The sequence below is a fragment of the Anopheles cruzii genome, chromosome 3 (genome assembly GCF_943734635.1).
Source record: "Anopheles cruzii chromosome 3, idAnoCruzAS_RS32_06, whole genome shotgun sequence".
Taxonomy (NCBI): Eukaryota; Metazoa; Arthropoda; class Insecta; order Diptera; family Culicidae; genus Anopheles; species Anopheles cruzii.
Genome location: NC_069145.1, coordinates 18,031,193 through 18,098,626, shown reverse-complemented (window position 1 = coordinate 18,098,626; position 67,434 = coordinate 18,031,193). Strand labels below are relative to the sequence as shown.

The window sequence follows — 67,434 nt, the reverse complement described above, 5'->3', positions numbered from 1 at the left end:
TCATTTCATAAGGCAAAGACTGTCTAAGGGTAAGACTGTCTTTGGATTAATTTATTATCTTTAAGTTAAAGCGTTATTTGGTGGTCAAGGCAAACGGCTCAAGAATCATTCCTTTTCTATATGTCCATTTCTGTCACAGGCCTTACATTTATGATCATAAATGATGGAAAAGGACGCGTTCAAGATTCTTTTATTCTCAATATTCGTTATTTAAACGTAAATATGCCGAGGAAAATATTCTTTCAAAAAATCTTCCAGTATACCTCAACATCGTCAATACCATTGAGAGGAACCATTTCTGATTGAAAAAACAGATCGTTAGACATATTCCAAGCCCAGCGAACCCCACTTTCAGCAATCGGACTCCTCGGGCTGCTGCGTGACAGACGTTTCCGGAATTCATTCTTTCCGATTGGACGGATGCCAGGAATCTAATCGAGCAAATAAACAGCGCCGGAAAACGGAACCGCCAACGAAATGGGAACCCACTGGAAAGCCCACGAACGCACCGAACGAAGCCAATGGCTGAGATGGATTTTCATTACGCAAAACCTCCGGCCCACGTGTGCGGCTTCGATTTTCACGCGCGCACGTTGCTCCATTTGACACCTCCAACTGGGAGCTGCAGGAGGTATGCCCAACAAACGCAGACCATCCTCTGTTAATCCAAGCACTCGATGTGGCCATCGAAGTCGGAAACGGAGCACGCTTCAAACGTTTGGTTCCGTTTGGTCGCTCCCGCAGCTCACAACGCAACGCACACATATGCCACAAAGACCGGAGTGCCGGTCGTTTCCAGCTTCCGGTTGGCACTGCCTTCCCGAAGCCCTGCCCGATATACGACAAAAGATTTTCATCTTTTCCCCAAACGGTTATCGTCCACGGGGAAGGCGCCCTCAACTTCGATGCTTCCTGACACACACGTCCTCCTGCAGTTGAAGCCCCGGAGAAGATGCGACCAAGATCCGACCCCACGGCCGCCGCCCATTGTCTGCCGTTCCCGTTCCGGGCCGGTTCGATTCCGGGGCTGCGAAAGCGATTTATGTTTTATGTTTTTCCGGGACCCGACGCTTTATCTCCGTTTGATGAAGTAAGAAATCGCGGAACCATGAAATATTTATGTGCGTACTCCGTGCTGCTCCGACGACGACGACGGATGCCGGTCGGATGGATTCCGGCGATTCTTTTGCGCGCTTCTTTTTTGACCCGGCACTTCTTTAAAGAGCCCATTCCTTGTGCTGTCCCTGTGCTCGATCGGCTTTCAAGTGTGTGGCCCGGCGGCGTCTCTCAATTCCCTGCTGACTTATTCTCGCGAAAACGGCAACCAATCCGCCAGCGCCAGCGAGAATTCCGCAAACCATCCATCTTGCGCCCGAATCCTGCTACCGTTTGCCACCTTCCAATTCGTGGCCAACTCCCACCGGGGAAGCCGAGGATGGGCCGAGACATGAGATTTAAAATGGATGGTCTTATCTGGTCTGATCACGGTTTTTTTTCGGTGGGTGACAAACAAAAATTGCCCAAATGCGAAACTAATGTCCGCCCTGCGGCCAACTATTCGCCAATCAACACGAGAGAGAGGGAGAAAGAAGGAGAGGCAGTGAGTGTGTGTGTTGGTGGGCAATGAAAACCCGGCGAGGGTGCAAACGTTCGACCCTCGGCACCCTCTGGTCAATCGAAGGGATCGATCCCGCTGGCGAAGGATGAACGGTCCACGGCCACTCCCTACCGCTGTGGCTTAAGAATAATGTTTTTCGAACACCATTTACTCGTTTTTCTCTCGCCATTTTAGTTATGAGCCGACGCACCTTGAACCGTCCAGATTGTGGCTACCAATTTGGGCATTTTTAGGCATTATGGCAAAATCCTCATTCAAATTGACATAAAATAATGAGACTGGCTTTATTATATTCCGCTTCGTTCTGTTCCTTTAGTCAGTGTTGCAATGCATTTCGGTCTTTTATCAGTTCTTCAACCTGCTTTCGTCTTATTCTCGTCAGTTACGATTAGTTGTGTTATTAGTTCTAAGTTAATCCTGTAAGTTGTCAATCAGGTTACGAAGCCCGCTGATTCTGTTCATAAATACATATAAAAAACAAATATACCATTAGAAAATCCATTCAGATTCAAAAGGCATTAATATTATAGCTGCCGTTGAAAACAATCGATCAATGCCTTGCCAGGATTAATTTCTTCCAAATACTAGAATATTAGTGAACGAAATAAATATGTCGTGAATTTGAAGCCACGAAAATAAACCCATCCAACAAATACATTTATTTAAAATCCGAAATGGAACTAAATTTCACCCGACGAACGGATAAGTGTGAAGGGTTAAATATGAACTAAAGCACTCTTTATGCTCGCCATAACAACGCCATGTCCTCGCAGATCGCATTCAGACACGCTCCAACATACTATCTCCGTGGGGATGCTGGTTTGGGAATAGTTTTTCCTTTCTCTTCACACGTTCCGCCTCGATTCACTCATGTTTTTCACTCTGAAAACGAATCGGCCTCGATACCGAGTGGGAGGTCCATTTCCACGCTCGTGACCCCGTTGCTCGTTCCCGGCCACCTTGTCGCCATGGCCATGGTGCGGAGTTTGTTTCCAGTTTTTTTTTGCTTCCACTTTACTTATGATTGAATTTAACAACCGAGTAAAAGCACCGACCAACGGGTCGGAATTTTCGGAGCGCAATCATTTTCGCCATCATTATCACGGGCTCCCCGCGGCTCTCGCCACGCCGGAAGGTGTCCATGGCAATGGCCAACGGACAGCAACCGGGGGGGACCTCCCACCGTGGGCCCCACGGTTTTATGTACTACACGAGCCGAAACACATCACACATATTAAAACATTCCAAAGCCATTGCCGGAGACACGCCGGAGCGCGCCGGGAGAGTCCCGGGCGGTCCTGCTTAACCCGGGGCGGAAGCTCGGTCTCGGACGGAGGCTCCCAGCACAACCCAGGCCCCGGTTTGCGCTCCATCGAGTAACCTGGGCCGGGCACATAAAACCCCCCGCCAAAAAACCCACCCAAAAATCCGGCGAAGGGATGGGCTCCCATTCTTCATATAGGACGCCATACAGGGACGACGCCGCCAAGTAGCGCTGGTCCCAGAAAGCCCCGAGCGTCCGAGCGAACGGGCACGGCAATGACATAAAGGCTACCACCCAGCCAGCCACCCAGCCAGCCTGGCCACCCACCCAATCACGTGACAGACCGACGGCCATCTTGTTTTCGGTATGCGACAGCATACAGTCGCATACTCCCGCCGACCCGCGGAGATTATTCGGTCGCCATGGACGACGGCCGTTTCTAGTCGGCCACCACCACCGCCGCCGTCACCACCGCCACCGCCGTCAACCCCCCCTGCACATACACACACTACACGTGGCCATGCCGTGTATGTGCTGTGTGCTGCTCGCCGCCGAAAAGCGTGCACATAATGGCCGTGCCGGTTCGTTATCTTCGGTAACCCTCTTGGCACCTGCTACGCTCTGCTGGCCGGGCCACGGGTTGGATTGAAAAGTCCCTAGCTCCTAAGGACTCTGCATATTTTTTGGGGCAAAAATACCGGAGCAGTGATACAGTTCATAAAAGAGAAAAGTTCCAACCCCTATGTGTAAGATCCTTGGGTTAACCCCTACGAACGCAAGCAAGAAAAAGTAGGTTAGAAACAAGAAGTACGCTAAAATAAACAAACTTTATATGAAAGTGTATGACAGCTAAATTGGTGAAATAGCTTCGATATCCCACGGAATCCTGTTATCCAACAAACTTATCAATCCACACAGAACAATACTCTCTGCATGACGGACGATCCGTGGACTTCGAGGACGACTACACCGGCCCGACGGTGACTCCTGCCACCGGACCGGGTTACCGTGCCAGAGAGAGAAAGCACGGACCGGGACGCAGCGCGCAAAGGATATTCGTACGACGATCGGTTTTTGTGGCGGGGCTGCCGATATGAGCATACATTATATTCGACGTTACCATGGTAAACACGGCACCGTCGATGGACCGACCGTCCACCGCCCAGGACACCGTCGTCGGTCCCGGGAGACCGACGGCCGGCGCAATCGCTAAATGGAATACCAACTTCGCCGCTCTCGCTCTCGTGTTACCTCTTTTTCTAGCCCCCATCCCGCTCTCACTCTCGCTCTATGTCTTTCCGTTGAACGTCCTCTCTCTTACTCCCTGAAGAGCGCTATCGCTCCGTCCTGTTATTCCGCAAACCAAACGGAGTGGAGTGGACCATCCTTTCTGGCAGTGTGTTTCTGCCCCCCCAATGTCCTGGCAGGTGGGGGACCACCACGGACCGCCACCGGATAATGTGGGCTTCGGAACCTCGCTGGAAACTTCGAAACACACACGTCGTTCGGAGGCCCCTTTTTGGACAGCTTCCGGACGCTGGAGAACTCCCCCGGCGCCAGAGCGGGAAAGAGACTCTCGGGATGTTCACACACACACACACGGGCGCGCGCGATTTGTAGGTCGCCCCGCCGCCACACCGACCTGGGTCGGGGCGACCCTTCGATTGGGTCCGGCGGGCGAGCTACGTGGCGAGGACTCGCTCCGGTGGAATGAGCGGCGATACTTGAGCCATTTTTCTTAATTGTATTTAATGTGCCAAAGGCCAGGCCCGGCCAGGCAGGCCATGTATTGTGCATGGCCTCGCGTATGTGTCACGCGTGTACATATGTAGCGCCCGGCCGCGGGCGGACTGCCCCGAATGCCGAATCCGACGTGCCCGCCGAAAACCCGCCACAAGTTCCGCGGAACCGGAACCGGTCCGCGTGTGGCACCGACCCGTCACCGGGCACGATGGATTGCCTCGGAGTGGAATTTCTTGAAATTAACCCACACGTAAGACGGCCGCGCTCGGCCGTGGCCTTTGTTTGGCGTGACTTTTATGGACTACTACATGGCGCAGTTGGCAGCATAATTTATTGCCCCCGTGCGCTCCGGGAGCACAATGAGCACGCGGCGAACAATGGACCGAGGCCGAGACCCGGACCGGGTGCGGTGGTATCCTTTCTTCGAACGCCATGTTAGTATTTTAAATGCCCCAATAAATGCCAAAAAGGCATCAAACATAATATAATCTAATTAACTAATATCAATAACTGAATTAATGTTTACTATTTTTAAGAAAATCTATTGAAATACTATTATTTGATCTCTCAAAGGATAATATAATCTATATATATAAAAATGGTTGTTTGTCTGTCTGTCTGTCTGTCTGTACCGCATTTTCTCCAAAACTACTGAACCAATCCGCGTGAAATTTTGCACAGCGTAGTTTTGTGACCCCGGATTGTGAATAGGAAAGTTTGACCCTCCCACGCCTCCGGGGTGGGGGGGCTCCCATACAAACGTAACGTACCGTAACGCCCATACGTTACGTCCAAACGTTTCAAACAAATCGAACCAAACTCGGCAGGCGGGAGTTTTGGGGAAGGGGAAATGTTCTGGTGAATGTTTGAAACCCCTCCCCTCTTTACAAAGACCCTTTTTGTAAAGAGGGGAGGGGTTTAAAGGGAGAGGGGCATTAACCCATACAAAATCTGGGTTAATGTCAGCAAAGCTCGGATAATTTTCAAGCAATTTCAGCCAAACTCAGGTGGTGCGAGTTTTGACATGTATGCAACGGGTAGCTGATCGGATACGTCACCGGGAAACGGAGGAGTAACGGGAGGCGGGAAGGGAAATTGAACGAATACGTCACCGGGAAGCCCGATCGTTTGAAAAGTATGAGTAACGGGAAGCGAAAAGCGAAGCTGTTCGGATACCCCACCAAGAAGTCCTCTAAAACGCCTCCCAATCGAGAAATAAGGATGAAATGAGGCGCAGCGACGCGCGCCGGGATCTGCTAGTATGAAATAAAAAAGTAAATCTATATATATAAAATTCAAGTTGTGTCTGTATGTCCCTTATAGACTCCGAAACTACTGGACCGATTGACTCGAAATTTGGTATACAGGGGTTTTTGGGGCCGGGGAGTGCAATAGTCAAGGTTAGAAACCCCTCACCCCCCTCTTTCTTTGCCCTCCCATACAAGTAACTGTTTAAAACATCAATTACTCCACAAGTTATGAATCGAATTTAATCAAAACTTGCACAATGGTTGCTGGTCAGCTAAGAAACCATGTGACAAAATTTGGTCCTTACAGGACGAGGGGAAGGAGGGGTCCCCATACAACCCCAATCCTTAAAATACGTCCTACGGCAATATGGGTATCGTTTCTTAGGTTTTGGTGGTCTGTAAATCGATTGGTTTCACTTAAAAGCCTTTTCCTTCCTTCTTCCACCTACCACCACCCCTCATTCCATCCATCTTGAAGTAGTGTGATGTTGGGGGAACTGCATTGTTTGCGTTAAATTTTTGAAGAAGGTGAGAGAGAGAGAGAGAGAAAGAGAGAAGGAGAGAGTGAGAGAGGGGGAGAGAGTGAGAGAGGGGGAGAGAGGGGAGAGATAGGGAGAGAGAGGGAGAGAGAGAGATGGACAGGGAGAAAGTGAGCGAGATAGAGATAGAGATAGAGATAGAGATAGGGAGAAAGAGAGCGAGATAGAGATAGAGATAGAGATAGAGATAGAGATAGAGATAGAGATAGAGATAGAGATAGAGATAGAGATAGAGATAGAGATAGAGATAGAGATAGAGATAGATAACTGGTGCGAGTTTTGCCATGTATCTAACAGGAAGCGGGAAGGGAAGCCAATCGGATACATCACCGGGAAGCCCTACCATTTGAAACAGAGTAACGGGAGGCGGAAAGGGAAACTGAACATATACGTGACCGGGAAGCATGATCGTCTGAAAAGTAGAAGTAACGGGAAATGCAAAGGGATGCTGATCGGATACGTCACCAGGAAGTCCTTTGAAACGACGGATAAGCGAGAAATGAGGATGAAATGAGGCGTGGCAACGCGCGCCGGGATCAGCTAGTCTATATATATAAAATTCAAGTTCTGTCTGTGTGTCCCTTATAGACTCCGAAACTACTGGACCGATTGACTCGAAATTTGGTATACAGGGGTTTTAGGGGCCGGGGAGTGCAATAGTCATGGTTAGAAACCCCTCACCCCCTCTTTCTTTGCCCTCCCATACAACTAACCGTTAAAAACATCAATTACTCCACAAGTTATGAATCGAATTTCATCAAAACTTGCACGATAGTTGCTGGTCACCTGAGAAACCATGTGACAAAATTTGGTCTTTGCAGGACGAGGGGAAGGGGGGGTCCCCATACAACCCCAATCCTTAAAATACGTCCTAGGGCAATATGGGTATCGTTTCTTAGGTTTTGATGGTCTCTAAATCGATTGGTTTCACTTAAAAGCCTTTTCCTTCCTTCTTCCACCTATCACCACCCCTCATTCCATCCATCTTGAAGTAGTGTGATGTTGGGGGGAACTGCATAGTTTGCGTTTAATTTGACGAAGAAGGTGCGAAAGAGAGGAAGAGAGAGATAGAGAGGGAAAGAAAGATAGAGAGAGAGAGAAAGAGAGAGAGAAAAAGAGAGAGAGAGAGATAGCAACGGAATGCTACAGCCTTCTAGATTTCAATTAAGATCAAATAATAGAAAAAATACATTTCACACCTCCCGGGAGACGGGCTCCAATGCAAACGTAACATAAAATTCAGCATAATTCGGGTTGTTTTCGAACAAATCGAACCTAATTCTGCAGGTGGGAGTTTTTGGGAAGAGGAAATGTTGTGGTGATTTTTTTAAACCCTTCGCCACTTTACAAAGGGGTGGCTCCCATACAAAATTAGGGTAAATTGCAGCAAAATTCGAAAAGTGTTCAAACTATTTGAGTCAAATTTAGCTGGTGCGAGTTTTGCCATGTATCCAACGTTAAGCGGGAAGGAAAGCCAATCGGATACATCACCGGGAAGCCCTTTCATTCGGAACAGAGTAACGGGAGGAGGAAACAGAAACTGAACAAATACGTCACCGGGAAGCCCGATCGTCTGAAAAGTAGAAGTAACGGGAAATGCAAAGGGAAGCTGATCGGATACGTCACCAGGAAGTCCGTTGAAACGTCGGATAATCGAGAAATGAGGATGAAATGAGGCGTGGCAACGCGCGCCGGGATCAGCTAGTAAACAAATAAATAATGATTTAATCATTAATGAGTATCAACGAGACTCCACTATCTCTATGGCGCCGTCATTGGAATTCGTGTCCATTCGACCCCATCTCTAGAGGGCTCCGTTAACAATTCGAGTACCATCCACGGTCCGCTCACCATTCTGGGACCATCCTGCGACTTGTTACTCCAGAGCTTCCGATTCCCGTGCACGATTCCGGTTTTAAAACCCCACTCTCATTAATAACCTGCCAATCCCTGTTCCGCTCCCAATCCTTTAATGACGCTCCCGGCCAGCACCACCCGCCGCCGGGCCGAGTCCGCTGCAATCAACCCGCCCAAAGCGAGGCCAGGCTCCGGAGTTCCGAACGGAAAACTTTCACAAACAAACATCAACCAGCGGTCCGGGCCATACGTACGGCCCCTGTTTTGTGTGGAAAAAATCCAATTTTCCACATCCGCCCCCGAGTGTGTGTGTGTGGGATGCTGCAGGGGTCGTACGTGCAGGGCTTATCCACCCCACCCATCGCGTTCGAACGCCACCACCACCACGGCGAACGGCGAATAATATATTTTTAATTAACATTCTTAATTATGGTTCCATTAGATTTTTCAACGGGCACAGCCCAGGCAGGTTGGACCCCTCACGGGGAGGCCCCGCGGGGGGACTCCGCCTTTTAATGGGTGATGTGGGAATTTTTAGACAAATGATTCCACTGTCAGGCCCCCGGCGTGGACCGTCTTCCGTGCTCCGGGCGTCCATTTTACCCGTTAACCGGCCCAAGGAACTTTGAAGGGGGCCGGGTGGGGTTCGATCCGGATTTCGGGTTTGACAGGCGCACAGGGTGTTTGCCGAGAAGCGGTGCTAATTAATCACATGTCCCGGGCACGGCGGGCACATGGGGCCCGCCGGGATGGGTTTCGCTCCGCGGTCCGCGGTCGCCCCAAAGTCAAGCACTTTTTATTCGTCCTGTGCGTGTGTTCGTGGGTTTTTGTTTCCGAAGCCGAAGGATTAATTTCGTGCACTTTCCGCGCACAAGCTGCGTCATTCCGGGCGGGTTTTTCTGCGGCATATTAATAATCGGCCGAGGCCGTCGAAAGCGTCGGGCCCAGGCAACGGAACGGAAAGGATAAAGCTAATTTATGTAGCGAACACACGTACAGCAGCGGCACGCACACAATGATTTGTGATTTGTTTGACACAAACCGAGAACACAGGGCCGTGGCGGGCGGCACGAGCGTGACACGAGCATTAATCGTTGTGCCATTAGCCGGCTCGCGGGCGGAATGGAGGATTTTAGCCTAATTATCTTGAAGTTACCGACGGCGATTTTTTTTTTGCCGGAGCTTCGGAAGTATTGTTTCCATCACACACGCCGAGCGCGGACTTTAGGCTGGCGGCTTGTACCGGTCAGGGATACTCCGAAACTCACACTGAAAAGCCCCTTCTGCCGGAAACCCCAGAGTGGCTTCCGAAAGGTGTCTAGTGCCACTTCAGTGCACTCGTAAATTGAAATGTCACGCGTCCAGAGCCCACAGGCCGGGTGCTTGACGTTGGGCTGAGTAGAGATTCCCAGTTCCCACAACCGTATCCTGCCATCGCGTCCTCCGGCTGGGTCCGAAATCCGGGTGCCAAACAACAAACTCAAACCCAAACAATCGGCTCATCTTATCAGTTCGATCCGATCGCATCGGAAGAATTACCCCGGACCCCGCCAGTAACCGGTTGCCAACCAGTTGCAGAAGGCCACGGACCGCGGCCGTTACTTCGGGCCATATGCGCGCACCGCAAAAGGTCTGAAAGTCGAGCACTTTTGAGCTGCTCGAAACCGAGTGTCGCAATAAGGTCCTTTTAGTTTAAAATGCGCAATGAAACTATCGCCACGCTGTCGCCCTCGTCTTTCAGTCGAAGCTTTAAGTTCCCGGCACGTGAGCCCTGTGCCGGAACACTTACTTCGTCCTTTACGCCTCGCGGAGGTTGCATTAATTTTTTTTCCCGACTTCGCGCGAAACGGATCCGGAGCGCGAGAAAAAGTGCGGCGTACACACGCCGACACGAGCACATCCTTCAAGATCACGACCGTCTGCGTATCCTGGTGGCAAAAGAAAGCTCGCGTCGCGCCCACCCTGAGAACCCCGGCTCGGTAGGGGCTGCAGCCGGTGAGCCGGCGCTGGCGCTGGCTCGAGCATAAAAATGATGCATAAAAATCTGGGTCATGAAAAGTGAAAATTTCTAGGTGGCGACCGACTGGGGCGCTGTAAACGGCGTGCTGGGCTGGGCGTGAGCATAAATGCAGCAAACCCGAAGGCGAAGGCCGGGCCGCTGAACTGAACACGGAAGTAGACATCGACGGAGCGCGCGACATCAAGGTTAAATGAATTCATTATGCAGCGCAGGCAGGCGCGAACGGGCGCGAGATGATAATTTTCCGATGTTGGAACACGGTGTTGGTGCCGCCTTTTTTCCCGACCCACTCTGGCTGTGGGTCTTCGTATTTTAAAATAAATTAACACTTTATGCTTCCGATGTTCGATGTGCTTTTTATTGCTTTCTTCGGGCCAATGTTCACTTTCGTCCTTTGAACTTTGTCGCGTCCTTTTCGCTTTGCGGGCCACGGCTCGGTAGGAAAAACTTGTTCCCACTCTACAAATCCCTGCCCCTAAGAGGGGTCAAAGAATCGGGACCTATTCGAGGATTCCTCTCCCAGATTCGTGCCCCAGTGCGACCACAAGACAATTCAATTATCCTTTCCCGTTGCCGGTGGCACGTGGGAAATAATCTTTAGACGATAGTTTCCTCGGCCGCTGCGCTGCGTCGTCATGGGTCGTCGAAGGAAACGACACCGGGCTCACACCGGAGTGTTCCGGGTAACCCTTTCAAGCTGACCGCCTAAGTCCTTCGTCGTCGTCGTCGTCGGACAATAAGTGACCAGTGGCGAGACGGGACCGCTGCGTCTCGTAGCGAAAGAAATCCCAAACCGGTTCCATCAACGTCCGGTTTTCCGTCTTGGGCGGCCGATCGGGGATGCACGGTCCGGTCCCTTGTTTACGGCCGTGTCTTGGCAATTTGGACGAACACGGTCGGAACACGTTTCGGATCCCCGGGAGAAAAATCTCCGGCCAGGTTGTAAATTGAATTGTAAATTGGTCAGCAAATTGCCGGCCCCCGGGGGAGATTTATTGATCGTCGCGCGGTCCGGGATGCCATTGACTTTAATTAGTGTCCTGCTGAGTGGACGATGGCAGAAGAAGAAGTGTTTCGCTTCGTTAGTGCACCCTAGAGAAAATTTGGGAATTAATTTTCAATTCTATTCATTGGGGAAGTGCTGCAAGTTTGTGGTTATGTAGCCGAACGCCGAAGCATAGACATGACGTTGGTTTAATACTGAGGCGAAGAACTATTCTCAATTCATGACATATCACCATTCCACAAACTGTTGAAGATAGATTACTCCGTGACATGTTACGTTCGTTCGCTAGGTTTAGAGAAATTAAATGAAAATTGAAAACTCACGCAGAATTACAGATCAGACTCATTTCTAATCCTATAGAGGGCTTGTTATTCGTGTGAGGTACGAGAAATTGAAATTTTGCATTGCTATTGTTACAGGTATGTTCGCTGTTTCGAGCACTGCTATTTCTGACCAAGAATTTAAGCTTTTAAACTATTTTAATAATTTTGTCTCGATATAAAGTTTGTTTGATGGATATTTTAGTCTCGATTACTTTTGTTTACTATCCTCTGGCGCGATCCTTTATTTCGCGTATTCTTTATCTCCTGATAGATACCATATCACTCGACGCTGGTTGCAACACTACATCGACTTCTGCCCGGCCATAAAGAGATCTCTGTTTTTTATACAAAACAAATTGAACGAAATTATTCAAATCGTTGCTGGGCCACATGGTAAATTACTAAACACTAGAAACATACATCCATCAAAATGTATGAAATATATTAGACCAATCTAAACACCCAGCGAACGACAGCAGTCAGTAAATTTCAATCATCTTACGATCGCAAGACGGAACATTCGATTTGCATCAGCATTCTTTAAAAAAATCAATTCTTTTAATTCATATTACTTACATCAAAATTGTTGAATTATTACAGGTTGCTCACCTTAATTATATTCTGTTAAATCAAACGATGATCGGTGACAGAACCCTTAAACTTTGACTTTTACACGTAATGATGAATGGCTAAAATGTATAAGAAGCGCAACTAATACCGCAACCCAAGCCAAAGACTAAGACTAAGAACCCAAGAATATGAGTGTTATTTGTAAACCATTCAACTTTATAAAGTTCAATATGGCTAGAGAGCACCATTTATGGCTTTCTTTTCAAAACGAAATGGATCGGTGATAATTAAAAAATGATCGATCAATTTGCAGGGAAGCCAATTCCCCTGCTCGTCATCCGCCTCGCCTTCTGACATCTAGTTCTACCACGTGTTAATGAAAAGACGTCTTGACCTTTGCCACAACCTCTGACCCCTTGTCTGACCGCCGCTGGTCAAGCGAAAGGGACCGTCCGAACGCGTCGTCTTGAACTTTTCCTTCGTTAATCCCGAATCCTGTCCGAATCCTGACCAGAATCTTCGGGCACCGTTTCCAACTCGCCGATGACCGGATATTATCACGCGTGTCGGGTGCGGGCCTCTGTAACGACCTTTACGACGCCAAAGGACCCTGCACGGGAAAAAATCCCGCTTTTCCTCGTTGACCGACACCGAACCCTTCGGCCAGTAACTCGAAGGGAGGTACGCTAAACGACCCCCGCTCGCTCGCTCGCGTCCTCGCTTTTTGTGTTCTAATCAAAATCAGAGCTACCTCAACGTTGTCAAACTGACTGGACAGCGGGTCTGACCTCTCCCGGGGGGTACAGTCGGGTCAGAGCGTTGACCACCTCGTTCCTTCGGACCCGGGTGCGACCCTCCACGGCTCTGGCGGCAGCAGTGAATTAATTTATTCAAAATATTTTATCAAATGGCGAAATGAGGCACTGCGCCCTGGGTTCGCCCTGGTTGGCTGACCAGCTGCCAGGGCCGTTAACCACTTTAAGGACCTGCACCCAGGTATCCGCCGGTATCCCTCCTCGCGTGGCTCGCGCCTCGCAACCGTTTTGAGGGCCCTTCTAGGAGTGACCCTTCCTTCGGTCGCTCCTGATTGGCGGCCGCTCGTGCCCGTCACGAAGGGACGAGGACTACCGACCGCTGAATAAATATGTTAATGTTGCCCTCGCGACGACGACGACGACGAATAAAAACGAATTGGTCAATCCCGGAGGTCCCCGAAGGGGGTTTCCCGCTCGCAGCCGGAACGCCGGGGAAAATGGTTACGACCGGGACGGTTCCGGGACAAGAAAAATGACCACACGTCCGCCATTACTCAAACCATTTATGGCGGGGCGTACGCGTTTAATGTGTCCGTCCGTTTGAGAAATTAAGAAAATTGATTTATGGCTGGTCCGGCACGTCATGGGCCGCCGTGTGCCTCGTGCGGACCTCACGTTCCGAGGTGGCTAATGATGCGCGTATTAGATGTTGGCCGTCGGTCGGTGGCCAGTTGTGTCGTGACTCGAACCGCACAATTGTGATTAATTGATTTACAATTTATGGCCACACGCAACAGGCTCGCGTCGGGCTTGCTATTGTTTGTAAACAAAACAGCAAACAAAAGTCGTTAAAATGGCTCCCAGAAATACTCTGGAGAACACCAAACACAATCTTCCTACCACGATTCTTCACCGTGGCTTAGTTTGTCTCTGATTGGAATTTCACTGCACGCGCCCCCGTGTCGGCGGTATCGGCAAAATGGAACCCGGCATCAATACAGGGTTTCCGCCATGTGTCAGAACATGCCGCGGGTTGGAAGCCACCCAAAACGGAATTCTATTGTTTTTTCTTCCAAGCTTCCGAAGGGGAAACAAAGCCCGGCCCGGGTCTCCGGCGAATTCAAAGCGGAAGCGGAAGGTGCTTCAAACGCATCCAAACGGAAGATTCCTCCTTTTTGGATTCCCCGAAGCGGCAGCCGAAAATCCGATTGCAATCCGGTCCCGACTGTGGCACGGAACACGCCGTTTGCCACCAAACGAAATGTCTTGCGATTCTGTGGCAAGCAGCGACTGGCGGATTGATTGTGGCTTAGAGCGATCGAACACACACACACGGGAGGGCGGCAGGGGGAGGGCGGGGTCGCATGTGGGACAGTGCGGTTGTGTTTTAATAGAATTTCGAGCCCTCAGACTCCAGCGTAGACGGGAGGCAACGTTCGCGATAACTCCAACATTGCACCATCCGCAATAACCGCCGCAATACAGAAGGCATCCATTTGTGGCTATGAGTTTGGAAAATGTAATGTTAAATACCTATTTAAACAGCATATAGAATATACCGAATTAAAAATATTGTTGCTACTATCATCTGTGCGATTTTGAGCATGAAGCTGAGACCTGAGAATTTAAACTAGAATTTTGGCTTGTAGGCAAAGAGCTCGAATTCGCTTGTATTATCCTGCACTTGAGCAACGATCGCAAATATTAATTACGAACGGCTGTATGGTGCCGTAACCGACCCACGTTCCGCCATGGAGTTCAGCCGAATTTGTTTTAACTTTCGGTGTCCTGCGGCCAGCCGGCGTGGCAATCGTCCTGCCCGGCAATCGTCCTTACCGGGACCTCCCTCGGGCCGGTCTCTGCCGTTCTTTTTCAAGTTTTCATTTGCAACCCCATCCCGCGGCGCTCCGGCTGTGAGCCTTTCAATCAAACATCAAGCGGATTGCGAGATGTGTCACGACGGCGCACCATAACGCCACGTACGTGACGCCGGCAGCCAGCTCTCCCGGTCCCGGTGCCCCGGAGCCCCGGAGCCCCGGAGTGTGTATGCAGATTGTCAACGGCCGCGGCACACCACGCCAGAAAAACGGAAATGAAGTTCTGTCTCTCTCTCTCGCTCTCTCGGGCGCCGTCGGAAACCCTTTCGGAATCAAGGCATCGTACCACGGCTACCTGATAGCACCACATGTGTGCGTGTGTGTGTGTGTGTGTGCCAATCCGTTTAATTAGAGCATTCAGAGGCCCGGAACCGTGATGCCAAAATTGTGACCCAAACGCGGGCCTTCGTCACCGGCAAGGAGCCTTGCCCTGAAGAAAGTCCCCCTGAAGACCATCGCTGCACGGAAGAGACACACGGAGCGCCGTTTTTAATTTCATACCCTTCACACCCGACAGGCCGGCACAATGTGCTACACTTTCCGATGTCCTGTCCTCTGCCGGGGAACCGAGACCTGGAATCCCGTACGCAACGGCACCGCGCGAAAGGGTATCCTCGGAACCGACACACAGGTAGCCGACGACGACGACGACGACGAGGAGGATCTGGCTTCCGGGATTCGCGCATCGAATCCTTGCTCAACCGGGACATCGCTCCGGCGCTCCGGGGTAAAAAGGGTTGAATAGATGAAATTTAAATTTTTAATGCACACCACATAAATAACGGACGGTGCGGGCAGTGCCAGGACAGGCCAGGACAGGACACAGCAGGGCTCTTCTGGCGCGAGCTGGGCCGTCAGTTTAGTTCACCTTCCGCCGTCGGTAATCCGTCGATGGCGCTGATCCGGTCCCACACGATTGGGACCAGGTTGCTTTGCGTAACAATAAATTTTCCGACCATTGTTCGACCACGATCCTCGTTTTCGGTGGGTTTCGGATGCATTATGATCGGACGATACGCAATTTAGTGCGCCGAGCGTTTGGTATAATCATTCATCATGCGACCTGAAAACAGGTCAAACGCCAGACGTAGCCCGCATGCTGTTGATAAAATACGAAAAGTTTTTATTATCAACCCATCTCTTGTAGCCAGAGAGTGCCTGGAAAAGGATTCAAGTATTTGAAAAAAGAACACATTTCAAGATTTCTGAATGATTTTTCTTCAATTTCTGTTTCCTCCTTCTTGAATTTGTTTCATTCATTCCAATTTCTATTTTTATGCTCCATCGAAGTGCAATTAACCTTATGGAAAACCTTCGTATGCACCTTACCGAACTGCACACGTAGCCATCAGCTGTAGACAGCTTCAACGCAAGTGCAGCCCGAAAGTAAAATTTTCAATTCCTTCTTGGAGAGAAATAAAACTTTCTCAAAAATGGCTACACAAAAAAGGGTCACAGCATCAACAAGTAACACCTGAATCCACTCCACCGTCGCGGGGTCTCTGAACCTCTTGGCGGAATTGGAAGGTGTCCAGTACGTGCCGGCGATTCTACCTCAACACCCCTGTCTTTTTATTAGAACCCAGACAAGAAAGTCTAATAAAGTATTACAAAGATTCTTTAAATAGCACTCTCACCAACATCACTAACCGTTGAGCTACTAGAGACAGATTCGAGGAATCGACCATAGAACGAAGTGAAATTTTCGACTGCTAGTAAGGTTAGCACATTAAGGTCACCGGCTCCAATTGCGCTCATAAAAATGGCCATAAAAATCCACCACCAACCAGGTCGCAGAAACGACCTTCACGACCTAGACAAGGCGTCGAACGTCGGATCGTCCGTCGGAAAAATGCAACAGGAAAACTTTCACCCAATGAAAAAAAATCACCCCGAAGGCAACCCGAGCGCAAGAAGGGCGGAAAGCGAAAAGTTCAGCAGAATAGACGAAACCGGCTAATGATCTGACCCACTAATAGGTCGCAACCTTACGCTCCCTTCCCAAGACAGGGCTCGACACCAAAGAGGTCGGTCAGGCGACAAAAGGGACCAAAGTGAACGTAAAAACCGTTTTTATATTGAGTTTATTGGTTTCCTCCCTGCAACACATCGAGCAGATCTTCAGGATGGCAGAGAACCATGCAGGATGTACCTTAACCTTTGTTCGAAACATTAAAGTGAATGTTCAACTATTGGCGGAAACTATCATTCTCATCAACAGCACGACGCGGCACAGAATTTCAGGACGAAATGTAAATTTCGGGACACGATCCTCCGTTGCCGGTGGCTCCGGGACATCTCACGGCGGGTGAGTGCCGCCCGCTGCCGGTGAGTTCCGCGTTATCCTTCCGCGGCAAAAGGATAATGCCGAAAAGGGACGTGTGAGCGCAATGACACACACACCGGGATTCGGGGCGTGTCCTCGCACACGCGATACACGTGTGTGCGTCCGTACGAGTGTGGCCATCTCGCTCACTCGCGCTCCTGCTGGCGGTCGAACACATGCAGAGGCAGGATTTATGTGCCCGGTCCGCCGTCAATCCGCCGTTCGCGCTTAAGCTACCGATCGCCCGCACCGCGTAATGGCGGGAAAGGACAGTCCCGTGGACAGTCCTAGTCCCCTCTGCCACACACGCACGCACGCACGCACGGCCCACGGAGTACATAGCGACCCTCTGCCGGCCTGCGGACGCTTTGATTAGTCTTTGTTATCGCAAAGGGTCTGCGAACTGCCCCCTTTTCTCTCATTATGTCCAGCTTATCTACATATGCGCACCCCCACCCCGCACCTCGTGGACCGTCGGCCGTGGACGGTCACTAACTCCCACGGTACGGCTGGCTGGAACTACTACTTCCTGGAAGGCGGTCGAATTACGCCACAATGAGCAGGACGCATCGTGACCACTCGCGACCCAGCACAGGCGACCAAACACCACTGGTCGTATGTGTGCGGGCACACATGCGTGGTCACGTACCGCAGAAGTCAGTAAATATCGATAAACGCTCAATCGCGAGACAAGCGCCCCGCAATCAAAGTTCACGGCGACCCGGCGACCAAAGAGTTGAGTGAGCCACCGGGCGCCGGAATGAGAAAGGATCAACGTGTGAGCCATGGGTGCCAGAAACGTGTGTGTGTGTATGTGTGTGTTGGTGAATCGGTTGGCCACACACGGGTGCGAGCGTGCGCGAAAGAGACCACTAGCCGTGGTGCCCGGGGTGGCGTATTGAATTCACATAAATATAAAGGGATCAAATATCCTTGCAGCCGAGGGTTGTCGTCGCCGGCCTATGTACCGGCCAACGCACATGTATACACGCCCGTCTCGCCGCCGCCGCCGCCGCCGCCGCCGCCGCCGCCGCCCGTCGTCTGCCGTACACACATAATTTATTATGTGCCAAAAACTTCGACCACACCGAATCCTTACGGCAGCGGACGTCGTACGTGTGCGCAGGTGGTACATGCGTGCCAGAGCGAGGAATGTCCGCCACGGGAAAGAAATATGTGCCTGTCCCCCCACGCTCGGTGCGGGGTTGAGCACCGAGACGCGGACGCGCACCGGACATACATGACTGGTGGCCACCCCCTCCACGTGCCACTCACGCCCCGAAAGGCCAAAGGGGTGCCGAATTCGGTCGATCAGCCCGCTCCGCCGCTCCACCGGAACCCCACGCGGCCTACACGTATGACGTTGATAAATGGATTTAAACCGCACAGTAAAACCACTGCCCACCTACCGTGTTTTTTTTTTCTTCCGGCCAGCCTCAACGGAACCTTTCGGGTTTCAGCGTCTGCCGTCCACGGTCCACCGACAGGCACTCTGCCCGCAGGGACTGAAATAAATTCCGAAAGTAGTTTCCACGAAAATAAAGCAACACCAAAGCAAATCCCAGAAACTTGGGAAACTTGTCCAGCCGCAGAGCAGGAGCAGGACGCGATGCGAAAGTGCTGTAAGCGGAATGCTCCTCGGGAGGTTCCTTCCTTCCGGCGTTGGGCATCCACTGGCCGAAGCATCCCAATAATTGAATTATTGATTTTCCATACATCGCACCGTGGCATCGCAGTGGAAGCATTTGCCTGATCCTTTCGCCTGTTCGGGTGCCCACCTGGAGTTCGTTCCGGATCGCGTAGGACAGCAACGTACACGTATAATAAAAACCATTTCAGCCGTTTGTGTTTCAAGTCTTTAAATATATTTTCATGAGAATTACAATCCGTTGTGCCGGTTAAACCTACGTTGCTTCCATTCATTCAAGTTTCTCCAAATAATATACGCTCCTTATTCGTAACGCGTTTTAGAATGTAAAACATTTGAGATAATTTGTAGTTCAACTTGTCTACTTTGTGCCGTTTCGCCCGCGTTCAGATTCCGACCATAACTGCCCCAATAGAAAATAAATAAATCGTGTCCTCTTACATGCGTATGCTAAATTTAATTCTTTGATATTACTTCCGTTCGCGGTCCGGTACCTTTACTCCGCTTGCTAATGAAAGCATGATGTTCGTTGTGATAAAAATACAAAACAAAAAACACAATTAGTTTCAGGGGGGGTCCATACCTTACAATTAACAACCTCGCAGAACAACCTCACTGGGGTACTGGGTCAGCCGGGAATATTGTTTAAAACTTCTGAATTTCATTTTCGGTGCACACTTCCGTGCTGGTGACCGGTTCAGGAGTGTTCGTTTCCACCGGGGCTTTCACTGCCGTTGGTGCCTGTGTGACGCTGTGACTGCCGTCACCATTTTGTGCACGATTCTGCTCGACGAACGTTTGAACCGCGCGCTCTTCGGCCTGCTGTTCGGCTTGCATCCGTTTGAATTCTTCGATTTCGTAGCTGTATTTCGGCGTCGTAATACCCAGGAAAGAGGCCAGTCCCTCACCGACATAGTCACACCCGGCTAGGACCGAGCTTCCGAGCTTGCAGGTCTTGTAACGCATCCAATCGGTCCACTTCATGGTCGACTTGAAGAAAAAAAAAACCGTAACGAGCATGGAAAGAAATTTGAATTTCAAAACGGCAGCGATGACAGTGCCCTCTGGTGGATTGTATAGCGAACTATCCTCCTCGCTGTCAAGGACGGGGCAAATAAACAAACTACGGTCACGGTTGCTATGATTCAGTTTCGTCGCAGATGGACTTTTACGAACCATTTACCACAAAACGACGCTCGATTTCTTTCTTTCGCAATACTCACCTCATCTACGGGAACCGTTTCGGCACAATCTACTTGATCGGCCTCGTCATCACTGAACTCCTCGAGCGTACCGTCGCTAAAATGGAGAACCCGCTTCGGAGCCCGCACTCGCACCTCAACGTCCTTCTCGTTTTGAATGAACGTATCGGACGCTTCGGCTTTGCTTTTCAGCGGAATGTCCACTTTCGTCATGTTGGCCTTTAGTTCGGGGTGGTGTCCGAATATCGGTTGAAATGGTTTCGCTGCACCTCAGCACAATTTCCGTCGCAAACCAAACAAAAATGTCCCGCTTCTGGTCAGACAATGAACTCTGCTACGCAATCCAAAACGACTAATGGTTGTCAACAAGCAACAATGCACACTCAAGGTCGGCCTGGTTGCCAGACAAACAAAATCTGCATCGGCACAAGTTTTTAGCGCAAAATAAAGGAAAAGTTAAAATTTCCCAGGAAAGGAAAGCAAATTATGTTAGTTTTCAACCACTTTTTATCGCCTTTCTTTCGCCCCGTTCCACTCTTACCAATCGAAACGATTAAAGGTTCTCAAACTATACTGTCTACTGTACGGCTCCGGTTTCTTTTTATTTACATCTAGTTTTTGGCCGATGGCTGCGGGATCCGGAACTTGGACATCTCTATTTCGGCCTCGAAGTAGCTGGTTTGGTCGTAGCTAAAGTATTCCGGCACCTTGTACTCTCCGTTCCGGTCCGCACCGGGGCCAATTGGGCCGTCCTTCTTCATAACACACCGCGAACTCAGCCCAGGAACGTCGCCAGACGGAGCTGCCGGTGGTGTTCCGGCGGATGGTGGAACCTTGGAACCAGCAGCACCCGAAGGCTGGCTGTATGCTCTGGTGGCCACCAGACGGAGAACAACGCCGTTTTTCCACAAGGCCTGGCGAATCATCGTGGAAAACTTTGCGACCGCTTAGCTCAAAACACTGATTACCCAACGAGAACGACAAATATGTCAAATTATGTCAGCTGTTCGCATTCGCTTGTTCGAAACACGTATTCCGGGGACGAGCAACACTTCTTAGTTCAGTCGCAAGCGTAACAGTAGCATGCTGCTGCGTTTCTGTTGAACTAAATTCTAAGAAAAGACAGTCGCTAGCATAACCTATTGAAAGAACAAAAAGCATAAAAAGAAAGTCGAAGTGAATTTCGAAACCAATTTCTGCTTAAACATTTTTCTTATTTCCTGGCGCGAATTACGTAGAAAGTTCTGAGTAATATTTTTTACGTATCTTTTCATATTTTACGTATTTCTTTCACTTAATAAAAATAGTACATTACTAAAATCCATTATAAGCCACAACGCCGTCGAAAGACAAAAGTAGGGAAAATAATTTAATTAATAACACTTTTAAACAGAAGCGATTTGAATGCTTTTTGTTTGTATCATTTTGAGATCAGCAAAGCTATTCGATGATCACTGTGAACAAGGTTACAAAATGCTTTGATCAATTGTGCCGAACCGAACCCGTGCACGAATTGCTCCTGTTTCCCTTGTGGTCGCATTAAATTGTTTAGTTTTCCCTTTCAATCGAATCGAACCGAATTATGAGTAGCAATTATTGACCCATTAACAACAATCATTTGGGAGGTTGATGATTTACACCAACACTGTTACACCTTCGGAACCCGTAATCCATTCCGTTTTATCCATTCGTCCTGTGTCCGAATTAATGAATGGTGGAAGTACACAAAAAGCACAACAAAAAGATTTTCCGTCGGTCCGGTTTCCTCCCGCGCGCGATGAAGTTGTTTTGAAGAAACGCTGAAACCCTTTACCTGCAAAAGATACAAAATGTGTCGCGAGTGTTTACTTGTGTTTAGCGTGTTACCGATAACACCACCGTGTGCGATTGCCGTTTGGCCGTGTTATCAGCTGTTCTTGCTCGACAAAGGATCGCATTGAGAAAATCAAGATCGCAGGTGGACAACCGCAACCGCGCAATGTCAGCGTACGAATTCGACGTCCTGGTGTTTGGTTCGTGCATAGTGGATTTCATAAGGTTTGCATCTCGGTGGCCGCCGCCAGGTTGGTTGGGGTGGAATAATTCGTGGTTGCGTTGTGTTTTCCGGTCCCCGCAGCTATGTTCCCCGGTTGCCGAAGGCCGGTGAAACATTGCACGGTACCCGGTTCGCCACCGGGAACGGTGGTAAGGGCGCGAACCAGTGTGTGGCCGCGGCCCGACTCGGTAGCCGAGCGGCCATCGTCGGCAAGCTGGGGGATGATGTGTGGGGAGCAGCCTACCGCGATGCGCTCGCGGCCGAAGGCATCGTCGTGGAGAATGTCGAAATCGTCCCCGGTGAGAGTACCGGCATCGCGCAGATCAACGTTGCTGACAATGGCGACAATCAGATTGTGATCGTGACCGGTGCCAATCGGTCCCTCGGAACGGCCGATGTCGCCCCTCGCCAGGCACTGTTCCGTCAGGCACGGATCCTGATTTGCCAGCTTGAGACACCGCTGGAAGGAACGATTGCGGCGCTCGGTGCCTTCGAAGGTATTTCGATACTGAATGCGGCCCCGGCACCGGATCAGGATTTGCCCGGATCGGTGCTCGCATTGGCGACGATTTTCTGCGTAAACGAAACCGAAGCCGCACAGCTGACGGGGATGGCCGAAGTCAGCGACATCGCGTAAGGACTCGGTTGGTCCGTCGTAACGGAACCCACAGGTCGCTAACTGGTGGTGTTGTTCGGCCAATCCCTTTGCAGGCAAGCGAAAGTGGCAGTGCTGCGCCTGAGAGAAATGGGATGCCGCACGGTGATTATAACGCTCGGCGAGAAAGGTGCAGTGTTTGCGGAGAATGGCAGCACGCAGGTGTACCACGTGCCAACTACCAAGGTGACTAAGGTGGTCGATACGACGGTAAGTACGAGGCCCGATAACGGGCTGGAGTCTTTGATTAATCCGGATCGAACGGTATACTTCTTATTGGCCGTTAAAGGGAGCTGGGGATGCGTTTATTGGTGCGTTGGCTCACTTCATGGCCCAATCTCCTGACGCAGCGCTGGCCCGCTGCATTTTTGCAGCTAACCACGTTGCAGCATGGTCCGTTCAGAAGCCGGGAACACAGACCAGCTTTCCACGTTTGAGCGAGCTGGACCTTCCGGGTGACGGTGATCTGGCGGCCCTGCCCGAGCAGTGGGAACTGGTGTGACGAAGCATTTACAAGATTACAAGCATAGTCGGAACGAGCCATACAGTTGTGCATTACAGGAAAAAAAATCGCCAGACGGGTTTTGTCTTTGTTGTCTATTCACTAAACTATACGTTACGGAACATAAAGTTCTTTATTGAAGTCGATTGAATTTGGTGCAATCTAACAGGTCCAAAGCTTAGTCCAAACTATAACGGATGTCAATGGTGACGGTGTCTAAAATTACGGATTAGATCGTGATTCCCATCCCCGGGTGTAGAGTGTTGTCCTATTTACAGACTGCAGACCGGAACCGCTGGGTGTGGTTTTGTTGTAGGTTTGTGTGTGTGTGTGTGCCTCCACACATTACACCAAACGCTGTGACCATCCGCGGTGTGAATAGTACACGTATCTGTAGAACAAAATTACTGCCCGCTATGCTTCGAATTGATAGATTGATAGTCCCCCTCGGCACAAAACGGCCCGTTTTGAGCAAGAGCACGTTGCGCTTAAAAATCATTTCATTTTCAATTTAATCATTTGTTGAACGATAAGCGCAAAGGGGCTGCACGCTTTCTGAAACGAATCAAGAAAAAATTACAAAATTTAAATTTAAACAATTTCACTCGCAAATAAATATCAGTTCAGAATCAATGTGCAAGAAGAAAATTAGGAATCGACATTGTTCCTCTATTATGCACGCGCGTAGGGTTACCAGCGTGGTCGCACGGGCAAGGTTGCTACAAGATGGCGCACTTTTTGTTTGCATTATAAATCCTATTTGCCATCATTTAATGATGACAGACGCATTGTATAATGCGTCGCGCGACATCATCAAAAAAACTGTAACTCATCGAAAGATTTCTATTGTGACGTACTAAAACCAAGGTTGCTAGATAGTTGTTTTAGGCTGCTAAGGTTGTTGGATGATTTCAAGCTTCCATTTTCGATGCTCTTGACCCAATAAATCGTGCAATACGGAACACGCACTCTACGGTAAGATTAACGCAGCAACCTTCCTGCGTGTGAGGTTTTATTAATAACTGTAGCTTCCCATTAAGCTTTAATTGTTTGAAGTAACCATCAACAGCCGTCTGAGAATTATTCAATTTCTCTAGTCTTTCTGAGAAAAAAGTGTCAGTCTTTTTTTCTTACAAATATTTGCCATGACATTTGAACATTTGCCCATGTTTTGCACTTAGGGAGTTCTAGGCGTGCAATGAACTTCCCCTTTAAAAGGGGCTGAAAATCAAAATTTTGTCTTTTGGTTGCACTCCTTGCAGTCAACTTAATTATCCTTATAACACCACATATCCTCAAATGGTGGCCCCCGAAGGGCTATATTTACCTTTTTCATTTGTACAACCTACACGAACCGTGTAGGTAACACCTCTAGGGTATATAACGGCCTCCTTCCTGCGTCCAACTCCGTGTGCCACCATTAGGTCGCAATGCCTCTGTTACTACTATTGACGACGATACGCTTGGGAAAGACACTGGCGTCAAACGAGCGGCCGGTCTGAGCCACTTCAACGCAGCTATTTTCCACGTCGATGAAATCCACGATCGTCAGCAGGGTTTCAATGTCTTCGAGCGTTTCGAGCAAGACCGGCGCTCCCACCAGCCGGCAGCTCTGACCCTCGACGTTGATCATGTACGTGTCGTTCCGGAAAATGACCGTTCTATCGTACTGCACGTTGAAGCGCCCAGGGATGGGTGCCTTCCGACGGAACATAATCCGGTTCGGTTCGAATTTGAACTTGTCGGCTTCCGCGATCGTATTGTCCTGGACTGCACCACAAAAAATCTCCTGCCCTTCGCCGGCCGGCGTCTTGCGGCGCTCGAGCACCGTCCGGAGTGACCACGCGTCTGACGGCAGCTGGATGGTGGATGCGATATTGCCAAGCCCAATCATTGTCAGCGCGAAGGTTGGTTTCTTCACCAGATTGCCCTGGTTCTTGCAGCTGATCACGTACCACGTTTCGTAGCACGTGACTTTCTTCTTCTTCACGTCCACCGTCCGGCCGGTTGCCGCCGGTTTTTGCACTTGCGATGCCAGCGAACGTCCCGCTGCCAACGGTGTCGACGTTGCTGCCGATCGGGCGAACACGAGGCTGCCGGCTCCTGGTCGCAGTGCTGTACCGGGACTTGGGACAATGCGTTTGGTGGGTGTGCTGTCGGTGGACGAAATCAGTGTCACGTTGTTGTCCGGATCGGTGAGATCGATCGAGTAGTGATTGTTGGCACCACTGGCGGCCAGCTTCGACTGTGCCTTAGAGACTGTGCCCAACTTCATGGTGGCATTCAGTATCCGTGGTGGTTGATTGGGTCGTTTCAACGCCAGTCCTCTGCCAGCGCTTAGCCGACCATCGCCAAGCGAGTATCGCCCGTTGGTGCCGCCTTTGTACAGATTGTTGTTTGTTTTGTACCCCCCGGAAAGATTCTCTTTGGCCAGTGCACTGGATGTGCCTCGGCCGCGACCGCGACCGCGGCCACGACCGGACGGTGTCACTCGCGGCCCTACCTTGTGGATGGGAGAGAGGATGCTCTTTTCCAGGACCTCGTCGTAATCGACATCCTCAACCTGTTTGGCACGCGCTGCCAATGCTTTCGTGAGCATTTCCGTCTTACGGCGCACGTCGCGCGGCTGTTCCAGTACGATCGGTCTCTTCCGCTCGAGGATACTCGCCACCAGCCGGTTGTTTGTTTTGGGCTGGTCGTCCGCATTGGTCCCATCCGAGTCCTGCTCCTCTGCCTCCTCATCCTCGGCGGGCTCATCCTCTTCGTCCTCTGCTTCCATCCGACGTCTCAAGTCGATGGAACTTTTCGATTTCTTCTTCATAATGTCGTTCACGTTGACGATCGTGATCGTCGGTGACAGGGACTGTTTTTCTCCCTGCTGCTCAGTTTTTTGCGTTACACGTGACTGTCCTGGGCGCATCAGTGATGAGAATGACCGAGTACGCTGCAGGGCTCTACGCTGTTGGTCTTTGTCCTCTTCCTCGTTGTCGGATTCTGTATCGTTGGGGTCATTTTTGCTACCCTTCACGCCGTACGAACGGCGTAACATTCTTGTTCTCTGCTGACTATCCTGCTGGCGGCCTTCATCGTCTGAGTCCGACACGGGAGCCGATTTTCGCTTCAAAACCGCCCCGCCACCCAACTTGTGCTTCATTCCCGGTAGCAGCACCTTGGCCACGAACGGTGAGGCTGGCTTTTTGGGCAACGGATGCTTCCGAGGGCGGCCACGTCTGGGTGGTGAGGGTTGGAGCTGGCGCTCCGTGCGTGAGTCGCTGTCATTGAAATAATCGTCCTCATCTTCGTCTTCTTCCTCCTCCTCTTCTTCTTCTTCTTCTTCTTCTTCTTCAGTTGTGCCGTCAGCGGTTCTGCTCTCGGTGCCTCGCATCCCGCTTCCCCGTCGAACGAGAACCGTTTTCTCGGCCATCCGCATTTTGTAAGCCGCCGGATTGAGGACCTTGCGGTAGGCATTCAGACTGTTGCCATCATCAGACCCCCTTTGCTCTAGCTCCTCCATACCCAGATCGTCCTGGTCGGCAGAGTCTGTGTCCATCGCATCCATGCTCATGTCCAATCTACGCCGACCATCACGCACCAGCGATGACCCCAGAAGACGCGATTGGCCCATACTGAGCGTTCGCATGTCCATTTTCTTCAACACCTCTTTGCGCAGATTTTTCATCGGTTCCGTTCGCGGAGCCAACAGATTTTTGTTCTTCGGTGGTCTTCCGCGGCGTTTTACGACACCCTCGGATTGAGGCGTAGCCGACCTGAGCATCGCCCTGCGGGCCAACAGTTCCTGACGCAACTCCTCGTCCTCCTCCTGATCGTACTCCTCGCCGCTTACTTCGCTCCCTTCGTACGTATCCATGCTCCTTGTTGACATCATTACCATTTCGTCGTTCTGATACTTAGGGTTCGGCTTAATCGTACGCCGCGACCTACCGGCCGTGAGTGTTTCCACGGGCAGCTGTGCCGGAGGTGGCCCCGTAACCGACTCATCAACCTTCTTTTTCATTCGTGGCATTTTCACCTGCGAAAAAGTCGGTGCGGAGAAAACGCACACTTAGCTTAGTTCGATCTGTTTGTCACTTGTTTGCTACTCGGGATATGCAGAACACTTACCTTTCCTTGCGGCCCTGCCTGCTGTTACGCACAGTACAGAAAATGGGCCTGAACGGCTCGAACGAAAGTACTCGGAAATACTTGCTTCTAGATTTTGTTTTGTTTATCCTCTCTGCCACTGCCGTCGACAGGCACGACACAACGGAATGCGACGATGGGTTTTGACTTTTTCCAAAAACGAACGAGCGTGTCGTGGTGTGTGTGCGGAGCGCGCGCTGCCAATTATTTGTCGCCCCTGCCAATGGCTATGTGTGTGCGTGCGAATGGATTATATTCGCCCCTGCAACCAATTTTTGGCTAATGACGGAGTTAGTTCACGCGCCAATATGTATTTCACTATTTTCCACCACTAAGCAGAAATAAATTCTTCACTCTATGCGAACAGCGTCGCAATCAAATTAGCTGGTAAGGAGCGAGGAAGCTTTTCAGCATCTTTTCGCTGCGACACACAGGGTCGATACACTGGGCTGACTTCGGTTTTAATAAAGGCGCATCACCATCTCATTGCTTCGGGATCGGGATAATATGGCTGCACAGGCGAAAACTTTTGCCAACTCCACTGTTTTCACTATTTATTGACCCAACGTACGCTGGAAGAAAGCCTTAGAATGCAGTTTTTCTCGGTGGCAACTGAGGCGCAATCCTAACGCAATGTTACTCGTACAATACTGACGCTTCGAAATCACAGGGCTTGACAATCTTGACAAGACTTTCTTGCGTCTGTCGGACGAGGTGTAGATATGCCTTTGAAGCTTTCAAGCGGCACCGACGCTGTAAAATCGACCGACGCGGCGACGAAACGTATGAAAAAAACTACGCACACCACCAGACTGCTCTGTTTACGGAGCTTGCAACGCCACTCGACGCCAAAATACCAAAATGGCGGCCACGAATGCAAAACGACGCCACCCCGTGTGTGCCGCTGCAAGAAGCTATTTTTTTAACCGTTACTCTCTGGAATGAACTCTCTTTAATTGGGTGAACTCTCTGGAATGAACTCTCTTTAATTGGGTGAACTCTCTGGAATGAACTCTCTCGAATTGGGTGAACCACCGATCGAATTGAATACTTCATTATACCAGTCGGTTGGATTCAAGGTGCCGCTGTAAACAACGACGTGTTGACATTTCCTTCGATGTCACGATGGGAATGACATTTCAGTTTTAGCATTTCATTCTTCTCGCTGTTCGTTTGCTCGTCTCGTACCACCGAAGAGAAGAAATACCTTAGTGCCGAACATTGGCTGAAGTAATCCCTTCGACAAACTGTTTTAGTCACCAATCTCCGAAATGGATAACACCGTTGCGTTGTACAAGCAGCTCAAAACGGAGTGGACCAAAAGCCCGATCAATCTCAAACTATGCGGAACGATCCTGGACAAGTTGAAGGTGTGCCCTTTTCGGTTCGCAATGGCAAATTTCAGTTTCAATTCATGCAATATTGGGCTTTTTCCAGGTCGCTCTGGTAGGAATGGCGTACATTCCGACCGGAAACACCCCCGGCAATCAGCAGGAGCTGCTTATCGCAAGAGATGTCCTCGAAATCGGCGTCGAGCATAGTATTGCCACTAAAAATATCCCAGCGTTCGAGCGCTACATTCTGCAGCTGAAATGGTTCTACTATGACTACAAGTAATTATCAGGTTAGATATTGTCCATTGTTTGTTTCGCTTCACGCGCCCTTTTTTTTGTCATCCTCAGCACGCTGATTGGCGAGTCGAAAAACAAATACCAGCTTCTGGGGCTAAACTTGCTCTTCCTATTGTCACAGAACCGAGTGGCCGAGTTTCACACCGAACTAGAGTTACTTCCGGCAGACATTATACAAACTAACCTGTTCATCCGACATCCTCTTGCGCTGGAACAGTATGTAATGGAGGGGCGCTACAACAAAATTTTCCAGGCTAAAGGTAACGTACCGGCCGAAAGCTACAATTTCTTTATCGACATTTTGCTACAAACGGTACGCAACGAAATCGCCGTGTGCCTGGAAAGCTCGTACGAGCGCATCTCGCTGCAGGAGGCCGCCAAGCGGCTCAATCTCAAAACGAAAGAGGAAGTAAAGCAGTTTGGTGAGAAAAAAGGCTGGAAAATGAGCCCCGATGGTTTCTATCACTTTGTTAATGAATTGGCCAAGCCCAAGGAACCGATTCCGTCACAGGAGTTGGCCGAGCAGGCCATAACGTACGCTCGGGAGCTGGAGATGATCGTCTAGGCGTGGAGATGTTCAATCACGAACACATAACTTCGGTCTGATTGTATTTTGTAATCGGAATAAAACCATAGCGTAACAATTAACAAGAACGTTAACACTTTCGGCCAGCAACGATGCGATCAGCGAAGTTACAGTAAGTAGCGGTTGACCGGTATGAGGCATTCCATTTCGTTGCATTCGAATATCCACAGAGGTTTCACTAGCTGTGCTCCACTCGTAGCCGGCAGTGGTCGTTTTCTGCGGGAAATTATGTACTCCACGTTGTTTGGGGTGTTTGAAATAACTCTGAAAGGCAAAAACGACTTGTTTCATCTCATTGTGTAACGATTGAGTAATTTCATTTCTCACCCTTTGTAAGACTGAATGTACTTTTTCAGCTTCATAGTATCCACGGCCCCTACATCGTTGTCCAAGAAAAACGTTTTGCCGTTGAAGAAATCTAAATCATTCCTGGAATCTTCGTGGTTTGAACCCATTTCTTCCTCGGTGCTTATTTCATACGGAATGGGGCAAGTTGTGGGCTTATCATCTTTCTTTCGTTCCTTCACATCTGCATGCCCATCGAGCTCAGGTTCCGAGTCGCTTAGTACCATCGGTTCCGAGTCGCTCAGTACCATCGGTTCCTCGGTGGGACTGTGATTACGATCTTCGCGGGCTGTCGCTTCAGGTGGGCGCAATGTGATGTCCACAATCTCATCTTCCGAATCGGACATTTGGGCCTGTGCCGTATCTAGAGCAAATTTACGCCACGAAAGCTTGCGCCGTGAGGAGTAACACTTTTCGATCCATTCTTTTTTGACAATTTTTCCTTGTCCTTGCACCTGATTGTACTTCGGAGTGTTTTTATAGGCACAGCTAACGATAAAATACACAAATATTAGATCGTTTTTGTTACTACAGTATCCTAAATCGTCGAAAACTCGCTTACATAAGGTGCGTACACGACGAATCCCAATCCGGTCTGTACTTTGCGCCCATTGCCAACGCTTGGCTTCGAATGGTTCCACGGTCTGGATTCTGTTAGTGTAAGAGATGCCGGAAAATAATTGACTTACATCATAGTTAACATTGCTCAATAAATGAAAAAGACAGGCTAAAGACGGGCAGTTTATATTTACTATGGCTGACGCTGAATTGCACGTGATTTCGAAGAAATTTTATCGGTATTTCCTTAAGGCACTCAGCTACTATACGTGCCAAATGAACAGAGGTAATGTGTGAAGCTCGTGGGTTTAAGATTGTTTTTAACTAACATTTAACTCTTTGTTATGGGCTCACCAAACTAGCGTGCACCATGAGCGAATTGCAGGCGTACGTTTTTCTCAAAAGTGGGAACACGCTTTCCGAGAACGAGCTGAATTTACTGGCCGACAAAATTGTGCCCAAACTCGTTTCGACCGGCATAGCTACTACAAGCCATGGTGGCTTTTACCGTTTGTGCGAGTTGTTGCGCTCTGTGACCGACGGAGAAGCATCGAAGCCGGCAAAATCGTCAAAAAACCGTTCTTTCAAAAGAACGAAGAAGTTACATTTTTCAAATGCTGTAACTGTTTGGAAATTTGATCAGGAAGAAAGTGGAGCAACGCCGACCGAAGACAAAAGCAACACGTTAGAGGCACAATATGCTGGCCAAAACTCGCACCATGTTCATGTTCATGATGATCTGGATGATGTTTCCGAAGACGAGGAAGGAAGCAATTAAACCGCACCACGCAGTGACATACCTGTATTCCGCTAATAACCAAGACTACATCCTCGAGAAGCTTATAGAAAGGTTTGTAGGTTACTCGTTTACTCTCCTCCCTGGTCGGGTTTGTCTCCCTGGCAACGTATTTGGTTTTTTTGCTAGAAGGTGGTGAAGTTTGTTTCCCATTGCCAGAGAGCGATGGAGGTCGTTTTTCGGAAGCACTCTGCCTAACAATGGGCAACGGAGACATGCGGTTGTAAGCGTAAGCGGACGTTGTAGCAACAGAATTTTCGGTTGATTTTCTTCCAGCATTGCTGGGAAAAGAATTGCGTGGACTTGCACCGCGTACTTCCAGTTTTGGTTGCAACGATTCGCTGACGCTCGAGAGTCTTTTCGATTCGCGCTCCATCGATTGACCTGTGATGTCAAGGAATTCTTTAAACTTTGAGCAGGACACATCGTGCAACTTTGAGGGCTTTTGGTCTGCCTGGGCTCCTTTCTGAAGCGGTCGTGCATTGACATCCGGTTGCTGCACGGTGCGCTGCGGAATTCGATGTTTTACTAAGCTTTCCATTGGTTCACTATCTTCCGGATCATACAGCAAGGATGCATCGTTTCGATTGTGTTTGTTTACTTTCGAGTTACTCGAATTACCCTTGTCCTCATCGTCACTGCTGCTATCAAACTTTTGGGGTTTCGGCCGGATAGTAGCCACCGATCGGATGGGCAGTCCCAACGAGGAGGTGTCCTTTTTCATCGCTTCGTGTGTTTTAGCATCGCGCAGCATTGCGGCCACTGAGTTTGTTGCGGTCGTCGAGGAAGAGCCCATTTCACTTCTCTGTTTCCAGCGTGCAAATATGTTTTTGGAACCATCATCGGAGTCGGGTGATTCTTCGCGCAACTTAAACCGCCCAAATGTGGTCAATCCTTTCGAGCTGCCGGATTCTTCTCTAATTTTTTGCTGGAATTTTTCCGGGACAAGGCTTTTCTCCCCCTTTTCGCCATTGCCACTGGTGTGCAGCGTAACAAAGGTGAGGCCATACTTGACGCGGGAATTGAACGGTTGTGTGCAGAGAACCTTCACCAAGTCCCACTTGCCTTGTGCTACCGTCGGGAGCAGGCTGGATCCGGTGAAGCACTGTACCCGATTGGTCGAGGACGAATTGCGGCTTTCTACTGTGTTCATGAATTTCGTTGCCAGAAGCAGTTCGTTGAAGGTCGGAACGCTTGGACCACTGCGCGCCACGAGCACTTCGATGAATGCGGAATGCTCATTACCGATGTCGATGCCACAGAGCTGGGCCGGTTCGTCTAGGCTGATCACAACGAACGCACACTTTTCTCCCGCTTCCCGGCACTTCCACTTTCTGTTGTCCGGCTTCAGCAGGTTCGTCGCCGGAAAGTTCTGCGGGGACAACGAAACAGCGCGTATAAAATTATGGTTCGTCTGGATCCGCTGCTGGTGTTTCTGGTTGTCGTTCTTACCGGATCTTCAGAGCTGAAGCTTTCGATAGATTTAAAATTCACTGCTGGCATCCTTTGATCTAAGAATTTCTTACCGATTTCTACCGAAAACCCGTTTATTCCTGTACTGTAAAAAGCAATCCGACGCAGCTGGGGCATCTGATAGTTGCGCCATTTTTGACAGTTTCATTTCGTAAACACCATCGATAAGGGATTGCAAGGTAAAACGGTCCAAAACCAAGAAGTTTTAAAATATTAGAAAGTTTGAATTAATTTTAGTTTGATTTAAAAATGGGAAAGTGTGAATTAAAACCAAATATGGCAAGACAAATTGTAATTCTAACTTAAGCGCTTACAAATTGTGAAATTGTTGGATTTCGCGAACATGTTAATGGTTGCGTATCTTTTTCCGCATTAGGAGTTGTGTAAATACACCTTAGCGGCGCGAACAGCTGTTTGCCGCCATCTCCATGTTTTGCCGGCATTCGTTTGCTTCGCTAGTCAATCCACAGGAGTTCCATGACCCTTGTTAACCAGATTCGTGTGGCGGCCGATCTTAAGATGGGAGGAGGAATTGCAGTGAAGTTCAAGCAAGTTTTCGGCAGGGTGGACGAGCTGAAGGCCCAAAATGTCGGCGTTGGTGGTGTGGCCGTGCTGCGCGACTCAGCGGCAGACGCTCAGCAGCAGCGCTACGTTTACTACCTCATCACGAAGAACACATCCTACCAGAAGCCAACGTACGACGATCTCCGGAAGTCGCTGCAAGCGATGAAGCAGCATATGACCGCAAACGGTGTCGGCAAACTGGCCCTTCCCCGCATTGGCTGTGGTATCGATGGCCTAGAGTGGGACAAAGTGAAGGAGATGTTGAACAACGTGTTCGGAGAAGGTGGAACGTACGAGCTTGTTGTTTACAATTTCGTTCCAAAGTAACCGCGCTGGGGCCTTTAGAACCGGAATCAGTGCTTGTGTCCGCTTGTGTTCCTTTAATGAGTACAAATTTCGAATAGTTTGCCGTCAATAAATCGAGAAAGAATTCCTTCACATTTGCAGCTTAGTTTTGTTTTATTGCTACACCATTTCCACGGCCCCACGGGTCAACAAACATCATAATATCGAAAATCCGAAACACCAGATTTGGCGACTCTACTTAACGATATCGGTAACAAGGCCGGCTGCAATGGTAACCCCACCGACTCGTAGCATGATGCGACCCAGATCCTTGAAATCGGCATACCGTTCCATGCCGATCGGACGCTGGAACTCGATTTCGACCAGTGCACAGGAGTTGTTACCCAGGCAGCGTGGATTCTTCTTGATGACCTCTCCGGTGCCCTTGTGCAGTTGTGCTCTCAGTTTGCGCACCGTGGCCGGTTCGATGAGGGATTGGTGGTGCACCAGCACCGGGTAGCCCATCGTTATTGGAACCTTCACGTTGAACACGACGATGCGTGCCTTAATGCGGGTAGCGAGGGGCACGGGATGATAGATGTCAGACAAAATATACCCAACGGTAATGTTGCTAACGTCGATATTGGCCAAAGTGAGTGAAACTTGATCACCGGCAAAGGCCATCGGGTGCGGTAGCTCATCGATTGTGATGCTCTTGACGATCGCTTGTTCTTTGCTGGGCCACACAATCACCTTGTCGTTCGCGCACACGACACCGGACTCGATGCGCCCCGAAAGACAAAATCCTGACCCGGTGCCTTTAAAGATGTCGGCCACCGACATGCGAAAGGGTTTGTCTATTGCACGATCCGGCGTTTTGAACAAATCTTTGAAAAAGAGATTACGTACATCACAATCTTAACTCCAACTTAACGCCAGGAAAAGCCAGAAGCCGTCACTTACCGATCACTTTCAACAAAGTTGGTCCCTTATACCACTGGGTCAGTGTGGGATCGGTTGGATCCTTGACAAGATTTTCGCCCGTGAGTCCGGAGCACGGAATGTACGTTACATCGGACTCGCGAAAACCGGCCTGTTTGAGGAAAACTTTCAACTTGCTCACGATCTCGTCGAACCGTTCCTTGGACCAACCGACGGTGTCCAGCTTGTTGATGACCACACCGAGCTGGTTGACGCCGAGCGAACGCACCAGAAGGGCGTGCTCTCGTGTCTGGCCTCCCTGCTCAAAGCCGGTCTCAAACTCTCCGCGTGTCGCATCGACCACGAGCAGTGCCACGTCCGCCTGGTTCGCGCCCGATATCATGTTCGGGATGAAGTCCTTGTGTCCTGGTGCGTCCAGGAGCGTAATCTGGGAATGATTCGGTTAGGGAGCGCGATAAAGCTTAATGTCACTTTCTGCTTACCTCTTTCGTTGGCGTCTCAAATCGGGTGCTGCCGACGTCCATCGTGATGCCGCGTTCTCGCTCTTCACCCGTCTCGTCCAGGACCCAGGCGTACATGAAGCTCTGTTTGCCGAGTTTTTTGCTTTCTTGCTCGTGCTTGTGCATCACGCGTTGCGGTACATTGCCCGTGTCGTACAGCAAGTGTCCCATCAGCGTGCTCTTGCCCGCGTCCACGTGTCCGATCACGACCATGTGGATGTGTTCCTTACGCGTTCCACGCTCCTTTTCGAACAGATCTTTCGCGTTGCGCACTGGCTGTTCCTTCGGGGTCGATTTAAGCGATTGATTCAAAAGATGATGCTGTTTGCCATCCTCAGTCATCGGTTCGGGTGTGTTTCGACCGGACACATTCGGCGACTGGACCCGCTGCGGGCTGTTGATCTCGAAGCCGAGCGTTTTCTTCGCCACCGGCGTGATGACGACCGTCGCCTGCGGGAGAGCGGCATCGTGAGGGCGGAAGGATTGCTGCGAATCCACCGTTGGTGTCGTAATAGTGATGGGCACGGCGCCCTGCGTCGCCTGTAGCTTCTTTCCCGATCGTTCCAACAAGAGTTCACTGATTCCTGAAAAGGGTTCGGTTGTATTTTGTTTACAAAACCGGCAAACAAAACTATTTGAGAATGTGATGCAAAATACTACTTCAAGCGCACGTTCCACCGTTTTCGAATGCCTGCGTACGATGGAGAAACAGATTCTTCCTGCCTAGTCTACAATTTTATTTAAAAGCCTTATGAGTAGATAAGTTAAAGTCAAAGTTAAAATGGTTATTGAAGCCACGACCAGATACCTTACAACTAAACCCTTTCGTAAGATTTCTCCTCTGCGTCGAATGTATCACTGCGATCATTTCACGTCATTTGTGTCTGCAATTTTGCTAGCGCGACGTGACCTTTTTAAAGTGCCCCAAGACAACATCATCCGGCGAAGGGACGTTAAATCGGAACGCCGCCACTGTTTTGTTGGGAGGAAATTTATGTTCCACCTCCGTGGGAAGCTTTCGTTTTCGATAACGAATAGAAAGCACCGCGCCCAGGGCCGAAGCGTACGGGACGCAATGCTGGGAGAGATCCTTCTGCAACACTGAACTAGCATCGATCGTACAGAACTCGTCAATGATTGGTTTGATCGGTTCTTTCAGGTCGCAATCGATGAATCCGTACTGGATGGATTCGGTTCGTTCGCTCCCCTTCGGTCGCCCTTGCGGCACAATGTCGGATTTGTTTTTAATGAGCGCCGACTTTAAATCCAATATCCAAGCTTTTTGCGTGAGCGGTTGCAGCGGAAGTGGATTCGGGCTAGAATTTGCCACCTGAGCGAAGGCGGCGCCTGCCGGACGTGGTGGCGTAGCAAAGGTTAATGGAATTTTAAACAATGGCCTCGGACCGTCCCCACCAGGCAACTGTGCAGAACCGCTCGACTGTAGGTGATGCTTTGCTAGATCGGAGAGATTGGAAAACGTCTTGTTCGGCGAGCCACTTTGTTCGGTTCCAATGGAGAGAGAGGAAAAGTTTCCCAACGGATTGGGATCACTACTTTGATTGACCACTTGTGTACGATCGTTACAGGCACTGCTGTCGTGGACGGCTGCAGGCGCTAAAGATGGTTGTTGTTCCTGCTGGAGGCGCAGTTTAACCAAATCACTCAAATTGCTGCCACCGGTAAATTGTACCTTGGGCAAGGCGAATCTGGGCATACCGGTGCCAGGCGTTTCGATCGGTGTAGCTGAAAGTTTGGCGTCAACTTTAAAATCTTACCTTCCGTAAGCAATCCAATCACAAGGCCCATCCGGAATCGGGATCGATCGATGAATACCGGGAAAAGAAAATTCAAATGAACGTTTGTCAGTAAAATAAAACTATCAGTCTTGCCAACGGCAATCGGAGATGTGCAACTTTGGAAACTCTGCTCTTTATATACTCTCGGCGTGGGTCGCACTATGGGCGATCGTCGTGCTGATAAAGCGACCAACTAGAGACACTACAGTGAGCTAATGGAAATTAAAATTTTCTTACTAGGGTTTTACTTTTTTTCAATATTTAAATAATTTAAAAATGTAAAATAAAGATAAAGATGATGAGCTCAAAAGCAGATGAGCTCAAAAGCATGTTCCACACGGTGTGCCAGTGTGGTGTCATATTTCACAACATTCTCCGGATCGCCGACCGATTGTGTACCATATTGTGTAATTTGCACACACGACGCACAATTAGTGTGTGTAAGTGACAACACTAGAGGTCCTACCTTTTTCCAACGGTTCGCCCTGCAGTTTGATGCCGGATCCGCTTGCCGACGGTGGAGTTTTGTTGCTGTTCAGTATCTCGTCCAACGCTTTGGGACAGTCGTACCCGTGCTTCATGATCGCTTCCACCATCTGCCGGTCGCCGACTGTTTCTCCGACAATGTCGCGAATTTCATCCATACACGACAGCAAACGTGCGCGCTCATCATCACTCAGTTCGGGGAGTTGATAACACTACGATACGATGTGAATTTACGATAAAAATGGTGCCATTCATTCACGTACGGATCTTCCAACGTACCTCGGAATCGCGTCTCTTGTGTGCGCCAGCATCGCGCTTATCCTCGGCCAGCTCATCTTCCTCCTCGATGTCGCGGTTGTTGGCCAAGAACTCAGACATGCTCTGCTGACCTTTGGCACGATCGTATATCCATTGCTGGGCGTCGGTGGGCGAGATACATTCGTCCTCAACCGACTGCCCGTACCGGTAGTCGTCGTCGTCATCGTATTCTTTGAAAGAGTGGACAAGAACTGTGCTTTAAAATCTCGTTATCTTCCGGTTGCTGATTGCGGTTACCATCGTAGACGGCGTTCCGTACGTTGCGGTGACGCGACATGCTTTCGCTATTCGACTGTGATTTTCGATCAACAAATAGCTAGGAACATTAACACAAGACCCTTGAGTATGTAAAACGTATTGCACTACTGTAAATAATGTTCCATTTTACTGTCGAACACGGAATGAAGTCGCGGACTATTTGTTTTCAAAGCCACACTCTCCACTACATTGAAATTGATGAGTTGTCAAAAGAAACGAACAACAAAAGAAAAAAACGCAAACGTCAAACAGAACCAACGATCCTGAAGAGGGCGCTCCGTGAGGTTAATGACAAAATCGGTCCGTACCGGCAAACAGGATCAACAATTGTTTTCAAAACAATAATGCCTCCGAAAAAGGATGCAAAAGGTGGCGGAAAAGCAGCTCCAGCTAAGGGAGCTGCGGGTGGCAAGAAAGGCGGCGGGGGCGGTGGTGAAGAAGGTAGTGTCCTGCCATCGGAGCACGTTGATGCGACTACTAACCGGGAGTGCGAATTTTCTTCACCCTAGGTGCGGCGAAGGAGAAAAAGGGTGGAAGCGCTGTGAAGGTCCGACACATCCTGTGCGAGAAGCAGGGCAAAATACTGGAGGCTCTGGAAAAGCTAAAGGAAGGCCAAGCGTTCAATGTGGTCGCGACCAACTACAGCGAAGATAAGGCACGCCAAGGAGGGGATCTCGGCTGGCAGATACGTGGGGCCATGGTAGGCCCGTTCCAGGATGCGGCATTTGCGTTACCAATCTCTACCACCAACGCTCCCAAGTACACCGATCCTCCTATCAAGACCAAGTTCGGATACCACATTTTAATGGTTGAAGGCAAGAAGTAGCTGCGCTAATAAATACGATCTGTGTTTTCAGTTTTATGACGTTTCGGATGTATATTTGCAAATTAATCGTGTGCGCTCATTAGAATTAGTTAGCTCTCGCTCGTTTCGTTTGGATACACTTCACCAGCTGGCCAGTTTGGTAGAAGCAGTAGGACGCCGCGTAAAGGCCCAGGTAATTTTTAATACCTTCGGTATACGTTCGCCGGAGGTAGATGAAGCCCACGTGTTCGGAGGCGAAGAAGAAAAAGTTCGACAACACCGAAGGAATGAACACGTGCGTGCCGATGATGGCCCGCCAGCGACCGTTGGCAGGCGTGCAATGGTTCACCAAGCGTTCGAGCATAATGCAGACCCAGTTGATCAGCGACCAAATGAGAATAAACAGAAACACACCGTGCCACACGTAGATGAAGGCGAAGGTCGCCAAGCTGGCCACGACTTTCTGCAGCAACGGCGAAGTTTTCGTGCAAAGCTGTGTGTAAATGTACTTGAAGAGAAACTCGTACAGACTGCGGTCAAAGTACTTCCACATGTCCGAGTACTGATTGACCCGCGCAATGCATATCGGCTTGTCGGGCATGTCAATCCCGTCGAAGCGTCCGAACGCAATGCCCATACCGTAGAAAACGATGTACTTGATGTAGAAAAACTGGCCCATGAGAAAACCGAGCCCGTACAGTGCCCACAGGTTAACGGTTTCCAACAGAGCCAGATCCTGCTGAATGAGGTTCACGTACAGGAAGTGCTGGCCGGCCAGCATTACACCGGCCCAAAATGTGGCCATTGCCAACCGTGCTGCTAGCGTCAAAAGACGCTCGAGACACTGCGATCGTGGACTGCGAAGGTAAGCACATTGATGAACGGTCTTAAAGCGTCCATAAATGATGGCTGGTCCCATTAGTACGAGCGGAAAGTAGAGCAGGTAGCCCAACAGATCAATCAACCCGTAGTGTGGATCGTCCGATGAGGATCGCTGTGCGGTTTCTTTATCGAAACAAAAACTGGCACACTTTACGACATTCCACGAAACGATCAAATTAAGCTCGAGCAGTTGATCGTTATCGATGTTGAGGTGTACGTTAAGTTTGTCATAGAAATACCAAACTTTGAAGTAGTTAATGATGGCGATCCAGAAGAACGTTTTCAGCCACACCGTTCGCTTGTAAGCCGTCCGTGGGTTCCCGTAGTAAAAGGAGAAAGCTTGCACCAGCAGAACCAGCAGGACTGGCATATTGTATATGCAATAAACTACGGCCAGCCCGAACATCGCGAAAACGGTAGACATTTGTCTAACTCGGCACATCCGGGTAATCTCCATCAAGGCCACATGCAGCAGAAAAAATATTCCATGTCGGTGGATGAAGGTGAGAAAATTTTCCCACTCCCAGTCGAAATCGTCACGCCGTCGAGGGTTGAATACTGACCAGCCTTCTTCAAGGCTGTCGTAGTTGGTTAGGTTCTCTACGGAATACAGGAATCGTTCTACAGTACGGGGCCATCAGCATATGTAACGCAATCTCACCATTGCTTAGCTCGTAGTTCTTGTAGAAAGCGTACATAAGGCACGCGATGTAAAGTACTCCACAAATGATCAATTCGGTGGAAGGTTTGCCTGCCATGGTGTAAAAAGCCTCATAAGCCTGTGTATTGTGCTATGCATAAAATGGTTCGGCATTCATTCGATCATCGGCCAGTTAACTGTAATTTTAAAAGAAAACAATTTAAGACGATGGCAACCCTTCTTACGTTGCTGCTACCACCACCAGCATACAAGATTGTAAACAACGGCGGCGATCACAGCACACCGGTTTTTTCTTGTTGATTTTTTAACCATTTAACCTACCATTACCACATTTCAATGGTTCAAATACTAGCCAAATGAGGGTCGGTCACATGTTCACTCTTTTTCCCGCTATCGTACAGCGATAAGGTGTTATTAAGAGCAAATCAGCAGGAACAAACGAATGCGTGTGACAACGAAAACGAAACTGTGAAGCAGCAAAACAAAACCGGTGGCCAGTTTAAGGTTCCGGTAGTTGAGTACTCCAAGCGGTTGGAGGGATGTCTTACTCGCAGCACATTGCTGTGTCGCTTTTTGCATGCGTGTCGACAAACGGCGATTTGAATTTAATTTGATCAAAATACGAGTTCGCCATTAGTTTTTTCTCGGATTATACGTAACGTAACAAAGACACGAGCAGTATCGATTTTTATGTGGTTTTTTATTGTACTCTCTGTAAATCTTTCGATTTTTTTTAGATTTTCAAACAGTTGCATACTTAAAATAATGTTGAATAAGAAATCAATTACTTATAGATGTAGTGGTTCTTAAATGAAAGCCTCAGCGTCTGTTACAATTTTTACGATAAATGCTTATTTTCTGATCTACTTAAATAAAGTGTACTATTTCACCATCAAGAGGGCATGCAAGAAACGCAGAGTACTGAAGATAATTCAAAAGATGTGTTGTTAAAGTAAGGTTGTAGTTGCTGTGTACCGATAGTGGGTTTCCTTACGACTCCTTATTTATCTAATATCACAATCTTTGTTTTGTAGAATGATTTCATGGCCCACTGGCGTCGTTCTATGTACGTTCTCGAGAAGTCCTATTTTGTTAAAAAACGACCTAACGTGATATAGTTTCGTTTCGTTTCGTTTTTTGGTATATTTTTAAAAAAGTTATAAGCTCCTAACAACTTTCTACAACAAGATTAAGATTAAGCGATTGTTGTCCTTGTATACCCTCTACTAGTACGTTGTGGCGTGATTGTTCCATGTTCTTATTGTTACTTTTAGGCAACTGATTGACTTTAGGTCAGAGCGATGTTCTTCCGCAAAGGGTCATTAAATTATTTCTGTACAATTTTTAGCCCAAGATTTTTGGTAATAAATAATGAAAGATGATAAGTAAACAAATAAATAGGTGAGTAAATAAATAAAAAGATGGATTGGGGGTCAGATATATAGACAAACATATAAATAAATAGATGAATAAATAGATAAATAAATAAATAAATAAATAGATAACTGAATAAATAGGTAAATAAATAAATAAATAAATAGATGACTGAATAAATAGGCCAAACTTACATACTTTTCACAATGAGAAAACATCTAAATAAATATATAATTGATAGCTTAAATAATTCAACTTTACGTATTAAATTTGTTTTTAAAATGTAAGGTTCACTAAGATGCTTACAGTACACTTATGTAAATAAAATTTTTCTTTGGTTTAGCGGACTAGTTGATTTACTCGTTGACTAGCATAAGCTTTTCTTGGTAAAATAAGTGAGAGATCGTACGAAAGCTGTGAAATGCTTAGTTGCTAAAATAAACACGACTAGACTCTGTATGTACACCACCAAAACTTCCAAGCCGGACCGCGTCGGACTAGAATGAGTGAAACTAAACAAATGAACTGACTAGACGTGACACAACATAGACATTGGTGTATGGACTAGAATGGAATGTTTCAACTAAAAGTAGGACTAGTTTGCACGAAAAAGCATGGCACTTAACTAGCTTAACACGCTTGTTACACGCAAGATTGCAAAAGCTACTCCCGAACCTGTTGTTGCCGTGTGCTGCCATTTAATGCCTCTGGAGGCAAATGGCACCAAAAAAGCGCTGGTAGCGAAAGAAAAGTATAGTCTAGGTTCTTATACCGTAGGGAATGATCTGTACAAAACGCAACGGGCAGCCGTTGCTCGATCGCCACTCGTTTGCTCACCGACTGTGCCCCCTGCCTGGGCAGGGAACACTTGTTTGTACAGTGCCGGAGACCGAGCCGAGGCCAAATGAAATCTCATCGATAGTCTTTCTCTCTGTGCAATATCTCAACAGCATCTTCGCAAAGCTTTCGGGAATGGCGGAAATGGAATGATGAATGTTAACGGCGGGATGGTACGAGGTGAGGGATGCTTTGGGTAATGATGAATATGGATGATGGAATATGAGGTTGAGAGTGATCTTTGGTCGCAACAAATCACACACACACACGCGGAGTAACGCAAGGTTTGTTGTAAATCTCGCAGCTACACACAAACTTAACCTAACTTAAGTAGAAATGACTAGATGGTTACTCATCTTTGGGGGCGCCCAATGGTTTCGGAGTTTTAGAAATCCGAAACCGTCGAATGTACAAGAAGTATGACCGGAGGACGGAAGTTCCTGATTTTGTTTTGCGTTAATTTAGCGTAAAAATGTGACCAATACTAGTGACACCGCGGGAAGGGGTACGCAAAATGGTTACAGAACAACACAAAAATCAAATGAGAAGGTAGAAGATATGGCACGAACTAGAAACACGGGGAAAGTGAAACTTCCGTCAAACGAATGCAAAAAAAAACAACCGGAAATGGAACTTAAACCCTACGACTAGAGAGCACTACGCCCGCGGAAGCTAAGCTTCGTCGTCCTGCTCCAACACACACACTCCTACGGCTATAGGCTTAACACTAGGCGTACTTGTTTGCGGTTCCGGTTCGGAACACCAAGCACTTAGTTAGTTCTTTGGTATGGCGCTGTAGAATCGGGTTCTTCGAGAAAAAGTAATGTACAGTCTGTGTTAATGGTACTACGTCTAAAGTGTGGCAAAGTGTGGCGTCCCTTTGCCGAGGGAACATCGCTCTGACCGTCGGTGCGCTTCACCGGTCACTGTTTGGTGTTCAGATACATAGCTAAGGCCCCGTGAACTACTGTGGGCTTCAAAATCGGTGTCGCACGCATCGGAACGGCGTAATGAAAACACTTAAATCTGGAGTACTGAAACCTACTGACTACGGGGAGGCAGGGGCAGGGCTACTTACACCACCAGGGCCGTAGTATGGCGGATGACGGAGGGACCGTTGCGGAGGCGCGCGAGAGCCGCCGCGGCCAGGTTCTCCTCCTCGGTGAACCGGTCACAGTAAGCCGACCGGTACTGGCGCTCCATTTCGTCTTCGTCGTCGGGCTCGTCGCCCCGGTAGTCCTCGTTGATGACGAGCGTCCGCTCTTCGCAATCACTGTCGTCCGGGTCATCCTCGTGTTCCGGTACCTCACTGCCGCGTCCCGAGGAGGACACCACCGAGGGCGCCCGTGGCTGCTGGACGAACGTTACGGTCGGTTCGCCCAGGAACTCCGCTGAGGCCGCGGAGGCCACCATTCTGAAAACGGACAGTGGTGGTGGGCCTTCCGAATCCGGCACGGTGTCCCCGGCCGTCACAGCAGCGCTCGATGCCACGGGACAGGCAGTGTAAACGTGGCTGTCGTTGCCGGAACGGGCCGACTGACTCGAGTGGTTCGAGTCTTCGCTACGGTACGGTGTGACGGCTGGCGCAGAATTCACGGTTCCCTTGGATCCCTTGGAACCCTTCGACGACGACGTCTTGTTGGGGGCTTTGTTGTGGGTTTGCTGGTGCTTCTTGAGGTAGGCGGCTCGTTTGAAGGTTTTATCGCACAGCTTGCAGCGGAACTTGCTGGCCCCACCGTCCGAGTCCGATTGGTGGCCCTCGCTGCGCTCGACTGGACCGGCGGCAACGGTGGTGGCCGCACCGCCCTTCTTCGCTCCGGCCTGATCGCGCGGCTTGTGCCAGCGGCGGTGCGAAGCCAGATTGGCGGGACAGTTGAACCGTTTGCCACACTCGGGGCACCGGTACTCGAGCAATACGATGCAGGAACAGCGGTGCTGGGCCAACCCGAACGCATCCTCGAACTCGAGCCGACACAGCTTGCAGTTGTACGCCCCGATCACGTTCGCGATGGCCGCCAACTCGGCCCGCACCTCGTCCGACACCTCGACCAGATTGAACTGCGGATCGATGTCACCGGACTCGCGCGGTGCATCCCCACTCATGGCCTCCTCCAGCGAGATGATGATCGTGCCGGACACGGGCGACGAGTTTTCCTCGTCGAACTTCAGCTTCCGGATGGCCTTGGCACGCCGCTCCTTCGAGGTGGCCGTACTGGCAGCGACCGGCGGAGGATTCTTCGTGCTCCGGGGTGGCACACCCCCGCCTGCCTTGGCACTCGCCTTCGCCGGCGGTGTCGTTGGGTCCTGCTTTACCTGCTGTTCCACATCCGGTTCGCTCGCCGGATCATCCTTCGGTCGCTTCGGTTGCGGTTCGTCGGTACGCGCGAAGTTCAGCAGGTTGTCCTCGCGGTATCGCTTCTTCAGCGGGGACGGTGTGGCCGGAGGCGTTATCGGTCCGAGTGCCGCGGTCGGCCGCACGGTCAAGTCCAGCGGACTCTCCCCACCGGGCGCCGTCACGGGACTGCTCACGGCGTCGGCTACGACCGGATACTGGAGCTTGTACGGTGGCGGCAGGTTGGCCACCGTCGTCAGGAGACCGTGGACGGTGGGCGCCAGGACGCGGGCCTGCGGTGGTGGTGGGGCGATCGTCGCCATCCTCGCATGTCCCCCCGAAACCGGGGCCCTATCAATCTGTCAACTGCACCGAACACGGGAATCACGGAACTCGTACAACACAGACACAAACCGCGAAATCTTTGCAGGACTCACGCCACCAGCTCTCGGCACATTCGGTTGGTGTACTATTTACAAAGTCTGCGGTAACCTGCGGGGCCCTCTAGTCGTCGATCGAGTGTGTTTCCTACTACTGCTGCGTGAGTGGTAACGTGGTTTGACCTCGGCCGTGGCCCGGCACAGAATGATCTTCCGGCTGGGGAGATCCTACCGGTTTTATATGTTCGTGGCCGGCCGGTCGTGTTCCCCTGTCAAGTGCACACACACACACACAAGAAGCGGAAGCGAAGAGGCATATAACGGAGCAAGGACTTCGGCAGGCCGAGGGACACCATCACGAACGCCGAGTAAATAAGCCGAGCCACGATTCCCCTCATTCGTTTTCGTATCCCTTTTCGGTCGGGTTCAGCTCTGCGCGTGTGTGTACAGGGAACCCCGGTTCCCTACGCACACCACTGTGCACACCGGCGGCGCTAACACCATCAAATGCGAGCGGCACGCGACTCGCCCATCACAATCACAATAGGCGCTGAGCACGTGCGACGGCGGCGTCTATTTTTGGTTGTGTGTATTTTCGCCTGATCCGTTTTTTTTCGCTGTTCCGCCGGTGCTGATGATTCATTCTCCCCCCACCGATAAACGCATTACGTCCGACGTCCGTATCCTTTCGCCTGTTCCGCGTGGTTTCTTTCGGGTTTCTTTTTCTTTTTTTGTTTTTGGTTTGGTGAGATGCACTTTTTGCCAGCAGCGCGCCGTTCGATGTCTTTGTCGCGCACACTTTGAAGCGCTGCTTTTCGTGTCCCCCGGCCCAGGACTTCTACTATGTTGCGGCTCTGTTAGCTCCGAGGGTGCCGAAGGATCCTGCTGCGGCTGCGGCCGATCGCCGCTCGTTCCAGGGGACCTTGCTCCGTTGGTCCTGTTGGTCCTGTTAATTATGATTAGTTTCTGTGCTGTATGGTGCGTTTCAATTATTTTTCTTGTCGCGCTTGACGCAGGACCGCTTCGGCGGTGTCCGGCGGAGCGTGAAAGTAGATGGAAATGTATACGCGCGCCCCGTGCCCGAACTGTCTAGCGGCCGATAGCGATCTACGGTGGCCACGCACGCACGCACGCGGAGGTTTGATTTTCGTTGCCCGCACACGGTGGCCCTTTCTATCGCTATTTTTTTTTTGCTGTTGTTGCAACCTTCCCCAATTCAGGGTTGGGCACAGTAGATCGAGGGCCGCGCAGCTGCAGCTTGCTGCAATCGGGGTGTGTTGGTTGGTGTCCTTACGGTGCAATGATTTCTGTCTCGTGGCTCGTGGCTCGTGGCGCGTGCCGCGTGTGTGCCGGTGAATTTTACGCATTGTTGCCGACCATCAAGGATCAGGCAGGATCGGAAACGATCGGGCATGATGGCTGCAGCTGCCAGCGGAGCACAAGATGGCACAAAATGTTGCTGCAGGTAATGTGCAGGCAGCCAGATTTTTGCCCGTCCGATCGAGAGAGGATTTCAGCTGTGTCTTCTCCCGCTGGCCTCGTTCATGTCAATGAACTGGGTTTTTTATTGTGCTGATTTTCCTGGGTGCCTTTACAGAAATGTGGCAGATCGGCAGATTCCTTCACCTTGTTTTTCGTGCCTCGTTTGCGATGCCTTTAAAAGGATCCTCAACGCAGCGGCAAAACTGTCAGCTGTTTGCGGTAATGCGGTGACTGTGATGGATTGCGATGGGCGAAGGAAGTTGCGCAATCGAAGCAGTATATGGAAGAGCGGATGAATTATATGAAGTATTTAAAACAGATGCTCAAAAGCTCAACTATAGTAAGTTAATACTATTAGAATTAGTATATAAGAACATAAAATAAATAATCAATATACAATGCGAACAATGATAATATCACGAGCATCAATTTGCCATGAAACATTAAGTCAACAACTCACCAGTGGAGTGATAATATAAATCAGTAATGAATCCATCACCTAATCCGCCGTGTCCGGGTCAGGTTGCTTACCACAAAGCCATCCGCTTTTTATCGCTTCTCCTGTTCACCGAACCACAAACCAAGCAAACAACCAAAACAAAACACACACCTTAACGACGACGAGTCCTTAACCTTCCTCACTGGTGCTGCTACCTGTCTGTCTTCGCCGCGTTCCCTTCGGCTCGGCTGGGCTGATTAAGAACCCTCGCGTAAGACACTTGTCCGCTCCTTCTTACGTGTGGTCCGTCTTGTGGCGCAGAAAGGGGGAATCGGGCATTTAGTTTTTATGCGTGTGCTTTTATTGAGCGTGAACACCGGTAGCAACGGTAGCACCGCTCCGCTTGCGCCGACGACCCTCCTGCAAGACGTGGCCGACTGTAGACTTTGAAGTCGGCTGTCGGGGAATGTGCGCACCGTCGGCTTTCTTGCGGCTGTAACATTGGTTCCCCCTTGGGGTGCTTCATGTGTTCCTACCGATGCGCACCCTAGTTCCGGCGGTAGTCCTCAGAAGCTGGGCTTACCGTTGAGATGGGCCTTGTTAGTAGCTAATGCAATTAACAGTGCACTCCATAGGTATGATGCTCCTATCGGGGGATTGCTGCCTCGTTTCGAGCTAATTAAAGCGTTGGAATGTTGGTAACACTTTGGGGAGTATTTTGATCCTGGCCGTAAGGATAATGTTCAGTTTTCAGTGTGCCACCAAGCGTATCGCGCCATGTTTCATGTTCCGGTAAGGCACGCCGTCAGTCAGCGGCCGGGGGCATAGTTGCGCACGTTTTATCGCACCGTATTATCAAGCAAATAAGATAAGGACCTACGGCCCGGTACGGTGCCCCCCCTGTGGTGGCGGCATAATAGAAAAAAATGCTCGCATACTGTCACGCTTCCGGTCGCGTTCTGCTCGTGTGGCTTTCATTTTATTTCATTTATTTATTCCTTCCATTAATCTAGCGCACCCTGTGGCTCTTGTGGCCAGGTACGGCCAGGAGTTGATAAAATATCACTAATATATTTCATACGCGACAACACCTGGGGCACGTGCCGTGCGCCAAGTATCTGGACCGGCCCGACCGCGCATAATTTATGCTCCGTGCGCACCACCGGGGTGGGTTATCTTGCGCAGCAAGTCACATACCAAGCCTTTGAGTCGGTAGAGGTTTGATTGGCCCTGCAGGTCGGTGTGGTCCAAAAGTTATCAACCCTCGGTGCACCGAAAGTACATTACTGCACGTCCGTGGTGCCTTGAAAGCCTGCGCTAGTCCAGTCCAGGACCGACGCGCGTTGGTTGGACATTTAAAATCCGTTTTTCGCCCTCCCGACAGCGCTGTACCGAGTCAGTGAGGAATTCTAGCTCGAGACAAGCAGCCCTTCCATGCCTTCGAGGGCGACTCTTTGCGGCTCCAATGTTCACCCTTTCCATGCCGCTGCATCGAATCGTTCCAGCTTGATGGTTCCAGCCCATTGTTGGCAGCATTCGGAAGGGGGTTGAAAGGATCTCCTACGGTGCACCCTTCTCGGCAGCGGGAAAATGTTGCACTTCGTCGACGGCGCGCACACACGCTGGAAACTAGTTATTACGGAATCCATTATGCTTTCGATCCGAACCGTTCACCATGGCGATATGCGAGGGCCGACGCCCGCCCGACCGGCCCGCGAGGGGTGAGTTTGTTACGAAGTGGACCAGGCCAGAACCGGATTCACTGGCAGCCGCGATTTCACCCCGTGGGGCAATCTTCCAGCGGCAGTAGCAGCGACAGCAGGACATTCTCCTGAGTTTTGTTTGTGTTTGTGCTTACGGAAGGAACCGTGCAAGTTTTTCCCCTTCTCAGCACACAATCCATTACGGAGTCCGCTGCAGCCGGAGCGTGCGTACCATCCCGGTGTTTCGTTGATACCGCCGGTGATGTGCTGTAATTGTCTGAGCGGATTTCGCTCGGATTTGAGTCCTTCTTTTCCTCGACTCGCAGGACTTGCCGGTGGGGTGTGTGCTTTGTGCGAAATATTTTAGCCCACGCTGAGAGGCACGCAGGCATAGATGTCGGTGCCCGCCGGTATTCGGTTATTGATCGAATACCGGAAAAATTAAAAAAAATTATGCTACCAAGATAGGTGCTCGGTAGAGGGGACCCCAATTTGCTTGAGCATAATTGTTAGTGTTGCCTTGTGACTGTTATTGAAATGAGAACATCGCGCAACACATAAATGAGTTCATTTTTTTCCCTGCAGCCCTGAGAACTCATCAGACAAGGACTGGCCTACAAAACCAATCAATCATGTTTCTTCCCTCGACTATGGTCAATCTGAGAACGGCACCCATTGTATGCCGGGCAGATAAGTATCAAATTATGTATCCAACAAAGCCTTATCTCGGCAATGGAAGGCACACGCGTGATGGCCGACATACGGTTGATTGAATTTCAGCTACAGCCACCGGTCCTCGAATCCCGGACGATACGTGTTGTGGTTCCTAATGCGCTTAGTCTTTTTTTCTCCAGGACATCCTTGGTAATTAAGGAGGTTCTTGTGCTGGAGGTATTCGATTGCTATCGGCTACAGCATTCCAAGGGAGTTTTGTTTTTGTTATTTTATCCTGGTTCTCTATTTCATAAATTTTACTCAGCCATATTGGGATTGTTTTAAAACTAGAACTCCTGTTCTCCTCAAAACATCCACATGACTCATGACACTGTGGGGCTAAGAATAAACACAGACGGCCCGGTTGGGGCCACGCTTTGGCCACGCTGGCATACTCCCAACAACTTGTTGCGCCCTGGTGCTGACGCTGACCTACCTGTTACTCCAGTGCAGTGGCACCACTGGAGTAACCGACCAAAACACGCCAGGCACCATTCTGTGGCGCGCATGTGTCGTGGCGTTCGCGGTTTCATCGATTAGTCATTTGGCCATTCCGTCAGAGTGTCGGTGCCGGTCTCACGATGCTATGACTCACAGTGGAAGCCCATGGATTCCGGACGCCGTTCTGACTGCTCACACCAGTTTCGCTTCTTAAAGGCACCGGCTTATAAATAGACCCATCCTACGTGGCCCACGAGGCGCCTCCACTACCGCTGGGCTGAGTAAGCATAAGTCATCGCACAACGCGCGTGGTGGTTCTTTGTATCTGATGCCTGTTTATACTATTGGCCCAACAGTGGGTGACAGAGCAATATATTAATTTCAATTAAATGACTTCTGGTGCCGCCGACAGGACAACAGCACGTGTGACGCACTTGAAGGTTGATAAATGTTTCGAACCATCAAACCATAGAGAGTGGGACAGTGAGAAACAGTGAGCGGCACGGACCAACGGATCTAAAGTGTTAAAATGGCAGCGCCGAGAGTACTCGCCGGAGGCCAACTTCTGTCGTCAAAATCCCTTGGCGCTTTCGAAAGACTTGAACGAGCCAACGAACCACCGTCAACTACAAAGGAGACGAAGCCAAGCCTCTTAAGCTCTCAGTCAGTGTTCATCCTTATTCAATTAGGATCCTGCCGGTGGGTGGGCTGCAGACGGCCAGCCAACTGAACCCTCAATCCCTCTCCCTCGCTAATAGCCCAGGGTGGGGTGGACAAGCGGGCAAAAGGGATCCGAAATTCCCTCGACCGTGCGCCTCGGCATAACGCCGCATTTGTCACTGTCTCGTCTGACTGTGTCGGTGTTCCCTGGTTTCCGAAATTCGAACACGAATTTTGCACGACGCGTTTTACGGGATCCGACAGCGTGGTTCGTCGATCGGGTTACTTCCCCGCACAGCCGTCGCGGTATCGTCGGGAGTAATTAAGATTTCTACGCACCCAATAAATATTCATTCCTTGTCAACGGCGACGATCCTGTAAGACTAAATCTCGTCCTCCACAGTCCGGTCGGTGAATCGGAGCCAGACCTAAATCGTTTTCATCAATTCCTGCGAATGTCTTCTCGTGTCTTCGCGTCCGTTACTTCGCAGACAAAGGTGAACCAGAATAGGGTAGCGGTAACTGTTCTTAGCCTTCCGTTCCGACTCCCGAAAAGGCAGAACGCCGGTATAGCGGAAGGATGACAGTAAATGGATTCTACCGAAACGTGGCACGCCGTGCGTAGGCCATCCCAGCGTGGGTTCGTTTTCTCTTCGACCGAGCGTTGCTCCTTAACGACGTCGCATCACGTGGCGCTCGTGCCCGTTATAGGACGAGCGTACGGGTTTGTTTGCATTTCGACAACGACAACTGATCTTCGAATGGTGACTGTTTTGCCACTAAAGTGGTCGGCCGCGGCCGGTTTTGTGTAAATGGACGGCCGGGCCCTGGCAAGTTCCCTCTGCCGAAGCGAGACGATACGCGGGGTGACTCGGTGACGAATTGTTACAGTGACTGTCTTGACGGTGGCACGTGGTGCTGCCACGAAACCCGACGCACAATCGTGATGCTGCCGGCGCTAATTGGTAGCGGGACGGGATTTTAATCCGACGTGCATAAGGTGTTGGCGTAATTAGAAATTGTCTAGAGATTTGTAGCCACACCGGACGGGGGTGCCTTTGATGGACGGCAAGGTTTTTCGCTGGCACCTCAGTTTGCGCCTCTGCTTATAGTGGAATGTTCACAGTTCTTCCCATTTCCTGGGAGATTACGAGCGGTGTGAGCGGTTTTACGAAAATTCACACACCAATCCAGAGTTTTATTATTCGATTATTTGATTGTTAACGATAATCTGCAATCAGCAATCAATTAGACGGCTCGGGACACGTCCGTAGATCATCCGCCTCCGGCTCTATCGATCAAAAGATTTCTATGTGAAAGACGTCATTTTAAGCGCTTACAATTGGTGCTTAATACGGGTCTGTACTAATAATAATAAATCTATTAGACGAAGATCTGCAAGTTTTTAAATTCCCTCACTTAAACAGTTGCGTATTAGGAATTCTGTATAATTAGCAAGGAATTATGTATAAGCTTGTCAAGTACAGCAGCTTAGTGTACTTTACACGCATTGAAATATAAACGGTAGAATACACATCTTAAGAAAACTGCGAGGAATAGCAATTGGACCCGGCGTTAAAATTCGTTACACATGCCGCGTTTGTCCCCTCGTTGGCTGTAATTAGAAGTTTCAATGCGCAAGCACCTTTTGTAACAATGTTTCAAGAGGTCTCAGGCCCAGCGTGAAAGCCCGGATAAGTTTAATCAGTGCGGTAAGCGGAGTGAACACGCAGCGAAAATTGGCACCATGATATTGTTTCCTTTTTCAAGTAGCACTCCACAGCGGTACGGAAATCTTTTCCATTTCCACCGGAACGCTGGTGGCACAGGTTTTTTGCGTCTTAAGAACTGTGCCGACGACGAACTGGGGAACGAACGGAGGCAAAAGGGTTCGGCAGGCAGGGCCCATTTGAATGCATCAGCATCACAATGCCCGTGGCGAGTGGTGGTCTCGATCGCCACCACCGATATTGGTTTTAATTTCGATATTTTACACGGGAGATCTTAAGAAATGATATCACACTTGAGACGAACAATGGCAACACAGAACGGTCCCTTAAGTTTGTTCGGTGAAGTGGACCCGAAGCAGGGCACACAGCTTTGCGGTGGGAAAAGATGTTTCGTGGCGCGCGAGGATCATGCGGGATCAGCAGGACACTTTCGTGAGAATTTGGGCAGCCGTCCGACAGCCGGCGAAACTGGGCTGGGTAATTGTTTCATAACGTTGCCTTGTGGAAAACGTTTTCTGTTTTAATCAGTATTAACTGAACCTCTCATTATTGTTATTCTATTGTTTGTTTGAAAAATTTTGTTTTGTATAAAAACTGATTGGAATTTTGTGAAATATTTTTAACATTGCCTTGTGACAATTGAATATAAATTATTTTTTTTATTACTGCGACTGACGGACGAACGAATCCTTTATTGCAGGATCCGTCCGCTGGTCCTAATTACAGTCCATGTGTCATCTTGATAATTTGTGTGAAATCTTGGTCCCCTCGTTGAGTCGTAAAGAGCGACCTCTTCGAATGGCTAATTCTGCGGTAAATGGGTCGCCACGGAAAGCTCAACTCAACCATATCGCAGCAGGAGGCGTAACGCGTTTAAGGAGCTCCCTAGCCGATGCGGTCCGAATAGGGGTTTCGGTGGTGGTAAGCCAGGCGTCTTGCAAGGCAAGTCGCAATGCTTAAGAACCACCAGCGGAAACGGAACGCGAGAGAAAGAAAACAAAAATGAGCATATGAGCCGCGTATGCGTTGCCGACTCAAGTGGCGAGTCGGGGGCGAAATGAAATGATGGTGTTCGACCATTGTTGCGCCTCCGATAGTTAGCAATCTCATTTACACTCCGCTCCTCGAGGGCCAACCCTTAACAGTAGGTTCCAATCGGCAACGTGGTTAGGGTGGTTATTATCGTTCTGTTCTTTTTCTGGCTTCAACCAGCGTCGGGGGGCAACTTCGGAGCCTGGACCCAGCTGATCGTACCCGGCGGCTATCAGGCTGTTCGATCGGACCCATGGAACCTTGCAATCAATCCTCAGCATCGCCCTGGCCCTACGTGCGCTATGATACGGTTTCAAATTTCCTCTTCGTTCGCCCCAAAGCATCGGCCCGTCAAATTGGGACAGTTGTCCTGTGGAGAATGTAGTTTACGGCTTAAACCGCATGTTCGATAGTTCCGTTGCGTTAGCACAATTGGGGGAGAAGAAAAGATGGCTGCATCCAAAAAAACTCAAACCCGCATTCTGTGCACTTCGGAAACGTCGTGACTTTTCTGTATCCTGTTGCACCAGGCGTGCCATATGCGCCACGAAAGATCCAATTTTCAATCGGGCCATTTAGTTTGCAGACCCTTTCTTAGTCTTCCTTCGTAAGTCCAACCGTCCACTTGAACACGCACTTTCTATCCGGTTATTTCCACCGGAAACCCTTAGTGTCGATTCTATCCCAGCCAATCTTTCCGTTTTTGTACGGGAATTCGATGCGATTCCCATGCGAGCCTCAATACAAGCCTAATTCCTTTGCAAAACCTTTGCGATATGGCTGCGATAATGGCACCAACGGTTTTGCGCGTTAGGTGCGCGTTATGCTGGCTTTCTTTTTTGGAATGGAACAAAGTGCCCCTATTTCCGATCCATTGGGACTATTTGAGGCCATACTTTGTGCCGGCTTTACAGGACGTCAGGATGTCCCGCATATTTTTATTTGACTATGGCCCCGAATAGCGGCACATTGAAATGGTTTGCCGTTTTCAACATTATGTCCAATCATTACCACGTATGGCGCGTGGGTTGTGTTACCGCGAGGCAATAACTTCATCCCTGCTTAGCTAGTACAACTTCAACAAGTCATCTTTTATGACTCAAAAACAGCTGTGATATTCTTTAGCAAATTTCTGTGTCCAGTCCAGTAAAACAAATAATTGTTAATGGAGTATAACTATATAACTAGTTAACCGTTCGTTAGCTAAATAAATCATTGGAACTTATGTCTAATTGCTTTAACAAGTAGCGATGAAGATAAACCTGGTACTTGTTTTTTTTTGACGAATACACTGGACGCCCATTATGAGGAAGTTACAACGAAGAATGTTACAAAGTGTATAAGATAGTCCACAAAAGAATATTCTTCCTTTTGATGGACAGTGTTTGAGCATGAGTCTGGGCTGAGTGATTGCTGAAACTAAACCTTGAATTGAGACCAAACATATCGAATAACTTTAAAATCACTAACTGCTAAACAAATTTTCAGCCTTAGATAAAAGTTATGACTGGTTATCATTTGAATGTTGGAACAAAACATTATTTAAATAATGCCAATGCCGTCTGAATGTTAGTCTAATGAATGAGCGATCTTCGTGAATTACGTAAATATTTTAGTTAAATTTCTACTTTTAAGACCACAAATTGTATCGAGCGTCCCTTTTGTTCATAACCATTGCCTCAAACGGACGGAATATTTGATACCTTTGATAAGCGTTCTCCAAACATCGACTAGCGTCTTGAAACGTGATGATTCAACACTTTTATCCCCTAGCTCCCGTAGCGGAATGACTGTGTCGTAATCGGATGTACTATCGCTACATCTAGCCGCAGGACTCGGAGCGCACATCTTTACGCAGCTGTTCTGAGTGCCCAATTGTTTGAACGCCCGAGTTCCGAAGGGGGCGAGAGTAATTTAAATGTTCGGTTTTTGTGGTTCATCAAACATTACACGCTAGTTTTCCGTATTTTCTGTATTGTTTTTTTGCTTTTTTACTCGTCCAACCAGGGATGAGTGTTCGATACCGTTCCACCGGGCGAGGACATCCGATCCTGGGGTGTTAAAAAAAGGACTCGGCCTAAAACACCGCTCCGTTATGTCGCACGGGGGTTGTTTGGCGGCTCGTAGTTTTAATGGAATTTCAACGCTTTGTACCGCTACTCAACGGATCTCCGCGGTGCCGGCCGTCCTCGACGGTGGTGTCCGTGGGTGTTTATTAATCGATTAATAATTTTTCCGGATGTGTTTTTTCGCTTTTGTATTTGGCCCGCGTATGTTTACTATGACGGTGCTGGTATCTCGGGTGCAGCTTGCAACAGAATCCCGCGGGGGGGCGCGAACGCGGTGAGGATGTGTCAGGATGCGCCTGGGCCGCCTGTGGCCCCCGGGGGTGCTGATGATGCGAAGTGGACAAATAAACCACCCGATGAAATTGGGAACTGAGATGAAACAAAAAAAAATCGAACTCTACCACTCCGAAAAAGGTTACCGAAGGGGAACGCGACCGAAGATCTGCTCTCTTCGCCGACCATCGTAGCATGACTGCTTCAGAGGCCCCTGGAGAGTCTCCCGCGAGGGTCCAGTAGGGTCCGAGCGCACCGCCCGGCCCCCCGGGGATGTAATTTAATATTTTTTCGTTCGACGACGATGGCGGTATCGGATGTTATCGGACGCGGCGTGGACGCGTTTCGGATCGCGCACTGGTCCCGCGAGGGATTGTCCAGATCGCTTGCAGCTGAACGCCTGAACGCCACGATCTGTTGCGCGGATATGGTTGGTGGATGGGTCTTTGTTGTTTTTACGTGGTGCTGCCTTTTTCCGTTTCCTAATGGATTTCCGGCCCCGGATGGCGACGGAGTGTGATGACCCCGACCGGTGGACCCGCTGAAAGGACGCACAACGGTACTTTCGTTAGGTTAGGATCCCGATTAGAGGGCACCCGACATTGTGATACTTTCACGGACCACGGACCGGACGGCCTCGTTTGAAGGAAGCCTTAGAACGTGTGAAATCATATCGATACAGCGAGCGCTCTCAATGAAGTTTACCCAGTTGAGCATAAGTATTTAATATACTGTCTTTCTTTGGGCTTTTTGTCGGTCAAGCCTTTTGTGTGGTTGTCTTAGAAAAAAATTGAAACTAACGCGTTTGACTATAGCGAATTTTATTATTAACTAATTCAGTTGATCAAAGGTTTGAAATGGTGCCTAACAATTTGTTTAAACCTAAACATATTGCAGAAAGAATGTTAAAAATAGAACTTCCGATGCTGGAACATGCGCCCAGCTATTGGCGTTTAACTCGCCCCTCCAACAGTGCTGATTTTAAACCGTGTTCCTGTGGCCGAAAGCAGTCCCCACTCGTCACTAAATAATACATCAACTTGAAGTTACATCACCAGGAAATGCAACACACAACATAAATACGAATTCGTGTTGTTTAATCGAGTAAATGGTCAGGCTAGATGCCGGTGACGGTGGGTCCTGTTGAATGATTCAATGCCCTAGCTGCTGGAACTGCCAGACCAGAAGCAGTAGGGCCAGGTTGGGGTTCACATTGAACTTGTCGTGTTCTTCGACACGCGGGCGGGACACTGCTCCAGCCTGGGTCTTTATCATCGCTGCCCGAAGGTGGCTGAAATGGTGCTGCAGTTTGATGTATTGCACACTTCTTCGCCCGGTTCACCGTTGGACACGTGTCCGTGCGGTGTTGGTGAATTGTTGTGCGACTGGCAGTTGGCATAGTAGCCGACAACGTCCTGCCGGAGATTGTGGGACGCCAGCCGAGCCGACCCGGGGGCTGCACCGTTTTGCATCGAAGTAACACCACACCGGTCCAACCGACCAACGTGGCTCTGCAGTACGGCAATCACGCAATCAACCGAGCATAAGAAGGACTCGCGTGACCAGTTCTCGGACTCGGACGGAACCGATGTAGCTCGACCTCCCCGTTCAGAGCACCGTTTGCTGCTTGCTTCTCCCGATGGCCGGAGCTCCCATAGGATGGCCAGGTAATTGATGGAGTCCTGCACAACCACCCGCCAGTGTCGCTCCACAGATTCGAACTTGACCAACACGGAAACTCGGTGAACGCGAATAGCGCCACACATACTTCCGGTCCGGTGCCACAAGGCAATCGAACCCGAAGCCGTCCATGTCCTTCCGCTCATCGCTCGTCGTTTCGATTTCCGACCCGGTGAGTTGGTGATAAAATGGCCATGTGGTCATGTGGCCGTACCGTCCGGGGTACTCGACCCCCTGGGGGTGGGGGAAGCCCTAATTACAGCGTTTTGCGGTGTGGCAGGTTCTCCCGCAGGATATTTACCCCTTTCCGTCGGCATTGCATACGTGAGTAGCGGGCGTCTAGTCGCTTTGTCGCCGGCAAAAAAGGCAGCATAAGTGCAGTGCCAGTCGGGGCGACCCAATGCAACTCATTCGGTGACTTTGTCGTATTCTTCGCGCACTCGAAGGAAGTGTCTTTCTTTGTTAAAATTATCTAAACTAACAAAAACGCGCCCCTTGGAGCTACATTCCTTCGCGATGTTTGGTGACACAACATAATGATGCCACTGCATCGAACCGTGCGTCCCTCGGAAGGAAGGAACACAGTTCGGCTTTTGTTTTCATTGAAAAACAGCTTTCCTGTTCCGGGCTCGGGCTCGATCGATTTCATGTACCAGTGGCACAGCACCGAACGCAACGGAAGCCCTTCAATTGAGATCCCTTTCCTTCCGTAGTGGATGTGCATGTCGAATGCATCGGTGAAGCGTGGGAGAGTCCGTCACAGAACGGGTCCCCGTTGGCACGGAACGGGCCAGTGACTGCTACGAAACCGAATACACGAACCGCGATGCCGTTAGGGATGGGAAACTATCGTCTCGAACTATCGAAATTTGCCTCACTCGGTTCTACATTGCAATGCCAACGTACGGCATGGTGACCCAGGATGCAACGTTTCATTTCTAAATTAATCTAACTGAAAGTGTGCGATTACTAAGCCCAGAGGCACATCACAAAAGAACGCGGTGCAAGGCGCGTTTAATTAAAGGATGGAAGCTGTTCTTCATTAATCCTTCGGCTTTCGGCTATTCGACAGACAAACATCTACAGCCGATAATCTATCAGCCTATCAGACGATCAAAGTCCCGGGCCAAAAACCGGCAGGGCGCGACAACACATTCATCATTATTTCGGTGTCTGCAACGAGCGCGCCCCTCGGCTCGCGGAGAGTGAATGTTTGCGTGCATGTCCCGCTGTTTAATCCCGAACGGAGAAGAAAAGGAAATTATTCACCATTGGGACTTGCTCGGTATCGGATTTAGCATTATTGGGCCGCCCTGGTCTGGGACAGGATAAACTGTTGCTACCGGGGGTTTTTAATTACAAACCCTCCGTGCTGGGCAGAAGTAAAAAACAAACGAACAAAATAAACTCCGGGCTGTCCATTTTCCTCCCCCGGAAAAGCGGTAGGCTCGCTGGGCGTATTTCCATTTCAAAGATAATAACAGCGCATCCCACTCGGCGGCAGCGGCAGTGGCAACATAAACAAGGACCGCACGCCGGCATGTCGGTTGTTGATACAGTGGCCACTGGTGCTGAAATAACAGAGCACCTTTTCTTAGCACAACGACATTACTTTGCGCAATGAAGCGTGGAGTGCACTGTTGCAACTAGACGGGTGGAACAAAAATCTAATATTCGATACGCTCGGACGAGGAGTCGGAGTTTCTGCCAATGTCGATAAATATGCAGAAAATATTGGTCCTTTTTTTCTTCGCCGTTCACGCGATGCGCGATGAATATGGTGCTGGAGTGGAAGATCAAAGGACTACAACGCGTCACAGCAGGCGACGAACGCTAACTGAGCTCGACCGCCGCTGATTAGCCCTCGCTATGGTGATGATCCCGGAAGGGATCAAGCCGATGCTGTCTAGCCACGGTTTGCAAAAAATCAATCCGCACACTCCGCTCGTTCGCAGTTTCTGGCTTTTCACCAGCCAGCACCGTGCTGGCCCATTTCTAGCAGGACCATCTGGCATAGTCTTGCGGGAATATCGGTCACTACGCAACACTGCTTTACACACCAATCAGGACGAACGGTACTCGGTACGGATTCTCCGCATCACAGCAAGGGGGCACCCTTGATGTGGCCACAAAACGCGAAACGCTCCCTCGAAATTCTACCACATGCTCCACGGTTCTTGATGACGGTTGTAACGATGTGTGATACCGGCTCGACCGAATGGTCAGATAGGGAAACTGATGATGATGTATTGCACACGGACGTGGGGACCCGTTGGCTGAGCGGACCCTTTGCCGAGTGCGTGAGCTATCGTTGCGTACAATCGAAGCTGACCACCACCTAGGCTGGCGTAGAGATTCATATTGAAGTTTTCGAATAATTAAATTCAAACCCACAAAACCGTTCGGGATCGCCCAAGATTTATTGCCCAGTGGACACCGCCACATTAATCCATCCCGGGATGACCACGCTACGGAATCGTCCAATTTCATTATTAAAACCGAACTATCAACCGAACGGGCCGAATATGATGCCCGTTCAGCAACGGAATTGGGATTAAAATTTGGAAGGATGCGCATGATTTATGGACTTCGGCGTCGGTTAGAACCGGAAGCAGATGAATTATGTTGTAATAATGCTCCCGCAAGTGCAAGGCATGTTAAGTATCCCATCCACGGCTAAATGCCACGTTGCGGGGTACAAGAAATTCCACATCTTCGTTGGTCACGCAACGTTTTCGGCCGATTCATCTTCCGAACTGTACAAAGAGCCGATACAAAAACACGCACGCATCGTAACGGATGTGTTTTGGTGTGAACAAAAGTGGGCCAATTGCGAGGTACGATCACCTCCATCCGGTCGATTCGCTATCAGTGTGGTTCGTGGCGTACGTGAAAATGCACCCCCTTCACAAAAGGCAGCACAGCACTTTGCTACAGTCTCACAATATGGAAGCATTTCCCAGCGACAAATACCACCACCACCACCACAATACACTGTACTGTTTTCACCCGCGGGAGGGATGTTCCTCGTTGAAGGTCACCGGGCCTAAATGTGTCCTTACGGCAAAGGGACGAATCGAACTCCGTTGGGGTGGCGGCTTTGGGCGAACCGGAAACCTGTCAAAAACGGCCAACCGAGCGAGGGTGCGCGGAAGATAAATTTAGGTTTTCCCTTGGTGTGAGTTCGCTTTCGATTCGCCCAATCGTTGTGGTGGTGTTGACGCTGTTGCAGAATGCGCCGGACTCATCGCCATCGGCAGCTCACACGCGCAACGAAAAGGTTTGTTTCCCAGTTCTGAACATATTTCGTTGATAAAGCGGAACCGTGGGGGGAGGCCGGACGGAGAATCATAATGATGCGAAACAATTGGGGATCCGCCCAGTGAACAATTTTGAGTGCCCGAGCCCGAAATTTCACGTTCCAGCTGACGGTTCGTTTACGATCCTATACGATTTCTTTATGGGTCGCTTGCTGTGGTTCGCCAGTGGTTCGCGAAAGGGCCCAACTGAAGGAACGTGAAAAATGAACTCTCGAGCGTGCCCCTTGTCTCCTCCCTCTTTTCTATGTGTCCCCTCTCTTTCTTCGTATTCTCCCATTTCCTTTCTCTTCTTTCCCGACCCCAAATAAAATAGTTCATGTTTTTGATCGGTTCCAATTCGGTATATTTTCTCTCTCTTTTTTGGGATCATTCTTCACTCTTCACTCTTAACTTTTCGCTATCGGTCGTCGTGGTGCTGCGTATTAAACGATGCCGACACTTGTTGTTGCATGTTTTGTGTTGGAATCCCATCCATAGTTTAGTTGGACATCTGAAACGCGCAAAGTGAAAACTTTTGAACATTATTTGAACATTACTGAACACTGTCCAATAAACTTACCTTTATTATTTCTATCAGCAACATGATGGAACGAAAAGCACGCACTTCCACTTCACCCGGGACACAAAATTGACTGGAAAATTCATCTCGGACTTTTCGGAATTTTTTCTCGACCTCGCTGTCTCTTTTTTTCTATTCCTTTCCCTTTCCCTCATTCGTTCGTCTTCCACATGCTCGCGTTGCGCTTCGTTTCTCGGCCCTTCCGCCCTTCCCTCTACGGGTAAATGAAACCCACAAGCTCGCGTTCGGCCCGTCTCGGCTCTTCTGCCCTTCCATCTCCATATATTCAAACCCACAAGCTCGCGCATGAAACTCCCTCCTCTCGTGGTTTCTTCCGCTCTTTTCCGCCGCTGCCCACGAGCGGACCCTCATGAACCGGCCCCCTTGCCCCTTCTCGGCCTCGTCGCAGGCAGCGGGGGTTCGGTTTCAGCCTCCCTCATCCCTTCCTCAGGCGGAGGGGTACCTCGGGCACTCAAAATTGTTCACTGGGCGGTCGATGCCTCAGCAAGGGCCTGAAGCGCAATTTACGTAACATTTTAAATTCATCCTCTGCCATGGATAAGAGACAACATTTAAACATCTTTTGTGCATCCTTTAATTATTCATGTTCATGCTTTTACTCCAGCGCACTTTCTAATTTGTTAACTCATGTGTGAATTTCATTTATTCAAGATTGTCTTCCAGAATCAAGGTTTTTTTATGTTTACACATTTTGGTCGTATCAATCTTAAGTTGTTTCTCTATTAACAAGAGACGAACGACTTGTGGAAAACAGTTTCGCTTAGAGTTTCCTCGTGTCTTAATAACACAAAGCATCGGTCATTGTCGTAACTGGGAACGGGATGGAGTCCTAACTTTCCAGAGAGCATCCTTGAGATGATGATTTGGCGGAAACGTTGGAAATCTTCCTTCGTCATCCTTCGAAAGCGTGGAAACCACAAACAGCGGTTGGAATGGAACCCGAGAAAGCGCTCAAGTGCTGAGTAGTTACCATTTTGTTTCCCAGGCTTATGCTGGCACCCTTCGTCATAGCGTCATAGCGTTCCCGACGGAGGGCCAGAACCCGTTGACCCGCGATCGCCACGAACATACCGCCGTCGGCCGTCGTCTGTGTATTTATTTGTTCGGTTTTTTTTTGCGTTCCTCTTCAACCTGGAACTATCCGGCGCGGCGCTATCGCGGCCCGGTTATGTGTGCGATTAAAACTCTCGCGATCGGAACGTAATGTCACGTAGGCCCACCGCGTGGTGGTAAATAGGAAACGCGTCTGTGTTATTTTTCCACTTCTTCCGCTAGCTAGTGCCCCGGTAGGGTAACATAAGGAGTCCAGAAATTATTCCATCACTCGTGGGACGCGAGAACGCTCGGCAGGAGGACCCTGTCTGGCACGCACTCTGGACCAAGCAACAGCACCCAGAACGCACCCAGGCTTTGGCCAAATTCCATTAGCAGCCCACTCGGCTATAGTTTCTGGTGCCCGTGGAAAGCGCTCCTCACGCAGGGCGGCCACACGGCAGACTCATCCCCTTTCGGAATAATTTTAACCGGGGGTTGCTTGCTAGTGTGATTAAAATCACTACACACAACTGCCCGAAACTGCACCGTCGGCCCTCCGGAGGCCAGCGGAATATAGTTGCGAGTTCGGCATGAAAAATAGGGGGTTGGAAAACCCACCCCTACTGTCGCTGAATAGTTACAATACACTTTTTGATTTCCCGTTTCCTTTAAACTTTCATGCCGAGGGCGCACACACACAGTAAGGAAATTAGGTTTTTTTTTTTGTTGCCTGCCGCGAACCATAGCCTTCCGAAAGATTGCGTTTCGTTTCGGTGGATGTTGACGAACTGCAAACTGACAGCTTCGGACGCCGTGCGAGTTGTTTAAAGGGCCGACGGAGTCGAAACGGAGCCGAAGAGATATTCGTCCCGGAAGTTCGCATCAAGCTGCGTTCCGTGCTCCCATCCACGGTGGCGCTCTTCCGGGGCTTCAAAGAACGAGCGCGCAAAAAATCCTCGGAACGGATTCTCATTAGTTTGGCACGATAATCAACGCCGGCGTTCGGCGTGGACATCACCCTCGACAGATACATACATTTTCCTCCATGTTTTTTTTTTGTTTTTTTTTTCTCAACATAATTTGGAACTTGTGAGCTAATTTACGAACCGTCAATCCTTCCGCCCGTGATGGCCAAACCGAACAGTGAAGCCACGCGGCTACAGTAACCCCTTAATCCGTGTGCCTAATAACGCGACGCGAAGGTGTTGGGTGATGTTTTGGGTAGCTCCACGAAAAAGAAACACGTTTCGTTGCGTGCTGGGCGTACTCGAGGGGAATCAGGAATCAGCCAAATAATTATGCTTTTTTTATTGCAATTTGTTATTCAAATGTTTTTGTATGTTTGTGTGGAGGCGTTCTTTTGCTTCAGCTTTTTGGCATTGGCCAGTAGACAATTTAAAAAAAACACTCCAACATTTTAGCTGAGTTTTAAATTATTTTTACAGTTACAATGGCGCGACCATCGGTCGCGGCCAGTTCTGCCCATTATAATCTACGCAATCACCTCAACCCGAGCGAGTCAGAAGAAAGTGAAACTCACTCACGGAAGCATCCAGAGCTGGAAAGGTGGTGAGGTGAGTGCAGTTCTATTCCTATCCCAACGTACCGGGGCTAACAACCGGCCGGGGTTCGTAAACAGACGCCCAAGGCAGGTGTTACATACCACCCCCGTATGGCAGCAGAGCGCGAACGGCCAGCAACGGTAGACCCACACACGACACCCCCAAATAATGCGGGGTTGGTCGGAAACTTCTGAGCGCCTGAGTTGGGGGTCGATAAAAAGGGGTCCGATTCTTGTGCTGTACGCTGCCCGGTGACCGTACCCACTGTGGCTGTAGTTGTGGACCCCTGTGACCCCCGGAAACCTGGAGTGTGTTATATTTTGCACTTAGCGTTCCCAGTTCTAGTGGTTTCTGGCATAGGCTTCGGAACTCGGCTGTTTCAGTCGATTAATTTTGTGCTTTTTTCCCTTCACCGAGGGGCATTTGGGTGCCGTTGTCTTCGTTTTCATTTTTCCATTTTATGAGCACTAATTGACGATGGCCACGGTGAGTTCGATTTCGGGACCCGGAGCTCGTCCCGGCACCTACCCGGCACTTTGTTTAGTGATAATAAACAAATAAAATTTTCCATTCATCCGCTCGTGAGTGCAAGGAAATGTAACCAAGGATGTAAAACATTTTTGTTTGGCCCTCCAGGCCATGGTTCAGATGTGGTTTTTGAGGGAAGTGAGGTTTTTTTAAAGCGCCCAATGTGAGCAACACATTGCAACTTACTGAACACTCGTTTGATAATAATGGTCAATTTTTAAAATCAGGATCATTTAATTTATCCGAAATAGAGATGAAGTAGATGGGGCTGTTATAAATTAATTCCTCACGACTCACAGGGCTATTTTTCCGTAGAAGCTTCGTTCTGAGTTCGTGATGCGCTCTGGAAGGCAACCCCGGTTTCATACATGCACAGCTTGGTAGTAGGACTCCGTAAGTCAGCAAGGCACCAACTGTGGTGAAGCTAATCTTTTACTCCAACTGCCCGACGGCACCAATCGACCGTGCAACGGTAATCAGCAAATGAAAATTCCTCGTCACAAATCCATCAACCGACAGCGGAGCATGCCGCCCGGAACTGTGTGTTTTCCGACATCCCAAATGACTCCCCCGGTCGGTTCCATGGATTTGGTTTCATTAGTTTGATTGACAAGCAAATTTATGCACCATCACGTCAAAGCGCATTTTACGTCCAAAACGGAGGACCGGATCTGTCGGCAGGCGAACCTGCCGACGTTCGCCAGTCTAGTCAAATTTTGTCACTTTAAACCACCTCAACCCCAGCGATTGACTTCTTATCAAGTTGACTGTTGCCTGGATCTGTGGTTCAAACTCTGTCTCAATTTGGCGCAAGGCTCCACGCTCCTTGGAGTGTGTCGGTTCAATTATCTTTCGTTCTGGCGGTACCGAGTGTTGGAAGTGAAGTGTTGTGGGTATTTTACAACCCAATGGGAGAGGGGTTGGGCCGAAAGGGAAGGCGTTAAGCCACGACTAGCACGATCCTGTGAGTCATCCTTCGACGAATGCCCACCGGGATGAAGGGCCTGTGGCCGTTTTGCTTCACCGTAACGGTATTCGATGCAAAGTAATGCGCAATTGGGGAAGCGTCCATTTCCATTCCACATTAGACCAGTGTCCAGACAGCGGGACCATTACCTACGGCTACGGCCGTGAGGTCTATCATTTAATGGTATTTTTAATAGCGGCATAGTCCTCCGACGATTGCGTGTGGCGACTGAGCGGCTCGTCATGGGCCCGGCGATAGGGGCAGGACTCGCTCGGACTTGACGTTGTTTTGCCGACAAATTATGCTGTCCGCTTCGGGAACATCCACGCCGGTGACTAGCGATAATGGCCGTGTGGTACAGTGGTCGCGAACCATTTTGTTGATGATTTTGATGAAACAATCGGATGCTCGGTCCGTCGACTAATAGTTGCCTTTCGGGCTGCGTCCTGGAGGGATTTGTTGGATCACTCGCATGAGTGACAACTTTTAGTAACATTTGCCGGTAATTAGCACTCTGGAGGATAAGGCCACAGTTTACAGTTGCTCCGGTTCGGTAGAAAATGAAGCAACGTCGGTTACACTCCTATTTTCATTTTTGAAGAAACTCATCTAAAAACAGGATTTTGTGCTTTTCTGATTCAAACTTCCCTCAACATACCAATAGATTCGATGAACCACGGATTCGATACTTCTTGCTTGTTTCCTGGTTTTTTCTTTTTTTAAGCCACCATCCTGGATGCAATCAATGGTCTGCTGGGCGCTCGTCATCTGCGATGCCACACGACCGACAATTCTGGAAGCCAATTCACCTTCTTCAAGATGATCCGCCCTACGTTTTCCACATGGCGACCGACCTAGTACGTTTGTTCAGCCTGTTTAAAGTTTAAAGCCAAACGGGACGAGCCAAATCGGGACCCGCCACCAACGAATTGTCGTCGGATCAATCCAACCGACCGAACCGTATTCACTTAGCGTCAATCTGGCAAGCGTAATGCCGGAACACCGCAGCCCTCAGTACTGCCCTTCCCCTATCCCTTAGCAAGCCCAGAAGGGACCAGAGAAAGAGGATTTGGGATCAATAAAAATAAAATAGATAATTTATCTCTAAGGCACACATCGGCACACGCTCGGCAGGATACGCGACGGTGGCTCAGACAATATAGAGCCCGCCGCCAGGGACGATCCCAACTCCATGCACTCCAACACCCGTGCAATGTCCGTGTGTGCGTGTGTGTGTGTCGGCCAAAACAGGCAGCAGGAGGAAAGCGAAAATCAGACAATACCGTCGGAGACTTCAATGCACCAGCAACTTTATAGCACAAAAACGTAGATCGATGCCATTTTCACCCACTTTTGCAGCCGGTCCAAAATGTGCCACACGTCCGTTTGGAACACACACACCGGCACAGGCTGTTTAAAATCCAATCACCCATCGCAATGCGCGGAGGGATACCATTGAGTGGCCGCAGCGCGCAGCGGCAGGATATGGCACAGACCCGGTGCACAGCGACGACCGGTACGATCGTTACGATCGTAAATTGGCAGCCCTCGGCTGTCGGGTCGAGCTGCTGCCACAGCTGCCACCGACGAGGACATGCGACGGAACGGAACACAGGAAGGTGTCCCCGTGTCGGGTCGCCCAATGCACGCGCAACCCCGATCCGTTTGCCGAGCGAAAGGATCCGATTTCGCGACAGGACGATTGATTCACCACCTGGACACCGGGATGCACCGTGCGTGTGCGTGTGCCGGTGTCTGTCACAATCCTTTCCTCGGTTTTCCTCGGAAGTTGACATACGGTGTGAAGGTTCTCGTTTCTTTCTCGTTTCACATTCACGACAGCGAGCTGCGCATAGAAATTAAAACCTATATTTCATATCGTTTTGTTTTGCCGGAAAATGGACGCGACTCACCTGTGGCAACGCACAGCGGACTAGGATGTGTTTGCCCGGACCGGAAGTGCACGGAACGATCGCACCTCCTACCGGGTAACGGTTCCCCGGTGGTTGGTGTGGGCCCCCGAGAGAAGAGTCCAATCAGGACACGGTGCACCGGTGGCCCTCCAAACCCTTTTTGCGTT

The 67,434-nt window shown here is 49.7% G+C and overlaps 11 protein-coding genes across 13 annotated transcripts; 4 read left to right on the top strand and 7 right to left on the bottom strand.

Annotated features, from left to right (window-relative positions):
• Nucleotides 1-18,999: 18,999 nt before the first annotated feature.
• Nucleotides 19,000-20,409, bottom strand: LOC128271475 (protein FAM177A1). Of its 3 annotated transcripts, none has more exons than XM_053009028.1 (3): nt 20,020-20,409; nt 19,395-19,786; nt 19,000-19,304 (listed from the first exon to the last, which is right to left on the bottom strand). In XM_053009028.1, exons 1-2 carry the CDS (start codon nt 20,209-20,211, stop codon nt 19,442-19,444), a joined length of 537 nt encoding a protein of 178 aa, XP_052864988.1. In that variant the 5' UTR covers nt 20,212-20,409; the 3' UTR covers nt 19,000-19,304; nt 19,395-19,441. The 3 variants fall into 3 exon arrangements, with proteins under 3 accessions (XP_052864988.1, XP_052864990.1, XP_052864987.1); XM_053009030.1 differs by having other exon boundaries at nt 19,408-19,786; XM_053009027.1 differs by having other exon boundaries at nt 19,000-19,786.
• Nucleotides 20,410-20,546: 137 nt separating this feature from the next.
• On the bottom strand, nt 20,547-21,003 carry LOC128271476 (uncharacterized). The gene has a single exon (XM_053009031.1). It carries the CDS (start codon nt 20,922-20,924, stop codon nt 20,610-20,612), a length of 315 nt encoding a protein of 104 aa, XP_052864991.1. The 5' UTR covers nt 20,925-21,003; the 3' UTR covers nt 20,547-20,609.
• An 837-nt stretch (nt 21,004-21,840) lies between these two features.
• Nucleotides 21,841-24,139, top strand: LOC128274849 (ribokinase). The gene is made up of 4 exons (XM_053013175.1): nt 21,841-22,035; nt 22,115-22,666; nt 22,745-22,898; nt 22,978-24,139. Exons 1-4 carry the CDS (start codon nt 21,977-21,979, stop codon nt 23,188-23,190), a joined length of 978 nt encoding a protein of 325 aa, XP_052869135.1. The 5' UTR covers nt 21,841-21,976; the 3' UTR covers nt 23,191-24,139.
• LOC128274847 (uncharacterized) lies at nt 23,287-27,596 on the bottom strand. The gene is made up of 3 exons (XM_053013174.1): nt 27,313-27,596; nt 24,518-27,220; nt 23,287-23,745 (listed from the first exon to the last, which is right to left on the bottom strand). The coding sequence occupies exon 2, from the start codon at nt 27,212-27,214 to the stop codon at nt 24,611-24,613; it is 2,604 nt and encodes an 867-aa protein (XP_052869134.1). The 5' UTR covers nt 27,215-27,220; nt 27,313-27,596; the 3' UTR covers nt 23,287-23,745; nt 24,518-24,610.
• A 907-nt stretch (nt 27,597-28,503) lies between these two features.
• LOC128275617 (26S proteasome non-ATPase regulatory subunit 8) lies at nt 28,504-29,759 on the top strand. The gene is made up of 3 exons (XM_053014179.1): nt 28,504-28,700; nt 28,768-28,943; nt 29,013-29,759. The coding sequence occupies exons 1-3, from the start codon at nt 28,602-28,604 to the stop codon at nt 29,524-29,526; spliced, it is 789 nt and encodes a 262-aa protein (XP_052870139.1). The 5' UTR covers nt 28,504-28,601; the 3' UTR covers nt 29,527-29,759.
• LOC128275616 (DNA repair protein XRCC1) lies at nt 29,565-32,821 on the bottom strand. The gene is made up of 5 exons (XM_053014178.1): nt 32,699-32,821; nt 31,251-32,618; nt 30,455-30,543; nt 29,875-30,381; nt 29,565-29,811 (listed from the first exon to the last, which is right to left on the bottom strand). The coding sequence occupies exons 1-5, from the start codon at nt 32,747-32,749 to the stop codon at nt 29,655-29,657; spliced, it is 2,172 nt and encodes a 723-aa protein (XP_052870138.1). The 5' UTR covers nt 32,750-32,821; the 3' UTR covers nt 29,565-29,654.
• Nucleotides 32,822-33,196: 375 nt separating this feature from the next.
• Nucleotides 33,197-33,668, top strand: LOC128269973 (ADP-ribose glycohydrolase OARD1-like). The gene has a single exon (XM_053007376.1). The coding sequence runs from the start codon at nt 33,197-33,199 to the stop codon at nt 33,608-33,610; it is 414 nt and encodes a 137-aa protein (XP_052863336.1). The 3' UTR covers nt 33,611-33,668.
• Nucleotides 33,669-33,763: 95 nt separating this feature from the next.
• On the bottom strand, nt 33,764-38,011 carry LOC128272267 (protein HBS1). Its single transcript, XM_053010041.1, has 6 exons — nt 37,848-38,011; nt 37,572-37,780; nt 37,273-37,504; nt 34,993-35,594; nt 34,532-34,937; nt 33,764-34,455 (listed from the first exon to the last, which is right to left on the bottom strand). The coding sequence occupies exons 1-6, from the start codon at nt 37,885-37,887 to the stop codon at nt 33,824-33,826; spliced, it is 2,121 nt and encodes a 706-aa protein (XP_052866001.1). The 5' UTR covers nt 37,888-38,011; the 3' UTR covers nt 33,764-33,823.
• A 166-nt stretch (nt 38,012-38,177) lies between these two features.
• Nucleotides 38,178-38,703, top strand: LOC128273543 (peptidyl-prolyl cis-trans isomerase NIMA-interacting 4). Its single transcript, XM_053011534.1, has 2 exons — nt 38,178-38,309; nt 38,378-38,703. The coding sequence occupies exons 1-2, from the start codon at nt 38,213-38,215 to the stop codon at nt 38,692-38,694; spliced, it is 414 nt and encodes a 137-aa protein (XP_052867494.1). The 5' UTR covers nt 38,178-38,212; the 3' UTR covers nt 38,695-38,703.
• A 76-nt stretch (nt 38,704-38,779) lies between these two features.
• Nucleotides 38,780-40,635, bottom strand: LOC128269972 (protein-cysteine N-palmitoyltransferase Rasp). Its single transcript, XM_053007375.1, has 3 exons — nt 40,538-40,635; nt 40,217-40,392; nt 38,780-40,155 (listed from the first exon to the last, which is right to left on the bottom strand). Exons 2-3 carry the CDS (start codon nt 40,311-40,313, stop codon nt 38,780-38,782), a joined length of 1,473 nt encoding a protein of 490 aa, XP_052863335.1. The 5' UTR covers nt 40,314-40,392; nt 40,538-40,635.
• Nucleotides 40,636-43,501: 2,866 nt separating this feature from the next.
• On the bottom strand, nt 43,502-45,082 carry LOC128274140 (insulinoma-associated protein 1). Its single transcript, XM_053012247.1, has one exon. It carries the CDS (start codon nt 45,080-45,082, stop codon nt 43,502-43,504), a length of 1,581 nt encoding a protein of 526 aa, XP_052868207.1.
• Between the last annotated feature and the right edge of the window lie 22,352 nt (nt 45,083-67,434).

What these genes read in the sequence shown, in the direction of transcription:
- LOC128271475 (XM_053009027.1), bottom strand. Translation starts at nt 20,211, where the DNA reads ATGACGAAAGTGGACATTCCGCTGAAAAGCAAAGCCGAAGCGTCCGAT. An exon ending in AAACGGTTCCCGTAGATGAG is followed by an intron (nt 19,787 to 20,019) that starts GTGAGTATTGCG and finishes TTTTTCTTCAAG; the next exon opens with TCGACCATGAAGTGGACCGA.
- LOC128271476 (XM_053009031.1), bottom strand. Translation starts at nt 20,924, where the DNA reads ATGATTCGCCAGGCCTTGTGGAAAAACGGCGTTGTTCTCCGTCTGGTG.
- LOC128274849 (XM_053013175.1), top strand. Translation starts at nt 21,977, where the DNA reads ATGTCAGCGTACGAATTCGACGTCCTGGTGTTTGGTTCGTGCATAGTG. An exon ending in TGCATAGTGGATTTCATAAG is followed by an intron (nt 22,036 to 22,114) that starts GTTTGCATCTCG and finishes CGGTCCCCGCAG; the next exon opens with CTATGTTCCCCGGTTGCCGA. An exon ending in GCCGAAGTCAGCGACATCGC is followed by an intron (nt 22,667 to 22,744) that starts GTAAGGACTCGG and finishes ATCCCTTTGCAG; the next exon opens with GCAAGCGAAAGTGGCAGTGC.
- LOC128274847 (XM_053013174.1), bottom strand. Translation starts at nt 27,214, where the DNA reads ATGCCACGAATGAAAAAGAAGGTTGATGAGTCGGTTACGGGGCCACCT.
- LOC128275617 (XM_053014179.1), top strand. Translation starts at nt 28,602, where the DNA reads ATGGATAACACCGTTGCGTTGTACAAGCAGCTCAAAACGGAGTGGACC. An exon ending in CGATCCTGGACAAGTTGAAG is followed by an intron (nt 28,701 to 28,767) that starts GTGTGCCCTTTT and finishes GGCTTTTTCCAG; the next exon opens with GTCGCTCTGGTAGGAATGGC. An exon ending in TGGTTCTACTATGACTACAA is followed by an intron (nt 28,944 to 29,012) that starts GTAATTATCAGG and finishes TGTCATCCTCAG; the next exon opens with CACGCTGATTGGCGAGTCGA.
- LOC128275616 (XM_053014178.1), bottom strand. Translation starts at nt 32,749, where the DNA reads ATGCCAGCAGTGAATTTTAAATCTATCGAAAGCTTCAGCTCTGAAGAT. An exon ending in TGGTTATTAGCGGAATACAG is followed by an intron (nt 30,544 to 31,250) that starts GTATGTCACTGC and finishes TTACACTAACAG; the next exon opens with AATCCAGACCGTGGAACCAT. An exon ending in TCGTCGTGTACGCACCTTAT is followed by an intron (nt 30,382 to 30,454) that starts GTAAGCGAGTTT and finishes TTTTATCGTTAG; the next exon opens with CTGTGCCTATAAAAACACTC.
- LOC128269973 (XM_053007376.1), top strand. Translation starts at nt 33,197, where the DNA reads ATGACCCTTGTTAACCAGATTCGTGTGGCGGCCGATCTTAAGATGGGA.
- LOC128272267 (XM_053010041.1), bottom strand. Translation starts at nt 37,887, where the DNA reads ATGTCGCGTCACCGCAACGTACGGAACGCCGTCTACGATG. An exon ending in GGGCGAACCGTTGGAAAAAG is followed by an intron (nt 35,595 to 37,272) that starts GTAGGACCTCTA and finishes AACCCTTTTCAG; the next exon opens with GAATCAGTGAACTCTTGTTG. An exon ending in TTGAGACGCCAACGAAAGAG is followed by an intron (nt 34,938 to 34,992) that starts GTAAGCAGAAAG and finishes AATCATTCCCAG; the next exon opens with ATTACGCTCCTGGACGCACC.
- LOC128273543 (XM_053011534.1), top strand. Translation starts at nt 38,213, where the DNA reads ATGCCTCCGAAAAAGGATGCAAAAGGTGGCGGAAAAGCAGCTCCAGCT. An exon ending in CGGGGGCGGTGGTGAAGAAG is followed by an intron (nt 38,310 to 38,377) that starts GTAGTGTCCTGC and finishes TCTTCACCCTAG; the next exon opens with GTGCGGCGAAGGAGAAAAAG.
- LOC128269972 (XM_053007375.1), bottom strand. Translation starts at nt 40,313, where the DNA reads ATGGCAGGCAAACCTTCCACCGAATTGATCATTTGTGGAGTACTTTAC. An exon ending in GAACTACGAGCTAAGCAATG is followed by an intron (nt 40,156 to 40,216) that starts GTGAGATTGCGT and finishes TGTATTCCGTAG; the next exon opens with AGAACCTAACCAACTACGAC.
- LOC128274140 (XM_053012247.1), bottom strand. Translation starts at nt 45,082, where the DNA reads ATGGCGACGATCGCCCCACCACCACCGCAGGCCCGCGTCCTGGCGCCC.